Below are 60,948 nucleotides of genomic sequence, written 5' to 3'. Positions count from 1 at the left end.
TGATGTCACTTCAGTGGTCTAGACTCACTTGATCTGCACTGCCTGAAGTGAGTGTGCAAAGAACATTCCTCTGATAACATGCTGGCTAATAATCACTGATCTGTGAAATGAACGGTTTGAGGGACTGTGGAGCCTGCTTGACCTCTCTCTGATGCAAAATCAGCAATGGTGAAGTCCAAACTAGAGTGACCGACTTCATTAGAGACAGCAAAGGCCCTGGAGTGGACCCCAGCCTGCTTACATTAACAGTGCAGATACAGTGTCGGCATGTATACAATGTGCTGCGTCACTCAACTATTTCTATCAGTAACCCTGCACGCTGCCAGCTGTATCTCGCCACTTTAATCTGGCAGTCACGTCTCGTAAAAATAACCCCGGCCCCCTCCGTTTCTCTCCGCATTTTGCTTTCACACAGACAAAGTCCTTGTCTGCACAGATCATGACTGAAAAGGGGTGTTGCTTTTTCAAGAGAGGGTGTAACCCACCAGCATGACTTTAGTTCTTGGACACATTTCTGTCTGTTGCTGCAGCTGTTTGAGTTTATTTGAACATGCTTTTTTTGGAATATTCTTTTAAATTACTTTTTTCTATTGAATATTATTTAAAGAGTCTGTAAGAGGTGAGTAGAATATAGTTTCGTGTGGTTTATGTCTATAGAAGTGAATAATATCATGATTGGTCTGTAAATATTGTCGAAGTCCATCATTGCAAGTCCTCAAATGACAATTACAAGTTTCTAAGTGCAACTAAAGAAAGTGTAGTTTTGGCATTTTCTGCGATGGCTGTGTTGGGTGTACAGATTCCATTACATTTTATCAGATATATTATGAGATGATCCATCATTGGGGCCATTATCTCTGTAAACTTGTTATATTCATCAACAAAATGTTTTCTCAGCTTGTACTTTAACTGCCCAATCATTATCCCCTCTTTCTGGTGACACGCCTCACCCACCCAGACAACAAAGACCAATTAGCACCAGGTGTCCCTCTTTTAAACTGTCCCTTTTTCTTCTGTTGCCAGGGGAGGCGTCACAGGCAAGCTGCAGAGGGACACAGAGGAAGAGGGGTTGAAGTCTGCACAGTAAAAGGTCTGTCACACCTTGGTTGAACATAATTAATTCCAGAGAAAACTTTATAAAAGTCAAGGAACTCTTCTTAAAAACACCAAGTTCGTACAAAAAGTCATTGCAATTTGAATTAAAATACTAGTTTAAGTCAAAGTGAGAAAATACGCTCAACATTTATGCCTTGATAAAGGGGGAACCAAAAAAAATTCACCTGCCAGCACTACAGGTATTTTATAGACATTTACTGTATATGTTATATTTGCATCAATCTATACAAATACAGCTATAGATGGTATTCATTATAGATTGGAAAATTATAAACGTGTTGCTTAACAGGTTGATCGCAAGGCTGTTTCTCTTGTTTCCAGTCTTTAAGCAAAGAGGCCTCCTCGTATGCACTTTAAAGCCATGAGAGTGGTTTCTGTCATTCTTCTAATCTGACATTTTTTTAAAAGGAAGAGAGAGGAAAAATAGTTCAATATAAAATCCCCTGATGATTAGGCCCTGTCAACTGTTTTCTGCAATACCTGGAGAAAACTTTTCTTTGTAAGTGCAATGAACCATAAAAGGTCAGATCTACTTTTTTGTTTTCGCTGTCCTCCTTCCTCCCCAACTGCCTCATGTTAGAAGTCGAGTGTCCCACCCGCATGTCATATTATGTCTTGTGACTGTTGCCAAACATGTGAGCCAACGCCTAGATCAAGTGTTCTGGGTGGGAATACTTGGACTTCATTACCACTCTGATTCATTCTTAGCAACATTTAATTTGTAAATACACTAGCAGAACTGTTCAAGGCTACATCCACACTGATAAGGATTTCTCACCATTCCTCAGGAACAAAAACTTCCTCAAGAAAAGACAACAAGGTTAGCATTGCCTGTAGTTCATTATCCATGCTAAACAGACATCTGGTGGATGCTGCTGATGACCACATTATGAGCCCCCCCCCAACACACACACACACACACACACACACACACACACACACACACACACACACACACACACACACACACACACACACTCAAAACAGTAACAGTTTCCAAACTTACAGTACAAGGGGGGCCAGCAGAGTTTCCAAAGGTTTTGAAAATACCGGAGATTAAATTTGTATGTGTGTGTGTGTGTGTGTGTGTGTGTGTGTGTGTGTGTGTGTGTTTTTGTGTGTGTGTGTGTGTGTGTGTGTGTGTGTGTGTGTGTGTGCGTGTGTGTGCTTGGGGTGGGGGGTGGGTGTTTGGGGTAGGGGGTCATGATTCATTTATTTTCTGTTGTTTTGATTTGATTCTCTTTACTTTTTTTATGTACAGTAACATGGTCCATCATGTCAGGTTAAAGGAGGATGCTGGTGTGATTTTAAAAAGAAGTTGTTGCTTCTCAATGTACCTTATATCAAATAATCGTGGCTCAACTTCCTCATATAAGTGACAATATTAATAAAGAAATGATCACACAAAACAACATTGTGACGTTAAGAGAGAAATATTGCAAGAAGGGAAAAGGTCATGACAGCAGAGGAGAAAAAAATCATTATAGTGATGTTAGTTGGGTTTTTTTCCATTGAGCCGTTATGCATCCCATTAAATACGATTCCCTGCGGGACTTACTCCGTTGACAACAAATAAACAACACATAACAAGCTCTTTGCTGTCAGTAGCCCAGTGGTGCATGATGCACTCTGCAGCGACCTCCCACACAAATAGTATGCAACACATTTCTGCTTTCCAACCACCCGTTGCCTCAGGACATGTGCATTGCCAGCAGCAGGGACAGCCTATCTCCACTTTTGTTGGATGAGTTTGACTTGAAGGTACTATAATTCCTCCTTTATCTTTCTGGCAACAAAATGTTAGGCAGAATTGTCTGTTTCTTCTACTTCATTCCAAAGGAGGATATGGAATTTTCCCTCTGATGCCACACAGTGGAACATGAATGGAGAGCTGGATAAATCATCAAGTCATGTAACATCTTACAGAGCAGACATACAAACATATATATATACTATACAGAAATATTCATGTGTGTTTATTCATGCTTGTCTTTTACTGGCTTCCACTATAGAGGCTTTGAAGTAATTTAACCCTTGGCAGTTAGTGTGAGAGCTCTGTCACAGCATGTGATGCACATGTTTGGAGTTTGAAGCTTTTGAAAAAAGGCATTGTGGGAAGGTGGCTGCCTTGTTGTTCCACTGCCTATAAATATCTACTTCCTATTCCTATGTAGATGCCACATTAGTATGCAACATCAACATGCTGCTGCTGTAAAAAAAATCTAAGTGTAGATTTCAGTCAGACTTTATGCCAAGGTCTTTCATGTAGCCTTTGTCTCATGGCTGAAAACACCAGTCTGCCTGGATACATATTTTTGTTTGAACCGACCTTTACTATATTCAAAGCTCAAATGTTAATTGGAACACCAATTACTACTGCTACTGCACTCATGATACTGTCTGGGTTGCTGGACTCTAACCCAACAAGCATTTCAGTTTTTACGTCAGCCCAGCTCATTGGGTATTCACTCTCTAGCATACTCAGCAGATGTCTGTTATTGGGAGTCCTTATCTTGTAATAACAAAATAACTTGTTATAATGAGGTCATTACCCTGCTATCTTGAGAAAAATACCTTTACCTTGTGATAATGACCTGAAATATTATCTCGTCAAAAGATGAAAAAAATTGTAATCACGATAATATCCCATTAGCATGTGATATAATGGCATTAAAAAAAATTAATGACAAGCATTGCCTCTCTCAACTTCCACACAAACCAATAAAAACTAGCTGAGCTTAATTTGCTAATTTCAGCAGATAAATCTGAGGGGTAGCAACAGCTGTAACTGTAGTTACATTTTTGTTGTAGCAAAACTGACTGGTTGGGTGGAGGTGACGGGCCTGCTTTTTTTCATCAATGTTTAAAATCAACTTCAGTTATGTCTAAAATATGACTATGAACATTGATCATGGCACAGATGGGCCACGTTAAATGAAACAGCTTGACAGTTAGAGCAAGTGAAACTAAATGGAGGAGGGAAATCTTCAGAGTGCACGAAGGGCACTTTACGACCTTTCAGATCAAATCAACAAACATTTTATTCTCTCTCTTTATCTTGCCAGACCTTGTCTTGTTTCCCCGTCTTGTCTGTTCATCTCCATCTTTCTCTCTTTCTTGATCTTTAGTTTGAACTTTTCCCCTGTTATATTCTCATACAGAAGAAGTCCTTAAGGGACAAGTTGCTCAGTGAAACAGCTCTGACCATTCGTCTTTCACTTGTCACCTTCAGGCCCATTCCTCCTCAGCAGGTTTAGAATATAAAATGGTTGATGTCCTGTGGTTTTAAGACTGCTTTGTATATTCTGTTAGCACGCAGATTAGCACACAAAAATTGTGCATGCGTGCATTTCTAAAGATGGACATAGATGCCAATATTGACCAGGACGAGGTCAAGTAGAGAGACAGCCTTGTGCTTGTTCATATAACACGTCCTCGTCAAGGAGGAATACACACACATTTACAAGCCAAAATTGCCCCCCTGAAATCAGCTATTCATTTCCTCCTTTTCCTCTGTTACAGCAGGTGTTGGACAAAGTGAGGAAGGGAAAGGTGCAGGTAACCCTAGTAGCCACATCCTGGCCAAAACAAACATGGTTTGCAGACCTACAGTAAAGTCTCTTTTTTTCTGGGATGTAATGGCCTCTGCAAGAGTGACCCAATTTCCTGACTTAATTGAGGAGAGACATCTTCCATTCGGCTCCTCAGAAGTGAAAGCTAGTTGCTCAGCCCCTGCGCTGGAGCATTTGCTTGGCCACAGCTTACTTCTAGAGCTTGTTGAGGTAATTCAGAATGCCGGAGCTCACTCACTCAGCGCTTTTTATTCATACAAGTGGAAAATATTTAAGTGCTTGTTTGCTGATTGGGGTGATGACCCTGTGGTTTACACTGTGGTATCAGTATTATTCTGTGCTTCCTTTCGCAGCCTGCAACAAAAGGAGTTTTCACACTCTTCACTGAATATTTTATTTGGCTGCCATCTCATTCTGGCATGTGGGGATGAAGGCAAGCCACCATGCAGCCATGTTCTGGCTTCACAATTTTTGCAGGCTGTGCATCGATTGCACTTTCCTGATCTCTCTCTCTCTGTTGGACTTGCAATGACGAGGGCCGTTTGAGCCTCTCAAGATGTGGGACTGAACACTTTATCACTGAAAACAGCCCTGTTACTAGTACTAGGGTCAGCAAAATGGGTAGGAAACATGGCAGCTGTGCATGTGCATCAGTCCTCCTTTGTATTCTCTCATGAAAATAGAAGACTCTGTGCCTTAATCTGAACTTTCAGCCTAAGGCTCTTAAGGCCAGGCTTAAGTCTACTTTCTACTGATCTGTGAGCTCTTTGGCCTCCTTTCTTAAATTTGGAGGAAAAGGAAAGGTTATATTTCTTGTACCTTCACGCCCTCTGTCTCTGTCGTCTTCTATGTGGAGCGCACCAGGATGTTACAAAGCTGTGCTCAACTGTTTGTTTATGATGGATGTCAGACAGCTGGCAAGGTCCTGTCTGAGGAGCATTTGTCAAGCTGGATAGTGGAGGCCATCACTCATACTCAAGTGCCCCCAGGGGCCTGAGAACACACTTTTGGAAGAAGTGTGGCTACTTTCTGGAAATTAATATTAGAAGTCTCAGTGGAGGGTGTGTGTTTGTGTGTGGGTGGGTGGGCGGTAGCATTTTTATTTATTTTTTATTTTTTTGGAAGAGGGAGATTTCACAGTGTTCACTATCCAAGTTTCATGCAAAAAGCAAGTTTGAAATTATTGAAATGAATGTCAATAAATATTTCATGATTTTAGAATCTGTAGGCAGCAATCAGTGCATCCCCTTAAGGTCAACTTCTCCCTTAAGGCTGATATGTTTTTCATTGAACTTCATATGAAATATGGAGCATGGACATCTCTTATTTTACAAGTTGCAACTTGTTTTGGCTTCTTGACACATCCTAGAGCTTTGGCAATTGTTTGGGAAGAAAACAAACATGACAACAATGGTCACATCATCCCTGTGCTAGCATGTACAGTTGAGATGTGAATTGTAGATCATGAATAAAAAAAAAAAAAAGACAATACATGTATTGTATTGCCACATAAAAAAGAACTCTCGAAATGAGGTTTTTAATGAATCAAATATTCTGTTTTAAAGGCTTTCCATTATTGTTTTCAATTTTGAATATATCATTTAGATATACAATTTAATCCATTTAATATGATAATGTCATTTATCTCTATAATTGCTGTAAAGCAAATGTATGAGAGCATGTCCTTTGACCTCCAGCAAACGTTCCACTTCACTGTGCAGGCTGAATGCATCTCATCTCACTCTGGGGTTGTCAGTCTTATAACACTGGGCTGGGGAGCATTGGGCCGGGAGAGTTTGGCAGCATTTTTCTGATTTTAAGAGAGTGCTTCAATTTATCAGTTTTTGGACTCCTAGGCTGACAGTGACGAGGACATAGAAGGTAAAAAGTCCAGATGAGCTGCTGTAATCACCATTAGCTTACCATCAGCTTCTATCTCCTCGTTGTCCCTCTCATGACTATGCCTGCCTTGAATCTATTTTTTCTTGACAGATAATAATTTACCATAACTAAGCCTTTGCATGAAGAATGGTCGTTTAAGTCAGGGTGACAGAATGGAGTCACAGCTGAGAAACAGCAAGACTTTGACTGAAATGACATAACTTTCATTCTGCATTTTGTCACAAGCAGAAAAAGGAAACCAGCAATGCAGAGAGAAGTGCTTCAAATGTAATAGGTGAGAAGGGCGAGAGAGGGTAGCAACCCACCACAAGGCAAGGCAAGGCAATTTTCTTTGTAGAGCCCGTTTTCACCACCAGTTTGTCTCAAAGGGCCGCACATGGCATCATAACAACATCCTCTGCCCTCAGACCCTCACATCGACTGAGGAGAAACTCCATAGAAAACCCTTTTAACAGGGAAAAATCTGAGAAACCTCAGGGTGAGCAACAGAAGAGGATCCCTCACCAGGAGGGACAGACGTGCAGTAGATGTTGTTACAGACAAGAAAACAGTTTACAATGCAAAATGTGGGAAACATGGAAATGTTAATCACAGCTGAAGAAGGAAGCTTCTGGAAGGGGAGGCAGGGAGAGCAAGCCAGCTTGATGGGGGACTGGATGGTAGACTGGTTCATGGAAGGGGAGCGCAGGCCAGTGTAATAGTAGGGAATAAGAGGGGGGTGTGGGGGGGGTGATGCAGGCGGCGGTTGGAGCTCTGGTGGATCTGTGGAAACACAGAGAGACTGCGAGACACCAAGGACAAACTACGAAGTGCAACAAGTAATGGTAATGACAGTTCCAAAAATGTGCGGGGAGGAGAGGAGGAGAGAGGGGGAGAGGAGAGTAGAAGAGAGAAGAGGAGAGAAGAGGAGGGAAGGGCTCCATGTAACCTGATGTGTCCCCCAGCAGTCTCAGCCTATAGCAGCATAGCTATCAATGGTTCAGAGCTACCTGAACCAGTCCTAACTGAAGGCTCTGTCATAGAGGAAAGTCTTAAGCCTGGACTTAAACGTAGTTAAAGTGTCTGCCTCTCTGACCCATGGAGAGATGCTGGTTCCACAGTAGAGGAACCCAGTAACTAAAGGCTCTACCTCCCAGTCTGTTTTTAGAGATACTGGGAGTCACTAAAAGACCTGCATTCTGGGAGTGGAGTGCTCTGGTGGGACAGTAGGGACTAATGAGCTCTTTCAGATAGGATGGAGCTTCATCATTGAGAGCCTTATAAGTCAGCAGAAGGATTTTGAAGTGGATTCTAGATCCTACAGGAAGCCAGTGGAGAGAAGCTAAAGTGGAGAGATGTGCTCTCCCTTCTTAACTCCCGTCAAAACCCTGGCTGCAGCGTTCTGGACCAGCTGGAGACTCTTTAGAGAGAATTTAGGACATCCTGACAGGAGAGAGTTGCAGTGGTCCAGCCTAGAAGTGATAAATGCATGCACCAGTTTGTCAGCATCACTCTGGGAAAGGATATTCCTAATCTTAGTGATACTGCAGGTGGAAGAAGGCGGTCCTAGTCACATGATTTATGTGGGAGCTGAAGGAAAGGTCCTGGTCAAAAATGACTCCAAGGTTCCTTGCAGTTGTACTCAGGGTCAAGGTGATGCCATCTAGAGTAGAGATCCGATTAGAGAGGTGTCCCTGAGGTGTTTAGGTCCAAACACAATGACCTCAGTTTGATCTGAATTTAGCAGTAAGAAGTTAGAAGACATCCAGGATTTAATGTCTTTCAGGCAGTCTTGCAGATTAGTAAACTGGCTTGTGTCGTCTGGCTCCATCGACAAGTAGAGTTGTGTGTCGTCCTCATAACAGTGGAAGTTGATCGAGTGCTTCCGTATTATGTCACCAAATGGGAGCATGTAAAGAGTGAATAGCATCGGTCCTAAAACTGAACCCTGTGGTCCACCATATGTAACTCTGCTGTACTCTGAATAGTCATTATTAACATTAACAAACTGAAACCTGTCAGATAAGTAGGACTTAAACCATTTTAGGGCAGTTCCAAGGTAAGGCAGTAAGCATCAACAAATCAGTAAAATATACAGTTGTAATGATAAGGAGGGTACATGGGGCACGACAGAGAACTGCAGGGGGTATGTGGGAGTTTAAAAAATTTGTGATAATTTTGTGATGAATAATTCATTTTCTAAAACTGAATTCAACCATTCAATTTCTGTAAATCAGAGCTGCTGCCTTAACATCAAGTGGTGCCTGAAATTTTAAGCCAAGCAAAACTGATGTCATTTTTGCTGTGTGAGTATTTCTTCAGGCCATAAAGTAACAATTTTATTACTTTTATGATATAAATTTATACATTGTACTTCAACATTTTCAGGTGTCACATGGCGAATCGGGTCTCTAGACCACATTTGACAAACACTCTATGTTAAGTCAAGTCAAGTCAGTTTTATTTGTATAGCGCCAAATCACAACAAAAGTTCTCTCATGACACTTTCCAAGTAGAGCAGGTCTAGGACCACACTCCTTCAATGAATTTACACCCAACAATTCTCCATCAGCAAGCACATCCTGCAACAGCAGCGACGAAGACCTTCCTTTTAACAGGCAGGAACGTTGAGCAGACCCAGGCTCAATGGGGACGGCCTTCTGCTTTGACCGGTTGGGGGGAAAGAGAGCAGGAGAGCAGGGCAGAGAAAAGACAGATCATGGAGAAAGACAGAGATAGAGAAGGAAAGAGACAGTGGGACAGAAATAAAGAGAGAGAGAGAAGGAAGAGACTGATGGACAGACGGGCACGTGAGCAGGTGGAGCTACGGGTGGCAGCTTGAGCCTCTTCAGGTCTGCAGCCTCCTCCAGCAGCACCCGGGATCTGGGATAAGGGGAGCCCGAAGGCTCAGCAGAAGAAGACGAGTTAGTAACACATATGAGTATGATTTATAAATGTGACACATATAGGAGGACAGAGAGGGAAGAGAGGAGGAGAGAGAAGCCCAGTGCACCATGGGAGATCCCCAGGCAGTCTAAGCCTATAGCAGCATATCTAAGGGCCAGCCTAAGTAGTCCAACTATAAGCCTGATCAAAAAGGAAGGTCTTAAGTCTGCTCTTAAAGGTATAGACGGTGTCTGCATCCCGGACCGAAACTGGGAGACGGTTCCACAGGAGGGGAGCCTGATAGCTGAAGGCTCTGGCTCCCTTTCTACTTCTAGAATCTCTAGGAACCACCAGTAACCCTGCATCCTGGGAGTGAAGGGTTCTAGCTGGATAATAGGGTACTATGAGCTCTGTCAGGTATGAAGCAGCCTGACTGTTGAGGACTTTATATGTTAGAAGGAGAATTTTGAATTCTATTCTAAATTTGATAGGGAGCCAATGCAGAGAGGCCAGTCCAGGAGAGACATGGTCTCTTCTACTAGTTCTCGTCAACACGCAGGCAGCAGCATTCTGGACCAGCTGGAGAGTCTTTAGGGACTTATTGGTGCAGCCTGATAGGAGGAAATTGCTGTAATCCAGCCTGGAAGTGATAAAAGCATGGACTAGTTTTTCTGCATCTTTTTGAGACAGGATGTGTCTGATCTTAGCAATGTTTCATAAATGAAAGAAAGCAGTCCGAGAAATTTACTTAATGTGGGAGTTAAAGGACAGATACTGATCAAAGAGAACTCCCAGGTTCCTTACTGTGGTGCTGGGGGCCAAGGTACCCATCCAGGGTACTGATCTCATTAGATAGGGTGCACCTAATATCACCACGAAATGAATACATCAGTGTATTATAGCACATTTCCTTTATTAAGCTACACTGACAGCTCAGATAATCATCAATAATTTATTGAATCTCTCTGTCTGTGAGTATTCATATTTTTAGTATTTTTTTTGGGACCTCCTTCGAAATGAGATGCTGCATCTCAAGGGGCTATCCTAAATAAATTGAAATTGAAATAGTGTGAGAGGTCAATCACCAAGTATTCAGTGGTTCCCATTGGTTGACTGTTGTTCTGCGTCCTCCCATCTTCAGAATTCAGATCCACCAAAGAGAAAGAGAGAGATGTGTACCTGTTTAGCTTATAAAGGAAGACATGAGATTGCAGGAGAGGCAAAAGAGACCAGGTAGAGGAAGGACAGGCTTAGTGGGCTGTGCTGCTACTCTTATCATATATGTTTTTTAACACGTGCTACATAAATGTGGTTGGTTTTTTTTCAGTGAGGGTCACTTCTCCAAACAGATGGCACAAAGGATGTTTCAAGAAAGTGGGCAAGATGGTCGGTCAGGTGAGTCACAGAAATAGCTTGCAACATTCAGCTGTAAGTTCTACATATATGACTGGCTAACACTGTGGATATCTGATTTTGCTTCAAAGTTTGGTTGAGTCCTCTGAAGTGCAAGTTAGTCCTTTTAATGTAAAGTTGGAACCTTTAATTACTTTTACACATCAAATACAAACTGTCCTAACAGACTGACATGTACGTGGTCTAAATGAAACACAGTTTATTTTAGCCCATTTTATGACACTAGCGCAGGACCCTTTGTCCGAGGGGTCATGGGTTGTGAGACATGAAAAAACCTCCATGATAATCTCTGACTTTGATCTCATTCTATAATGTCAGTCAGTCAATTCCACGGTTCTCTGATCTCTGACTGCTTTGATCAGCACATCAAAGCTGTCTAGAATCATGTATTTGAGCTCTGTATGTCACTTTCAAAGCTCTCTCATGTCAGTCCATCATGTATTGTGATGTTGTTAAATCTGTTTTGTCCGGTGTTCTCAGTCAGTCGCTCAGTCCGCCATCTTTAAAGCTCTCTTATTTCAGTCTTACATCTCAAAAACTGAAATTCCAAACCCCTTTACACTCCATATTTATAACTTAGTGTTGCGCTTCCTTGGGGCACCAGTAGTGCACATGGGAAATTGGACATTGATTGGATAAATGGTAGTTGAGATCATCTAGTCATAGATGTACAGAGATTATTTTCATCCCATCTGTTAATGAAGAGCACAGAATGTGGCTGAGAACTTTGAGAAAGTGAGTGCATTTGATTTCTGACAAAACATAAAACCCAGATTGAGGCACTTTGTAACTATTTGTCTTGGCAGTGCTGGAGTAGGACTATAGTACTAACAATAGTAACAGAGATCCATCCATTTTCCATACTGCTTACCTGTTAAGGGTCACAGGGGGGCTGGAGCCTATCCCAGTTTACATTGGGTGAAAGGCAGGGTTCACCCTGGACGGGTCGCCAGTATGTCGCAGGGCCATCAGGAGCAATTAGGGGGTGAATATCTTGCTCAAGGATACTTCAACATCGTCACTGGGAAAAGTGAGGATCAAACCAGCAACCCTTCAGTTGCTAGACGACCACTTTACCTCTGAGCCATGCCGCCCCTCTTGTACCCCTTTCACACTGAAAAACGCATGTCTATGCGGGTTTTTGGACCCGTGTTTGCTTGGCAATAGGTCGCATTCAAGCTTCCAAAAAACCCGGGTCTGAACTCCCACTGTGAGGGCTGCGTGCTTGTGTTTTTCCTATCTTTTATGTTATCGTGCTGACAACATCATCATTACACATAAACGTGTGCCGGGACACTGAGAGGTAAACAACCGACAGGATAGACGTTGTCAAGTCGAACGTTTGCGTTGTTGTTCGCGGGACATCAACAGGAGGACTGATCTTATGGCAGAGGCCAAAACTTTATTGAGAGATGAGTGGGCAGCGCTCAGCCCAGCTGAAGTTTTTTTCTTTTTTCTTTTTTTTTTCCGGAGCTTCCACGATGACAGCTTGACAGGCGACACAGTGACAAAATCAGGACGCGACAGGAAGGTCATGTGAAACCTGAGACAACGCGGGTTGCCCTTTTCACACTGCAGGCGAGCCGAGCCAAGCCAAGCCGCTAAACTCCCGGGTTGCTTGGCAAGTCGGTTGACGCGGGTCGAAATGCAGAGTCGACCCTTTCAGAGTGCTGAAAAACCCGCGTTGACCCGCGTCTTTGGTGCTGTGTGAAAGGGGCTCTAGAAACAGAGATTTAAGCAAAAAATAAAATCATACTCTCTTTACTCTTCTCTTGTAAATGATGTACTCTTTATTTAATGTTGCAGTGTCCAGCCTTGAGGGTTCAACTTAATGAGACTTAGGTGAATGGCAGGAGGACAATGTTATGTTTGGTTAATGTTTTATGCCTACAAACCATGCTGCTTATTGCTCATTTTGTCTGCCTCTGTTGAATATTTTGTCTGGATACGGTAGTCACATAAAGCTCTAATCTTGACATTTTCCTTTTAATAACACAGGCCGTTGATGCATTCAGTAGCAGTTTCATTAGACATACAGAAAGTAAGCACCTGATGATCACCTAAACTTGAAACTTAAGAGTTTCTCTCACTAAAATCAATTGTTATCCAGTTGTGTTTGAATCATACAGTACCTTCCATGGTTTTTAAATCACATTCTCTTGTACCTTTTATTGCAGTTCTGGGAATGTTATCAGTGCAGGTGGAGAGAGACCCAAAGACGGGCGCCACCATTATCCGGTCAGTAGCCCCTGTGTCCACACCAGCTGATGCTCCAGTCGCTAACACTGTCTTCGATGATGGCAGGAGAAGTATTCATACCGTTGGTGGGTTGGGAGATGAGCCCTCAACTGAAGAGCTCGGGCAGATCTTGAGTGTCATTGATGGGGTTGGGATGAAAGTGTTGTTAGATGAGGTCACGGTCACACCAAACCAAGCAGAGATGGAGAACATAGAAGTTTACAGAGTTCCAGAAGAGAAAGACCAGTCTTTTTCTGCCTGCCATGCTATGTCCAAAGAGAACGCACAGTTACACAGCTCCAGAAACGACGACTTGAAGGCTCAGCTGGAGATAGGAAATGGTGGTGGAAGTGTAGACATCGAGGATGGCAACAACCCAGATGGAAACATGATGATGATGAGAGACACGGCAGGAAAAGAAGTTAACATAGAGAATCATAATTTGGAGGAAGGCCCAGTTACTCTTTTGTTCCTGGGGTACGCCGAGGCTACAACCAGTCCCGGTGGTGAGTGCCAGGAAGATATGATCCCTGTGGAACGAGTGATCATCACTGAGGATGGAGAAGAACATGTCTTGGGACCACAGTCAACAGTGGACAATGTGGCAGATCAGAAGTCCCAACAAGAAGTATTCCAGAATATTCCGCTGGATGGAAATGGTGCTGGAGTTCAAGTCCAGGGAGATCAAGGTGACAAAGAATTACATTCATCTTCAGTCACTACAGAGGAGGCAGCAGGTGCTTCCAAGCGTAAGACCTGTCAGTGTTGCTCTGTCATGTAAGGAATGATTGAAGAAAGACTCCCCTCGTCTTAATCACATCATTGCTTAGATTTTATACTCGTACACTTTCCATTAAACTCTGTATGCTACATTGCCACTGTAATGACTGCTTTGAGAGCCCAACGTTTGGAATGGTTTCGGACACACACCACTTCCTTTGCCAAAGAAAGAGACATTTATGATGGTGAACATCTTTTGCAGCAGCTGTGAACAGTCTATGTTCTAGCTCTGTATCAAAAGCCACTTCTGCCCCCTAGGGGATAAAACTGAGTATTTCCATATGCACTCCTTCTGGCTTGCTTCTCAACAAAAACACCTTCTTTTCTTTTCTTTTCCTTTGGTATTCATTGGGTGCCTTCTCAGCCAAATAAAAGATAAATGTTTAGCAGGTTGAACTGAAAAAAAACAAAGAGCAGATGGGCAGAACTGTTCACTATTTACTTTTTTACAGCTTCAGACAAGGATTTTTCAAACAGTAATCGAGATGTAATTTGTGTTTAAAATTACTGTCAGTTTGCAGATTGTACTCATGTTAAGATTCCTTCAAGAGCCCCTGAGTATTTGGGGTAATTTTTTATGCAGATATTTTTTTTAATCAAAAATCCATCCATCCATCCATCAGTTTTTTTACCGCTTATCCTGTTAAGGGTCGTGGGGGGCTGGAGCCTATCCCAGCAGCCTTCAGGCGAGAGGTGGGGTTCACCCTGGATGGGTCACCAGTCCATCGCAGGGCCAACACATATAGACAGACAACCATTCACTCTCACAGCCACGCCTACGGTCAATTTAGAGTATCAATCAGCCTAGACCCCTCTTGATGTCTTTGGACTGTGGGAGGAAGCCAGAGAACCCGGGGAGAACCCAAGCAGGCACAGGGAGAACATGGACACTCCACACAGAAAGATCCTGTGCTTGAGCCAGGGCTCGAACCCAGTGCTAACCACTGCACCACCATGCATATAAATATATAAATGCTTGATTTTTGGATGGTGAAAACTACATTTTACCATTTATCTCCAGCATACTACTCTACTAATGAACTGTATTTGCACACTTTAAAATGTGTCTGTGCAAAGGGAGACAGGTAGATTACTGTGTATCTAAATGTGCTTTTTTGTAGACTTTTAAATCTGGATTGTGTATTATCTCCCTAATAAAATGAAATAAAAACGAACTTCATATTCCTGAGTCATATGAACTGCACCCTGCCCCTAGAAGAGGATTTGCAACTCTCACATGTCATCAGATGAGTTAAGTCGATCATATGGATCATCATCTGGATCACTTCATTGAGGTTGGTTCTGCTACACACACATAAACACACGATGACCGCTGCGCTACACTCAGGTGGGTCTCTTCCTCCAAAAATATTACATTATCTTCACTAACTTTTTATGGCACTATTTTCTTTGAGTGACAGATATTTAGAGGAGAGCTTTATCTGTTAATTGCCATGAAAACTTTGAATGATATAATATAGTATTCATGTCTACATGTCAGTTTGGATAATAGAGTCATGGCACGGCTGGTTAAGAGCCACTTAACTAAAGTTTTAGAATAAAAATGTAAAAGAACCTTCATCATAATAAGAGAGGAAAGGTGTTCCTTAAAGGAGAATGGAAGAAACAGGTTAAGCTCATTAGCTGGCATTAATATGTCCTGTTGCTGGAGATTTATGTTCTGTGTGGTGGAGCTACTGTGATAATCCTCAACTGCAGTATGGCGGGCATTAAGCCCTTCAATTCAGGTGTAAATATAGACTCAGAGATGTAAACCTGCAGCTCAGGGAACCAGATTATGTCGCAACGCTATTTCTAGACAACATATTTTGAAAAGGTATTTGGTGATAGTGCATTATGTGCTCATGTCTTCTATGATGCACTGTATTACATCATGCACATGAAATTACAGCTGATGCTACAGTGGAAATCACTGTCTTATTGAAGTTGCTGAACAGGTGAAACTGATAGAAAACTGATGAGATGAGTGTGTCGTCTGCAAGCTGGGCAGATCCTGTCAAAACAGACAGAGAAAAAGGAGATCGCCTTTTTTGGTCAGAATTTACAGTGTGAGGTCAGATGAGGGGATCACCAAAACAAGACAATATTTACTCTCTTTATACACTTTTATTCATGCATTTTAGAAGGCATTACAATAGAAGGTGAAAAATCATAGCAAATGTCTGCATACCTACAAATACATAAAACAGACTGCCTGATTTTTGGTGTTGGAATTTGGACCACTGCAGCAGACTGACATAGTGATGGCTTGTAGCTCTTTAAGGCATCCATTGTCACAACATTGCCCGAGATGTTTATTTGTTTATTTATGAAGGACTCTGGATTATCATTGACCGTTCCAGCATTCATTTCTCCCACAGTCCTTGGGCAAGAAAATAGAAATACGAATTATGGCATCAAATGTACAAAAAAATAAATAAATAAATGAAGGTTGCATAGATTAAAAAATGACATCATATTAAACTAAGTTGAATAAACATTGCATCATACAAAAATTCCAAACTTTCCTCCTTTCAAGTTATTTGCTTGTCTCTCAAAAAATTTGTGTTCAATCTACTGAACCTGTTTTAGTGCAATTTTTTGCTCCTGCTTCATTCCTACGAGGTGAGTTAAGTGAAATACAGTTTTTGCAGAACACAAGTAGAATGCCATAAATAGTGGAATAATAATGGTTAGTTCACTTTCTTTATTATTTATTTTACAAAATTAAAGAAAAAAACACATGCATGTACTGAGGTAAAATTTCATGTTTTATTTTTTTCATACAAATTTATGGTTTAATAGAGTAATAATGAGGAACTGCCACAATAATTTATTTGTCTTTTACTGTTTGTGTTATAAATGTAATGTTTAAATTACGTATCTGTGTGGTGGGAGATTTTAGTTTGAAGCTTAATTGCCTAAGATGGTTCGTGCAAATTTTGTATTTTTTAATGAGTTCTTAATGCAAAAGAGTTCTGGGTGATAAACAGAGCAATTTTAAGTTTAGATTTGTTTTTTTTTTTGTCTTTTTGCCTGAAGGAAACACACATGTGACATATGTCACAAATGATTCAAGGAAAGTTGAAAATCCTCCAGGTATGTCAAATGGTATGAGGAATCAGAGGGTTAATCAGCAAATGTGGGGCTAGAGAGTTTTGCATGGACAAACTTGAACACATCATGGGCAGCTGGTAGGATCCATCAGCTCAGCTCTGAAGGTTTATGGCCACAGCTCAAAGTACTCATTCTACCAAATAATGGTTTATAGCAAAGTACAAATCCTAAGTAGATGATCTAAATTATGCCTATTTTGTACCTCAACCCTAAACTTGAAAAACAATTTCTCTTCTGAGCAGTAAATTTTACCATCTGCACTCAGCAGTGTATCACCATAATTAATATTAACAGATAATAAGTCAATAAATTATACTCATAAAAAATGTTATTATCATGTGTCTCATGCAGAGAGCTCTTAAAAGGGAACAGAGAGAATCACCATTGAGTGCTTCAAAGCCGGGTTACCATGGAAACAAGAGCTCCAACAGCAAGCCCTCAGGGTCTGGCCTCCCAGGATGATAATGGTCTGTGGATGAAGATGGACTCTGACCCCATGGCAGACCATTCAGAGATGATGAGACTCATCAGCTCATCAGTAACCTCTGGTGAGGGGACCCAAGATGAAACTGAAATCACCCCCACTGCCCCTGCAGGGATCCGGAGGTACTACAGTGTGATGGATGATGAGGGTGCGGATTATGTCTTCATCCCACCACTACCACCTGGTCTACCTCCAACCCACATGGCTCCTTTGTTGCCAGCAGAGGGTTACCTGGGTGGAACGGGAAGTAATTCCAGTGTGACCCTTATAAATGGGGCAGGTGACGCCACAGAGGCTAAAGCTAATCCCAGAAGCTTACACTGGCATCATGGTGAGAGCTTGATGGCAGCATTGAACGAGGAGGATAAAGTGATAGCAGGTGCAGCTCAGACTCCTCCACCAACACACCAAGAGCAAATATCCAGAGAAGGTGCAGGTAGTCTGATGGATCCATCAGCAGGAATGCTTCAGGATATCGCAACAGGACAGGACCAATCACAACTGGACACTGTGGATTTTGTTATGTTGAGTGAAGGGAAGGAAAACTGGGGGGAACCTGATGTAGACAGAGACAAATATCCAAAACGAAAAGAAATCACAGAAAATTCTTCAAATGAGGCCAATTTTAACACAAGAATGGAGAAGACAGGAGGATTTCACGAAGTGGATTTAGTTGAATCTCATGGACTATTGGAGAACAAAAAAATGACAGAAAATGACACCTATGCTGGTGCGGAGACAAATGCCTCCACACCAGTGACCAAGACTGATGCAGGAGCCAGTCAACTACCAGAAGAGACCAGTGACAATGAGGAACATGTTGACACTCGATCCCTGACATATAAAGTTACAACATCCATGAGGGTGAGGAGAGATAGTGGCTCTAATGAGGTACCCACCGTATCCATGGGTGAAGGCTTGGCTAAAGAAAATTTGACAGAGTCTTCATCTGATGAGCGTCAGGAGATGTTGGGAAGGGAGAAGCAAGGAGATGGAAGTTATATAATAGCGACCGATATCCAACAAGGGGAGGTACTGCTTCAGCGTCTGCAGCTGGTACAGCAAAGACAGGATGTTCATTTGTCCGAGACATCATGTGCCTCCCAGGAAGTTCTCCAAGAGAAGAGAGATGAGGAGAGAGGTTTGGAGTATTTGAGTGCCAGAGGAGGGGATCTAACGAATGAGGATAAGGAGGAAGAGTGGTGTGACACTGTCAAGGATGAGAGAACAAAGACAAATAGGATGGGAAGGGGAGAAAATGATCGGAATGAGATAAATGAAGAAGAAAATAAAGAAAGAAGATCTTCATCCATGATGCCTTCAGAGCCAGAGCCCCACCAGAACACAGAGGCTGATTCCCCTGATGATGATCCAGGTCACAGTTGTGCTGAGTGGCATTCAGTCAACACTCATGAAACATGCACTTTTCAATCAAGCTTCCACCGATTCTCAGCTGCTGAGACCTCTGTAGACAAGCAGATCCACGAGGCAGCTCAGGGAAAACAGAATCTTCAGAGAGCAGGGGGAGTTTTCAATCTTGCAGATCCTCCAGATGTCCTGGAATTCCCCTTTAAGACCAATATCTTGCTTGAGCCACTTCCCATCAAGGTAGGACAGGGCGAGCGTGATGACTGGCAGTTCTCAGAGCAGAAGATGCAGAAGGAGATTAGTCAGGAGATTCAGAGAGAACTGGTTCTGGTCAACCAAGGGAAGATTCCAGGGGGTTACAGCAAAGGTGAGGCCCGCCAATTAAAGCAGACAAAACTGCTGTTTGAGGCTTTCCATCAGGATAATACAGAGGGTCCGACACGGCACAAGAAACCCCCTTCAACCCTGATGAAGGGTCACATTTACCCTTCGGTGCTGGAGCGCACACGTAGCCTGGAGATGTTTTCAGTCAGCAGTTACCCCATCTCCAGAGCTCAATCCCTCAGGCTTTATCAAACTACAACCACTGAGAGGGCAAAAAGTCCTGTAAACCTACGATCGAAAAGCCCAACTGGAGATTCTAAAACACGCTTATCCCCTTACCCAAAATACGATACACATCCACGTATGTACAGAAGTATGGACTCCATAAGCACCGATGCCTCCATGTCAGCTGTGGATATGTGGGGCAAAACAAAGGAGAGAAACAGAAATCAGGAATCTGCCATCCTCAAACAAAATCCTTTCTTCAAATTGCGTCCAGCACTGGCTCTGCAGCCTGAGGTCGAGAGGGACATCCGGGAGGCTAAAGAAAGAGAGGAGGAGCTGCGCAGACAAAGATACACTTTGTATGGAGACAATCACCAGAGTGGAGGCGAGGATGAGAAGTCACCAATCACATCTAGAGCAGGTAAAACTGTGGTGGATCACTTAGTAAAATACTGCAATGAAGTATTATTTTGAGGTGTTTGTACTATATTTCACAATTTTCTCTTTTAATTTGGACTCTATTACGTTTCTTCCAACACCCTGCTAAAATTACCTGCTTGTACTAAATATTAGCATCAAATATATGTAGAGGTATAATACACAGTTTGATGCACTGTTTTGTAGCAGTTAAATTAACTTCCATTAGCTACACTATTTAAATATTCAATCCCTGGCCTTCATTTTATGGACCTGTACACCTGTAATCTAATCCTACAGCTCTGCTATGACTCCTACTTTGTGGTGTAATTATTTCTATGGTCAATATTGCATTCTTGAAACTTCCTAGCACGAAGCTCTATCGTACAGTTTACTACATTAAGTGAATATCTGATTCTTACTTTAGTAGTTTACACTGTTGTATTGCTGCTAAGAAGATGGTACATGTTATCAACACTGATGAGTAGTGCAAGCATTTGTATTTTCTGTGCACATACAGGAAGGAATCTGGGTAATCTAAATTCCATCCATCCGTTCATTTTCTACCACTTATCCTGTTAAGGGTCGCGGGGGGGCTGGAGCCTATCCTAGCAGCCTTCGGGTGACAGGAGGGGTTCACCCTGGACAGGTCACCAGTCCATCGCAGGGCCAACACATAGAGACAGACAACCATTCACACTCACAGCCACACCTACGGTCAATTTAGAGTATCAATCAGCCTCGTCCCCATTTGCATGTCTTTGGACCGTGGGAGGAAGCTGGAGTACCAGAGAGAACCCAGCAGGAACAGGGAGAACATGCAAACTCCACACAGAACGATCCAGCCATGTATCGAACCCAGAACCTTCTTGCTGTTAGGTGCTAACCACTGCATCACTGTGCCACCCTCATAATATCATATCAATTCAACAAATCCAGATTTGGAAGCTAGATTTAATTATTTGGATATACATTAGTCCACTGTTAATTTTAAATCATTTACATTAAGTTACTATAATGCATGATTTATTTCTTTAGGAAACATAACAAAGCCCTTGTTAACTTAAACAGAGGTGTGATAGAAATTGTTGACAATTTGAAATTGGCATGTGATGTGCACTGCTGGGTGGTATCCATTTATCAAGTATCAGGGATATCGGCGAGGTGAGGTGACAATTCAAAGCCAACACAATACTTTAAAAGATCTTGCCAACTTTTGAAAAATGTGCCTATTTGCCCTCTTCCACAAAGGTTAAAACAGTCCTTACCTAATCTATTCATGAATCCTTTAGGATTAAGAATATATTAATAAATAGAGATATGTTTACTTCTCATGAGTCAAATGTATTTATATTGTACCAAATCACAGCGACGGCTCTCTCAAAACACTCCACAAATGGAGTAGGATAGAACCACATCAACTTAGTTCAGAGGGACCCAACATTTCCCATGAGCAAAATACTTCTGCATTCGTGGTGTCGAAATTGCAGAAACACAGAAACAGCAAAACAAAACATTTGTTTTCAACTAGAAGGGTGACTGCTACTACTAATCATACCCAACTTGGTGAGAGAGGATGGGGGTAGTTACTTCTGGATTCTGTTCTCTTGTTATTTGAGGACTTTTGATGAAGGTATGCTAACATTTCTCATCATCTACCATTCATTGCCTTAAGCTAACTAACAGTCAGCCAGTCTCTCTGGGTCTCAGCTTGCTAATGCACACAAAGAGGAGAGAAGGGAATCTATCTTCTAAAGGCCCATTTATGCTCAATGTACATACGAAAATGTATCCATCCATTTCAGACGATGTTACTGTCACTGCTTACATACTTCCATGCATCCTTTACGTTGGCATGGATGTTAACCAATACTTCAACCAGGGGGCAGCCCACAGTCAAAAGTTTATGACAACAAACTCAAAAACAAAAATGCCAAATGTGGAGGAGGTATTGATAATGTATATCCTGCATAAAAGACATAAACAAAAGCAACGTGGTCGGAGGCGGTGGTCAGTGAGGCCGTTAAATACACCACGACTTGAGGACGGAGAATTCTTTTCTTGAGTACTGCGGATGAGAGAAATTGACGATTAGTGTCAGTTCCAATACTTTAGTATGCCCACGAGGCATTCGAGAACTTGCTTTGCCAGATGGCCCCCACATCCACCATAACAAGTCACACAATCTCTCCTCGAAAAATTCTTCCATTGCTATGTCTTCTTTGTGTCTGACTAGAGCTACTAATCGGGTAATGACAGCAACTCTGCCCCCACCCCTGCCATGGGTGAGGGATCCCTCCTCTGTTGCTCACCCTGAGGTTTCTCAGATTTTTCCCTGTTCAAAGGGTTTTCTATGGAGTTTTTCCTCAGTCAATGTGAGGGTCTGAGGGCAGAGGATGTTGTTATGATGCCATGTGAAGCCCTTTGAGACAAACTGGTGGTGAAAACGGGCTATACAAATAAAATTGCCTTGCCTTGCCTTGCCCACGATCTCTGGTGGTACTGCTCTGTTTGGTCCGTATCTGTACGTAAGTTTCATGGAAACGTACAGAAATATGGACAAAATGAAGACAGAGTATGGACAAAAGGCTCCGTCCATATCAGTATGCATGTTTTAACATTGAGCATCAATGGGCCTTTTTCCGTCTTTAAGTTAGATGGCAAATAAGCGCATTTTCCAAAAAGTCAGTATGTTCCTTTAAAGGCGACACCCCGCCCAGCTGCAGCAGCTTTTTCCTCAGGCTGTGACACTCCTCTACACTCTTATACAGAAAATAATTGACTCAAGTTTTTATTGGTCCATCTTAATGAATCCCTTTGTAAAATTAAAAAATATATATATATTGGGAATCTTGAACTTAAATACGAGTATGTCTACAAGTCTTTGAGTCAATTAGATCATTATTCCTTGCACATCTCTGCTTCTGACACTCTGGCACTTAAATGGATGCCTGTCTATATTAGCATCACACAGTTATCCTTGGAGTCTTATCGACATCCAGCGTTAACCCTGTCACAAGCTGTTAAGGGTACATCACTCTAGCACGGGCCTGATCTGAGTCAAAAGATGCCGGCAAAAGGTGGAGTGTTGTGTACAAATGACTAAAGACAGTTGATATGTCTGGTTTAAAGGAAAGTCCATATGCACAGCTCATGTTTATGACCTCAGTGTGTGGATGCTGCCTATATGGCCAGCAAGAGACCTTGTCGGCAGTGCATGCAGTTAGGGACTGTCTCACAATGTTGTACTATGTGAGTAGCTTTTTTCAGCCACTCTGGTTTGATAATGACGTGTGACTCAAGATGAAATGACAAAGCTATGGCAGAGGTGCCTGGGGCTGGGCTAAACACAATTGTCCAACAAGTTCATTGGCTGAACCAGTAATGATACAAAAGTGTATGAAAATGGATAATCCAGGCACACCACAGCAGCATAAATTGACAAGGCAGCATTTTTGAGAAAAATGCATTTTTCCATCCTCCTCAACCGGCCACCTGATAGTTTGCTTCGCGCAATGAATGTTAGTGAATGGGTAGTTAGCATGCCTTCACCTTGCAAAACCTGTAGTTCAGATTATTGTTCAGCCAATGCATCCGGTTCTACAATTAAAATAATTTGTCATTTTTAGTTGTTATTTCATAGCGGATGATATACATAACCCTGGTTTTGAGGGCAAGATTTGGGAGAAAAGTGTATTTGGTGGCTTGACAGAAATATGCTAATAGTTCCCACCCACCAACTAACTGAACCGTTCTCTGTGGGTCTGGGACAAAGAGGACAGCAAATAAACAAATTTCCCCAAATTTTTGGATGTTAATTTGACAAGAGTCTGAGTGAAATAAACTCCACTTTATGTAATTTCATTTAATTTGTCTATACATTAAGTAATCAGGAATCAAATGTCCAGAGCAGATTTGAGGAAACTGCATATACTGAATGTGCATCTAAAGGGGGTGTGTATTACATTCCATTCTCTTCCTCTTTCAGAGTCACTAAAACTGGGAAAAAATAAACTTAAACATACTATCTTTTTTTTCTTCCTCTCCTTCAGGAGCAAAGCAACAGTCCAGAGGGAAACTGGAACGGGTTTGGCCTCCTCCATCCAAGAAAGAGCAGATTAAATCAGAGCAGACGCAGGTGATGCGACAGCTTAAATAGCTTCTTGTCTCCGTCTGTCTGTGAGATCTGTGTTTATTTTGTTTACAACACTGGTAAGAACACAAAGTCTCTTCATGCCAGTGAAGGATTACAGAATCATGAAACAGTTTTTGTCATCGCCATCTTTTCAGCATAACCTCGGTAATCTGAATTACTATCGCTTTAGACAAGATCGATGATTAGGCCAACAAAAGTTGCCATTCATCATGTCAGTCATGGAACGAGTAGAATTGAGTTTCAAATATGTTCCTGTGTCTCTGGTTTTCTGGAGCTCATGTTTTCCTATAAGCCAAGCGACGACAACAGTTGTAAGAAAACAAGACATTTGGCTTTCAGGATTCTCACATACTATGTGTTCAACAAATTTTTTTTTCATGTTCCAACAGTTTATTGATCCTAAACTCAGCAGATGAAGAGGAGGGAGCTAATCTCCCACTCAAAATCTTCTTTCTCTCTCGTCTTATCTCACAGCAGGAGGCAAAAGTTCACAGAGCAGTGGGTCACAAGGCTCCTCTCTGGCAGCGCTGGGAGTCCGGCCAGATCAACGGACAGCCGTCGAAGGAGAAGAACTGATTGTGCCGATCTTGATGTCTACAACATTACAAACCACACTGACGATATTAGAATTGCATAAGTATAAACTAATCTGCTGAAACGGGTTCTGGCTCTTCTAATTCCGCTTAATATCATCAGATATGCTTTTTTTAATATTTTTAAATTCTAATTTTGTGTAGAGGATAAATAAAGTATCTATTCAGTCATTCTCTCTTCTGGTTTTCCAATCTCAATCAATTATCCGTGCAGTAGTGGCGATCGAATGCGAGTCAGTTATTTGGCATCTTGTCCAAACTGAGTTGTAAATTCTTGATTTCCTCAGAACCAGAGGGCTTTATGTGACGTTCTAACTCTTTACAGAAGCCCCAAAAATAAACTACAGTTTAATCTGAGGTGTACTGATGTCACTTTAGTCATAGCAACATATCCGTGAGAGTACACTTAATAAACTGAGTTTGATAATCTCCTTAAAGATTGTTTTTACATTTTCAAACTTAATAAATAGATGATATTGATGTCTATTTTTGGCACTGCATTTTCATTCCATTTTGAACAAAGACACAGATTTACTATGAGTTCAAAAGAAACAATTCCACTGTACGTTGCAGTAAAATAAATGAGCTCACTAAAAAGTCCTTTTCTATTCCTTGTGTGTATGTTAGTGAATGTCATCTATCACTGATGGTGAACTGAAGATGCTTTCATGGGTCCCCTCATGTACCAGTTCATCATTTTTGAAAATATGCTTAACGTGATACCCAAAAGTTTACTTTCAAGTACTTGCAAGTCTTGTGTTCCCCTCCTTCTTTGTGATGCAGTAAGTCCAGCGTATTTAGCTACAAACTAATAGCAAATGGCAGCTAACAACAGCAAAGTTGTTCAAAAATGTCTGCTTACAAATACTGAACCACGTCATCAGGGATCATCCATGTTTTCTTTATCTGGCAATGTGTTTAGCAATCCAACACTTTGAGAAACATCTTTTGAGCTCAAGACATCTATGTTTGAGTACTCTAAAGGCAAAATACTCTTTTTGGGTGAAGTGTAACTTTAAAAACATTTCTTCAACAGTGCAAAAAAATGGCTATTTTGTCCTACCTGTCCTAACAACTGTCTCAGTGGATTGAACTCGAGTTTCCTGCTGGTGATCAGTTTGTTAATCAGCAGTTTAATGTATGTATTATGATAATTTTTTACAAAGATGATTGGATTAGAAATTTAATAAGGTTCGCTTATTCTCTATACTTTGTAAAATGGAACCGACTCCTTTGTTAAATATCTTGTAACAGCTGGGTGCACTCAACACATCTGTGCTGCCACGCTTGTATTTACTACCCTTTGCAAAGGCTGCCACTAACAAGGACTGGCAAGGTGCATTATCTGTGCTAGCTTGACGATGTTTTGCAACCCCAGAGGGATGATGAGACTGCAGCATAATGCAGTTGCTATGTGACTAGAAGAGATATTGACAACAGTTTTATAAATGCAGCATTTCATCTGCTTGTCCTTCAGTCGTAATGGCGCCCGGTAACCCGGACCAATTACAGACATTGGCCGCATATTTTGTGTTTTATTGACACGGTGTCTTGTTTTTTATTTGCATCATTACTTTTTTGAATTTGCATCGCTGAATTTTTCTGCATGCTTGCTGCCCATCAGTGAAGTAACTCCCCCCAAACACTGTGCACAGCGTTCTCCATTAAACAGGATTGGACTAGAGAATACAACGAATTGCCCAACCCTCAACTGACCAATCAGACATGTTTTTTCATTCATCAGTATATGTAATTTTTGTGTGTATACAGCACATAGAATGAATCAACAGTTTGCAGCTGTCAAATCAATATATACACTATATATACTGTATATACAGTATATATAGTGTATATATACTGTATATACAGTATATATAGTGTATATATACTGTATATATACTGAATATATAGTGTATATACAGTATATATAGTGTATATATACAGTATATATACACTATATATACAGTATATAGTGTATATATAGTGTATATATACAGTATATATACTGTATATACAGTATATATACTGTATATACAGTATATATACTGTATATACAGTATATATAGTGTATATATACTGTATATATACTGAATATATAGTGTATATACAGTATATATAGTGTATATATAGTGTATATATACAGTATATATACACTATATATACAGTATATATAGTGTATATATAGTGTGTATATAGTGTATATTTACAGTATATATACTGTATATATACACTATATATACACTATATACTGTATATATATACTGTATATACACTATATATACACTATATATACGGTATATATAGTGTGTATATAGTGTATATTTACAGTATATATACTGTATATATACACTATATATACACTATATATACTGTATATATACTGTATATACAGTATATATACAGTATATATACAGTATATATACTGTGTATATACAGTATATATACAGTATATATACTGTATATATCCATTCACTCCTCAGCCTGATAGAATGGTTTAAATTGTTCTGTTCCATGATAACGATGATGTTACTCAACCAAGATGTTTTGTTTATCCCATTTTTGCTTGAATGAATGCTAAAATAGGAAGTCTATTATCCCTCTCTATATATGCCCTCAGCAGTGTAAGACATTAAAACAGTATTTGACTGATTTCACACATTAAGGTCAGCTTAGATAAGAGAGAATGACTCAGCCAGTTGTGCAATGCCTTCTGTGGGTCTCATAAATGAACTTCTTTTAGGGTTGTTGGGTTTTTTGTTTTTTGTTGTTTATTTTTTTTTTTGGGGGGGGGGGTGTCTATCGAGACAGAATATTGACAACAGAAATCCTGAATAGCAAATGGGAGTATTAAGGTTTTAGAAATGATGCATTTGCATTATTGACATTCAGTCTAGTGGGGGAGGGGGGGTCCACTTGATCACTCTTGAACCATCTAAAGCACTTCTCTCTTATCCTCTAGATCTGAACCGGCCACAAATCAAACCTAGGCTTACATTTTTTGATCCCCAATCTAAAATGACTGATTTAGTTAGTGATTGCTGTGAGTTTCTCGATATTTTTGTTGAAATTACATAATTTCATCCAGTACAAGTGTACATCTTTCTTAAAATCACCATCCTGAAATTGATTCTGTCCGATCTCTACACAACATGATGGACGGATTCCAATGCTACCGACTTTAGAATAGAATAGAAGCTTTATTTGTCAATGCAGAGAATATCAACTCAACGAAATTCAAGTTGCCAGTCCTGATCAGTGCTTTTAAAATAATAAATCATTTATAAATATCTAAACGGGCAGAAGAATCCCCCCATCCTCATCTCTCTCTCTCTCTCTCTCTCTCTCTCTCTCTCTCTCTCTCTCTCTCTCTCTCTCTCTGACGCACTCTCGCCCAGCCCCATACGCAATACAACATTTCGGGGTTACAGACACAGAATTGAGCAACACCCTTTAATCAGGTTTGTACGACCTTGCGCACGCTGTGCTTGGACACATTTGCCACGACATTCTTGCGAAACATCAGAAAGCACCGAACGAGGGATCTGAAAGCCGCTGAGACCATTTACCATCTATACTGCAAAGTAGAGTTGTGTATCACATATATAGTTAGGTATATGAATTATACATCATAGTGATTTATATTAAATAGAACAAGTTACATAAATGTAAATATAATATGTTGTGCCTCAAATTATTAATAACAGATAGCTGCATGTTACTATATCATAATGGTTGTATATTAAAATCAGCCAGTTGATGCTAATATGATGTATTGCATGTTTAATAGATATAGTTGCATATATTCTGATTTGATTGAAAACACATATATTAGACGGAGTTAATTCAGTATAAATTTAGGAAAGGTAACCCGCTGCATAAAAAATAGGTGTAGTACAATGGTATAGTTAATTATGGTGAGTTGAACAAATCATAGGAATAATTAAGCATGACTTCCGCCTGCTAATTTTCAAACTGGTAGTATTTGTTTGTCCGCTTGAAATTTTCTGTATGTTTTCATATAAATGGGTTGTGGTTTACCGTGCAGCATGGATGGCAGGATGTTACATCTTTTACCACAAGAGGGCAGCATGGTCTTAACTACCAACAGAGAGGCTTCAACGTCCACATGATTGTAGGGATTGCTTTGTTTAGAAGTTGAAGTAATCCAGTATTACGCACAACAAACAGTAAGATTTCTTTGTAAGATGTACAAAAAAAGACTGGACAGTCTGTTCTTTGACTCTTTAACTCAACATCCTGTTATCAAGACATTAAGATTTGTTCACATTCTTGATGAATTAATAGTTTTCAGTAAAACTATGATGGGGAAGTACAGTTGTTATGTAACCTCCATAATTTATCCAATGATGAGTCACTTTCTTCACCGAGGTAGAGCCACCAGCTTCGTGCCTTATCATTCCATCGACGCTAACCATTGCACAAAGTTGCTTAAGAGCACATCTGCAACACTTTGTGCAATGGTATGTGGGTGGTAATTTCCTCAGATGTTTTGAACACTGAGTCACTGGTGGAGTTAGGCTGAGTGCACACTATGGCTGTGTAGTTGAAAGAAATGTTTCACTGATGTTATCTTTGCCAAACGGATGTTGAGGGAGAGGAAAATCAACTGAAGTAAAAAAATGTGAAAAGCTTCAAATGACTACGCAGCACTGACAATGCAAAGACTAAATGTTAAATGCAGAACCATCTCAGTGCTATTATTGTATTCCACCATGCCCCCGAGAGGTTTGTGTTTGGGTGAGTGAGTAGAACAGCGACAGCTCTGACATCACCACTCCGTCAGCGCCGTGAACAGGGGCTCGACTCGGCTCTGCACCAGCAGCAACTTATGGATAGATGATGTATGACTCATCCTTTCCACCCACATTACTTCCAATCGTTGGAATGCATCATCAAGGAAATTTGGCTCAAATGAAACAATTCCGCATGTATCACTTCAGTAAGTTTGAATATACAATTCGGAAGGAAAGAAGGAGTATCGTGGAGTCACAAAAACCTCTGCAGGGGGGCCTGTACATATCTTCTCCTTGAATTACTGAATTGAAATGAATAATAAACATTGGGTAAAGGGAGCCTGAGGTAAGGACAGAATAAACAGACCTCAGACGGCCACGCTGACTTGAGCCATTGTCCTCAACAAACTATTCTGCAATTTCTCCCCTCCTCCTCTCCCCTCACACTATCTCTTTTTGCACAATGAAAGCTGTCTATAACTCAATGAGCTCATGAACAGTCAAAAACAACAGATGCATTAAATGCCTCAATAAGCTTTTTTTCTCCTTGACCTGGATTTCCTGCTTTTTAAGGTTCAAACTGATGTCATGTTTTTACTCCCTGGAAGGCAATATTGTTATTCACATACATTTATGCAGATCTGAAACCATTTAGTCTCTTCCTGTTGCATCTGAACTGTATTATGGCATGGTGAGAAAAGGCATTATGGTTCTGTCACTGACACAATGCAGTATAGGGGTTAAAAGAGTCTGATAAAAAAAAGAAGAATATTTTAACTGGATCTGCCTCCCAGAGACTTCTTTAGCAATAAATGTGACGAGACGCAGTTCAATTTATGGCAGACAATTTACAGAAAATGTGACTTTTAATAGGGGTTAGAGCAAAAATCCAGGGGTCTTGCAGCTGGGAAGTCAAATCAGACAATTTGCTGGGGGCCCTGAGCTGGACAGGGGCCTCCAAAGATAGTTGTTGATACTTGTTGTTGATTACCAAACTTTTCTACTTCCTGTGCCCCTTGAAACATACAACATCCTGCTATGTCCTTGTTCCACCTCCACTAGCACCTGCAGTGGCTTGGCTACTCACACTAACATGAATGCTACTGTGGGTCGTCAGACACATTGTTCACAGAATGTGGGTGGGAAAAACTTAAAATACTGGTTTTCCTCTGGTGGATGATTTTGACAGAATACTACCATTTATTGTGACATACCCCCTGACATAACTGCATGCAGCAGATTGTGATTCATGGGTCTACAGCAATAACAGGGAATCCACTGTAATTTGGTTCTGGAGACTCAACAACACTTTGCGGGTCACAATGCCACAAGAGTATTTTTTTAGAAGTGCCCTTTGAACAGAGCAGTATTAAATTATATACATGTTCGCATCCTGCACACCAGTCACTCTCCAATTCCCTTTAAAGAAAGAGAAAGATTTTTGAAAACAAGGTTTTATTAATGGGAATAATTAAACACTAATTTACAAGAACAATCATTTGTAGATGGAATACTTGTTTCTGGAACCTGGAAAGATACCATTTCCAAGAAGTTGATGAAACACAAAGTAGTGATCATCTATCAGGGTGAATGGTTAGGACAGTCAACGTATGAGTTTGAGGAGACCCCAGCGATCACTCGGGGACAACCCTAACCAAACCCTTGAGCAAGATTCTGATCTGATTCTGATATTCACTTCATTGGCCACGGGCCTCAGTTTTTGGCTCTAAGCTCGAGGGGAGCAGTTCACTTTAGGTTAAGCTCTTCAGCCAAATGTTCAAAGCACTTTTTGCATGGTTTGGTCTTTAGTGGCGGCTGTTGAACTGCCTCCCTTCTATTTTAGGATTTAAGGGAAGGACAGCAGTCTTACTTGACTCGCAAGGAAATTATTTCAATCCACTGTATGCACTGCTGGGATTAAGATGCGGTCTGTGTTACATAAAAGTGAAGATCCTCTGTGAACGTTAAACCCAATAAAGGAAGCCTCCCTTGAGAACAAGCTTTCAGAGTAGTGGGATTTAGAGAACATGCTTAAAAAGTTTTGTCAACAAAATGATAGATACATGTAAATTGCCTCGTATTTATCTGTATGTAAGAGAATTAAAAAAAAAAAAGCCACTAATGTTTTTCCCGTGGAATTCTAAAATAAATGACTCATTTCTTGTCAAATGAAGTTTTTTTTGCATCAGTGCATATGAGCTGTTACATAAATATTAAAACGTCCTGCATCAGGATTAAGTTAAGCCTTAATAAAAGGTCAGGAGAAGCATCCACCGCAAGAACACTGCGTTCCTTATTGTGAAAATTTTAACCTTGGTTTCCTGTTTGTTTACAATTTGAAAAACCTGCGTCAGGGAAAGTTATGCTGCTTTTGGTTTCATGCACCTGGAATATTTTGATACTGAAGTGAAAGAATGACGACTACAAGCCAAAGTTACAAAAGCCTTTTGAATATGCGGCTCTGGTAAGAGAACTCAATCTGTATGTAAGTGCATCTCTATTCTAAAACTCTAGGTGCAGGTTGCAAAATACTTGCTTATAAAAAGAGTGAGACTGGCGACCTGTCCAGGGTGAACCCCGCCTCTCGCCCGTTGACGCTGGGATAGGCCCCAGCCCCCCCGCGACCCTTAATGTGTAGGAATAAGCGGAAGATGACGATGGATGGATAAAAAGAGTGAAACAAGTACAGTTTGTAGGCGGGAACTATCAGGCAATATGACAACATTTCTAATTTTGCGTGTCTACTTTGATCGTAATCTGTTGTCTGAAGGAGTGGTATGCTGTTCGGGGCCATGATAAAAGCAAGTGTTGAGATTATCAAACAAATTACCGGTATGCATCACGCCATACGCAACATCTGGCTATTTCAGAGTGGTTAAAAAAACCACCAGAACACACAGTATTCTTGTTCTCTTGAAGGGGATGACCATGGAGCATTGTAGTGATCACAGAAGCACAACAGTGTCTGCCAAAGCTGCCTCAAGTGAACCTGAGTGCTCAGGACAGTGGGCCACTGTCACGCTGGAATGAAGGAGGTGGAAACTGGGCCATCTATATCTGCACTGCCACTCCGATTATGAAAAGATTATGCAACTGCACAGCATGCTTTACATAACCAGCTATGGGTATGTACTTTCGCTCAATAAACCCTTTGTGTTCCCAAATTAAAGAATGTAACAGCCCCAGTGTTTTATAATCCCAACTGACATAATGAAATATGTTATGTATTGCTGCAGTTTCTCTCTGCTTTCTGTTGCCAGTGATATAAATCACTGCCACAATGACACATGATGTTTTTTACACATACAAAGCAGCTGTTTCTGGTAAGAATGGGGTTGGTTTTTTTGGATGTTATCTTATATGACTGGTAGTGCTGATAACATTGTGTGGTTACAAGAATGTTTCTCTTATGTAGACGTAAGGTAGCGGCACAAGAACCCACAAGTATCTTTCAAATGATGGGAAATACAGTTAAAGAAACAGGCTTAAATTTTAAACTGTGCAGTTTAGCACCTTATTTTCAAATAAATAATTCTTGCAGTTTGTTGTTTTTGCTTCTTGTTGCTGTTCCATGATTGTTTTTTTGTTTTTTTAAAACAATGATTTGCTAAATAAATTCTGTATAATAATACCATGAAGTGCAGAGTGATGCAACAGGGAGAGCACAAGTTTGAGCTGTGCTGTCGCTTTTTTGGAATTCTGAGTCAATAGAAGGAACACAACAAATCATTATGGCACATGGAGTCTGGTTCCTTCCTTGTTGAGCTCTCTAAAGCTTTATATTTTCTTTGCGTCAGCTCCTAAGTTTATCCTTTCTTATGAACACTTTTAAATTAATCCATTCATAGATATTTCAGATTGACATTGTTTTTGTTGAATGGCCTACGCGAACGCGTCAGAGAAAGATGCCATCTAGTGGCAACAGCAACTATGATCGCCTGAAATTAGGAGGTGACATGGTAATAAAAAGGTGAGAAAAGTCCATATAATGAGGTGGAGAGAGTGATCGATGGATGTAAACACAAGACAACAGATAGGTGACTACACTAGTCGAGAGTGATGCTCAGTTTCCCAGGTAGTGGTGTTCGCTTTGCCTATGAACACAGATGCCACTTAATCTATTTCCCATGATGCCTCCAGTTTGGTCGGGTGTCCATGCAGACAAAATTGGCCGCGTCTGGTTGTGGTTGGTGCACTAACACCTCCCGTAGTCTGGATGCTTTTTGCAAGGGCACTGTCCTGATGGTCACTGCAGTTTCTGAGCTGTTTGATGCGATATTTGGATACCATATTGTCGCTGGTGGGATGGATGCAGCACATCAAAACAGTGCTCATTTCAACTCAATCCATAATCCTTTCCTAGTGCCTAAGTAAAAACAAACATTCATTGGAGGATTTTTTTGCCTTCCACAATCACCCTGTCATACATAAACATTTTAGATTTGCGCATTTTCAGATTTGTGTTGATGAACATTCATCTATCAGGGATGTAACATACAGCTAGAACAGTACAGTACATTAACAAAACATTTAGGAGCGTAATGCAAATCAAAGCATGACTACAACTATGCTCCAATGCATACAGTATACAAGCAGTGAATATACACATATAAATACTCGGGATATGGATAGTTACAAATTCTAAACTATCTATGCTGTCAATATCATGCAGGTGTATGATTCTTGCATTAAACTTTTTATATTTTATCAGAGTACATTCCGTTTCCAAATGCGGGACTGAACTTCATGGATGCCCAAGTTGTGAGGGGTGTATGGGGATACTCTAAAGTAACAGACTGAGTGCCTGTATGTTGGATTCCATCAAGTGAACAAGAGGGGTCACCTCCAAAAGCCCTAGGCCCTAGGGAACAGAAACCCCACCTCTGTTCTGATAACACACTAGACAACAGCAGAGTATCTGGCCTTCAAGGGGACCCTGAACAGACTCTCGTTGGGGATTTCATAGTCTAGCTGGGGGCCTTCAACATGCACATAGGCAATGATGGAGGTTTTCCAAGTTTTTGTGTCGGTTTTATTTGTGTATTTCAAAATCAATAAGCCTGTCCTTCTGCATGTTTCCTTTTTCTTGAGTAAACAGGTTGAATCGGTACTTCTACTTTTACCAGAACATGTGTACTTTTACTTCCTCTGCACAGCTTGATTATGTCAGATCACACCCAGCATTAGGATGCATCTCCACATGCATCCCAATTGCTCGTGATAAAATCAGCTTTTAACATTCATTCAAAAAAATTATAGCTGAATTTAATTAAAAAGTTAAGACAAGCAGTTCCACGAAACTGTATTAACTCCCAAGACACTACATTCTATAAAATTGACTTAATGAAATAACATTAACTGGTCAAGAGTGCATGGAGTACATGCCAACTTACTGAATTTCCGCTGAGTTTATTCTTATTTAGTATTCTTTCAGTACACCAACTTATTATAGTTGCGTTCAACTAACTTCATGCTATGTTCTATTAATTCAGCATTTTCACATTCAATCATCTTAACAATATTACTTTGACTGAACATAGATGTGTTATATTCAGTTCATGTAAGATAAAAAAATATAAAAGTAACTTATGGTGGATGTGTGCTACTTAAGTGATTTAGTTGCATGGAACCACTTGTCTTAACTTTTTTAATTAAATCCTGCAAGAATAAGTTAAATCGAACTATTACGTGAAGCAAATACACATTTCCTTTAAACATAGCTGCATTTATTTTGCAGCAACCGTTGACTATTCATCAAGGACATAGTCCCAGGTCAATCCAATCACATCATTATCAATGTAACAAAACAGAAATGGGCTGTGCTTAGCAGAGAAAATGGTGTGTATTTCAATAACTTTAGACGCAACACCACATGCAACCCATAGCCCTGTTGTTCAAGGTGACTGTGGCTATTTGTTGGAAAAACAATAAAATTTGGTACAACATCTAGCAAGAAGTGGCCCCGCAGCTGTAACCTCATTGGGCACTATTGAAACTGAAACTTCAAGCAAGGGCCACAGTAGGTTTGCTTTGGATGCTGGGATTCCATTTGTTGTTCCAAAGTTCCTTGTTGTTTTTCCTAGCAAAGGCAGGCAGTAACAATGACCAACAGAGCTATGGGTCGTCAAACACTGTAGTTATGTTTGAAGTAGTGTTGTCACGATACTGGATTTCACACTTCGATACGATATTGTGAAAAATATTGAGATTCGATTTTCGATACTACACAACCACTCAGAATTGAGTGCAAAAATGTTTTTTATTTAAAGGAAAATAAAGAACTTTATTCTTGAGGTAGAGAACTTTTGCAAGTTATTCTTTACACATTAACAGTATGCAAATAAGTTTTAATATAAGTAACCTAGTTTTAGCTACCGCTCGCTAACAAGACAACACGTCAAAGTCAAGCCCGATAGATGTGGTAACTCCAGGCAACACGTACTTCAAGTTCTACTGTTAGCAGCCTCTGGACCTCTAAATCTACTCAGGTCCGGTGTCTGTCATGGAGGAGCTTTGCTACCTTCGTCGTGTTCCCTCCTTTTGTCGGCTCAGTTCTGTTGCATCTCTTGCATATTGGCTTGCTGCTGTCCTTTGGCTTTCCTTTTTTATCCGACTCAAATCCAAAGAACCAACAGCACTTCTGCTTTTTTTAAATTTATTAAAACTGGTTGCGAAGGTCCTGCAGATGTCTTCTCATGGCAGCTTCCACAGTAGAGCAGCACTACAAATATGATTTGTGTGAATTTGTGTGAGCAAGTGTCTCCGTCTCTACGAGGCAGGAGGGGAGGGGCTGCTGCACGATGGCTCACTCCCCAGGGCAGTGCTCTGTCTGTTTGTGTGTGTGTTGGCAGCGGCAGCGCATGTGTAAAGGGGGCAGGTAGAGTATCAATACATCGACACTATGGAAAAGTCATTTCGTACCGTTTTTATTTTTCAAAATCAATATTTAATCCATAAGTCGATATTTTTGACAACCCTAGTTTGAAGAGCAGGTAAGTACTTCCAGGAGTTATAAGAAATCTGTACACCACATTCATAATTTACAAACAATGTACTTGACACAGAACTTTGAAATGCGTAAGATGACAACCGAAACAACAGAGCAGTGGCACTGGCAACATCTTCACGGTCCTTGAGTACAATGACACCCTCAACTATGATCCCTACATCTTCAGGTAGATCAGCAGCATCGGTCCCCTTGTGTTTGATAACATAGATCCCAATGCTGGTCTTTTCCATCTGGCTCTGGGCATCTTGAAAGTCCAGGTCCTTTACTACAGACCAAAAATAGAAATTGATTGAGTTGATGCCTTGTCAAACAAAGGAAAATGAAAATGGCTGCTTGCAATCATTTCTGTTTTTAGATAATATGTTTGAAATCAGTGAATTAACCTCACTAACCTCACATCCCCTGTCTTCTTGGGCTTTGACTCTCCGCTCTACAACATCCCATAAAACTTATTTTATTCTTTTTAACTTAAAAGGTCCTGGTTAACCAAAGATTAAAACTCATCAACTTCCCTTAACCTCATTTCTATACAGGTTAAGATCGCTTGGTAACATGCAGACACATGACCAACACAGATCTGGAATCCCTGTCTGTAAAGGGTTTATGACAGTGACACTCAGTGGTCAGTGACAGTGTTCAGCTGTAACCTTACCTGCGTATGACAGGACTGAGAAAAACATGACAAGCACAATAGCATTAACAAGGAAATTCCCATTGGTACCAAATAATACAAGTAGCCACACTTTCTAATGACCATATCTATCTTGCCACAAGACAAACCACTGCTACTTTCACTAGTAATGCAATAATGATTTTAAATATTCTCTTAAACTTACCAAGTATTCCTTTACAAGTTTCTCAGGGTCTTCATTTAAGAACACAATCAGTGTTATCAGGTTGCAGGCCCTCGCAAAGCCAATGGTACTCTCATCAAGGCATATAAAGCCCAAAACAAAGATGGCACGACAGCCTTAGAGGACACTCAGGATAGCTTCCACCAGCAGCAGCTATATTTTCAGCTGCTCCATTTAACAACTTTACACCAGTACATAAAATCTGCTGCAATTATTATGTAAGGTGTTATTACTCTAAGAAAGGTTTCATTAAGATCAATAATGGTGATTTCTTTTTTTCTTTTTCTTTTTTTAGTGTTCTAGCACTCTCAATTTAGTTATCATAGATGTTAGCTCCAGCAAACTGGGGCGGCTTAGATAAACAATCGCTATTTAACTTATTTCAAAGCCAACTTTAACCAGTCGTTTAAGTTGCATCTAAGACAAAACATGCAATGTTGACCTTTAACAGTTTGGGCCAAGCATACAGCCAATATTATCTATGTTTTTTGATTTTCATAAACTTAAAAGTGGCAGGTAAGATTTTTTTCATGATTGTTTTTTTCTATGGCCCTTTTTAGATACAGAATGCGACAAATTTGCCGCAAGGTAGAGGCGGCCGTCTTGTCTGTGTTAAGTGGAGGTGTAATATTCCTCTTTCCAAAAAAATGCCTCTTGTGTGGGCGTAAACGTGTGTCTTGATGTGCAGTACGAAGTTGCGCGTGAAGAACAGTGACGTACCACATGTACGTCAGAAGAATATTCAGCCCCGTGACAGTCTGGCAAACCTTGTAGTGTCCCAGTCCAACCTCCCTCTGCTGCTGCTGCTGTTGTGGTCATAGACCTGGTGGTACTTTTCTTAAAGTTTTTTCAAGTTGCTGGTGACCTGTTTCCTCTTCCGGTGGTAGCCACATCAACCAAGTTCCTCCGCGACCTTTTCATAACAAGCCATCCTTCACAATCCCGTGAGGTGGTTATCCACGGTCCTCCCGGCAGTGCTAGTTTGCAGCTCCCTGAACTCAGGGCTCCCCAGTTGCTCATCTTGCTGAAGTGACGATGCGTTGGAAGAATATTTAGCTCCATGACAGTCTGTATGTTTCAAAACAACAATTCGCCGCTCTGGCTGCCAGTAGCATCGGTGTTGACATTCTCTGAGGTGTTTGGTGCAAGAGAACCAGTGAGCTTTATGTTTACGAGTTTGCGTCATCATGGACACCCCCGCCCACCTCACATCGTACCGGCACGTTGACGGTTTTCATTTACATAGTAATGCAGGCGGCAATAAGTGTACCCTCTGAGGAGGAATATTGCCAGGCAAAAACTGACCCCCAATTTGCTGCACTCTGTCTGAAATCTTGGACCGAGCTGCAAAAAAGATGGGCGAATTAGCAGCTCAATGGCCAGAGTGAAAGCATGTTCTGTTAGATATGCATCAACATAACTACAGCTAGTTTGCTCGCTAGCTTACCCCGGTAACTACTCTTAGATTGTGTGGTAGCACTGCTTACTAAATGCCAATATTTTCCCTGCTTTAAAAGAGAATTTTAATGTTATCGTTTCAGAGTGGATTTTAAGAATGTGGTTGTAACGTGGTACATATACATATATATATACACAACAGCAAATGGTAAATCAAATTTGCAAAATAGAAAGCAACAAAAGTCGGATATCTACAGAACCTGTCTGGTCTCAAAAAGTACAAAACTAATGGAAAAGAAAAATGTAATAAATCTATTTTTTGAAGCATCTCTGTGCTTCAAGATGACAAAAGGTAATAAAAAACAATTATGGCATCTAATTAAGCTTCTCCACAGGGCCCTATGACGAGTTAGGACACTTGACACACCAATGGCCACACACACTCAGTTTGTAACAATGCATATGCATTATGCATATGCATAAAGTTATTAATGCTAAGTTATCAATAAAACATGACATTCACTGACCTTCCCTCATGTATGGCTCCCCAGCCTGTCAGAAAGGCATCTATCATATCAGTTGTCCTAGTCAGAGACATTAGACCCTCCTGTTAGATGGCCTGTCTTCTTTGAAACTGGTAAGTACCCAAACAGACACCACTTGACTATCTTCTGACATTACAATTGGAAAAGATTCCTTAATTTGCAAATAAGTGCTTTGCCTGAGGCTGTCCCCTGCTGTTGAAACAGCGTGTGGTGGATGCAAACTGGAGCCTAAAGGCCTTGATTGTTATTACCCAATCTGAAGCAACACATGCCCACAGCTTTTGGACTTGATTCACCAGCCAGTGCATGGAAAGTTTCTGCACAGAGCTTGGCTGGCAAACGGAATGCACTACTGTGGCACTCAGTCTCCTCTTGACTATAGACCAACTAGCTCGCTGGGCCACCAGTGGAGTCATGGCAAACCCTTGGACTTGTGTGGCAGCATAGCTGTATTCTGTTCCCGTTTTAATTCTAGAGCTATCTCTTTCTTTGTGTCTTTGTCTCTGGCATGTGCTTGTGCACTGGAGAAATTTGTGGCTCTCTGCATTTCCAGACATCCTCCTTTTCAGGCTGGCCATTAACTGTGACTGCCAACATGGTCCCTGCAACCTGCTTGTATGACTTTAAATAAAACCCTTTGAAATTGGTCAGGGACAGAACATCTTACAAGGAGAACAAACAAGCAGAACAAACATCTGGCTGGGCAAATCCAGTCCCCCTGGTGACAGTCCTTTAGGTCACATCTCTTCTTCTTGGCCTAGGGTGGACAGGTCCACTGTCACACCAGGAGCAAATGGCTTCCTGGCCCATGGGCCCTTCATTTAAGATACAGACCCAGGGAGGGTCAAGGAGCTTGGTCATATCACTCTGAGAAAGACTGTGCAAGTTTAGCCTCTTGGCTCTCTCCCAAGCAACCATCAGGGCCATAGCTCTTTCAGATTCTTGGACAGTGCATCTCACAATCTCACAGACAAAACACTCTGCTTTGGAAGGTGGGGCAGGACAACGTTATCGTGCCTTACCAACAGGCTGTCTTCATGCGTGCCAGGGTCTAGTCGTAGGACTGTAGCATCTAGCTGGTCACCTGAGCTGCACTAGTGGCAATGCTGTGTCCATGGCTGTCTACAAACTCCTGTGGTACCAGGATTGCTGCCCTGATCAAAGGATCTACAGATGATGGGCAAGCTTGTCTGATGGGCAGCTAACTGGGGATGCTAGTGCATTTCATGCATGTCGCAGCCCCAGGTATGTAGCACATACAGATTGGATGCCTTTCCTGGCTTTGTTTTTACTGCGTATGTACACCTTAACTGGTAACTTATCCTTATCCACGGTGAGGGAAGTTTCAGGCTCTGTCTTCAAACCTGCTCAGGTAGGATGAAGCAAATGGCAGCTAGTATGGTGACAAGCATCAGTGGCTACTGTTGGGAAACAGCTAAAGTCAGCCTCCTTTTGGAGACAGCTAGCACTCATCTCAGAAAAAAAATAGTCGCACAAGGAAGTATTTAGCCTCTGAGTTGTTAACTTGTTGCGAGAGCAGTATACCAGCCCTTGCAGTCTGAGAGGTTGCTTATAGGAGTGAAAAGAGGTTTACAACTGAGGAGATGAGGCTGCACCAGGGTTTTATACTCAGAGGAATTCCCAAACCCCAAGGGAGCCAATGTCATGTCTGTCTGCTAGGTAGGACTGGTGTAGTATTAAGGAGCTTCTGTAGGACAGTGCAAAGAGTGTGTTCCATGGTGAGATAGAGAAAAAATGTTGAAAAAGAACTTCCCATTAGCTGTGTAAAGAACCCTTCTCATGAATCACCTTTGTTATTTGTTGCTGGATGAGTCAGGTGAGACTGAACAGGCAGGGACTATAAAACCCAGTCAGTACATAAAGTGGGTCAGCTGAACTGCTCTATCTGGTATATTTTGTTGCCCTTACAGCTCAATTAGCATGACTAGAGAGCGAAATAAAGACCTTGAACCAAAGAAATAAGATTTGAAGCTGTATAATAAAAAGCTAGTAACACCTCAAATGTCAAAGTTTGTATGAAAGGGAAAAATGAAAATAAGCTATTCAAAAGAATTTCTGAGCTGAACCTAAGTTGTATTTTGACCTGACATAAGAAGGAAGTAAATGTATAATTATCTTGAATTCATAGTTGTATTTTTCATAATTCAGGATCCAAATTGGAATTTTCAGTTTAAAATTTTAGTTTTTCGATATAGTTTTTTTTTCAAACTATCAACAGAATTGGCCTGATTGCAGCTCTATATGCATGTAAACAGGCAGTCCAAAAAAAAAAAGATATGGACAGAAAATCAGATCTAGGTATTTGGACCAGCAGAGTAAATGCAGCCTCTTACAGTTCACATTCTCACATTCAGATACACATGACGTACTCATTCATACATTTTTGTCAGAGGGGGCTGTACAAAGTGCCTATTAGCTAACACATTCCCACTCAGGCATCGGTATTAGCTAAGTGTTCAGTATCTTGCCATATCTCATGTTGGTGTATGAGGGAGTGAGTACCAGTAAACCTTCTATTACTAGATGGCCAGTTTACTGAACATACAAAATAGTATGATATACTTGTTACTCTGGTCCTAAGAGAACATCCATCCATCCATTTTCTTCCACTTAGTCTGTTGAGGGGGGGGGGGCTGGAGCCTATCTCCTCAGCCTATGGGTGAGAGGCAGGGTTCACCCTGTATGGGTCACCAGTTCATCACAGGGCCAACACATACAGACAATCATTCACACTCACAGCTACAGTGAGTATCCAATTAACCTCGTCCCCATTTGCATATCTTTGGACTGTTGGAGGAAGCCGGAGTACCAGAGAGAACCCCCACAGAAAGAACCCATGCCCGTGCTGGGGTTTGAACCCGGAACCTTTTTGCTGTGAGGCAACAGTGCTAACCACTGCACCACCATGCCGCCCGGAAGAGAAAATGTGATTACATAAGATAAAAACTATAAGAAACTCTCAAGTGAGTTTAAAGTCCTTGATTATGATGGGGGAAAAAAAACAACAGCCTTATGCATCCTTGTAAATGTTATCCGTTTTCCAACTCCCCTCCCTGAACGATCAACTGTGGTTGCTTTGGAAACAGCATGACGTATTTCAAAGTCCAAGAATAGAAACATGAGGAGGAAAGCAGGTCTGAGGCTCTTGGCATTGGCTTCACAATTAGTCAGAGTACCTTTCCAAATGTTTTTCTCTAATATGGGTCAGGGGGCAGGTGTAAAATGATGCTGAAGTTTGCAGGCTGTGTTGATGCTACCTGCTGGTGCTTTCCCACATAAACACCATCACCTGGCTGTCGCAGAATGAGGTTACGTGATGCAGGAAGTGCAAGAAATATTTAGTAGGGTAGAATAGAAATGACTGCAGTGACAACAATTTATCAGTAAACCTATACTGGCATACGCATCGTCTCTGCTTGTTATGAAACAGACCCCCAAGTCAAACAATGTGAGTCATAGCCTATTTTTAGTTCCCGCATACATCTCTGGTGTGTACAAGCTTTGGATTGGGGCTCAACTGTGTGTCTGTGGTATAGACAAGCTGTTATATAAATGTGTTCCTGTCTCGGGGGAGCAGTGGTTCATAGCATAATCTCCTTTTTTTAACAGCATTTTTCTTACTCATCAGCTGAACAAAAATAATCATCAAGAGAGTTAAATTTGGTTGTGTGAGGATTGTTTTTAAGTATCTGTTAGAGTTTTAAGAAATCATGCATAGCAGGGATAATTTGGGACCAAAAAGGGGAAAGAAAAAGAGTGAAGAGTGGTACTTATCCTCATTTTAAGAGGTTAATTGATTAAATCAAGAAAAAATTAATCCAATTTAGCCTCAAAATAACTAAATTGAACATACAAGTTATAGCTTGTGGCCTCTAATTTTTATTAAGGAGAAAGTTACATATTTTATCTTCAAAATTACTAGATTGAGGAGGAACGTTATGTCTTAATTACAATGAAGGAACAAGGTATATCACGTGGCCTAAAAATAACAACATATTGAAGTAATATTGTAGAAAGTATTGAGCCAAGATAAAAGACAACAAGAGGAGACAGCTAAGCAGAACTTGACTTAATATGTGATGTATGAATTACTGTATCTTACAATATTGAACACTACTGACATTGAAGGTGGCGCTCTTCTTATCTTTCATAATGTTATCACATTTGATAAGGTTATGTAGCAGGTGACATTCGGCCAAGCTGGCATGTAGTTGATGCTTTGTTGCTGCAGCAGCTTTTATTTACTTAGCCGTTACAACAGGAGCATGAACAATGGTTTGAAAAAAAACAAACAAACATCAGAGTGAAACTAAAAAAAACAGAAAGACGGGATGAAAATAGAAGCAAAATAGAGTTGGGAGGTTGATATAGAAAGTTGGAACTGGTGTGAGCAGTGACGCGGAGCTGAAGTTGATTGATGACTGTCCAGATGACCTTCTTCCTGCTAACTGAGTCAACCAAGCCTCCTTCGTCCTCTTCTCTGGACGTCCCTTGCGGTCGAGTTCAACAGGACACTTTACGTAACATGCCTTCGCCCAACAGCCTCCCAGCTCATCTGTCTGACTCCCCGTGGCTGTTTTTGTGAAGCTGGTCAGCTGGTGAAAACACTCTTGTCTGTACCACTCACTTGGCAAGAACAGGGCAGAGATATTTTTGCATCAACCCAGGCGCCCACCGCTGCTGCAGCTAGAATCCTCCCAAGAGAAAAGCCAGCATGCAAAAAGAAGTCTGGGCTGTGGAATACATTCCACTCCACTGTAGCCTGGAAATGCTAATGTCATAAATAATCAGAAATCCTGTTTATTGCCACGCTGGTTGAGACTTGCTATGTAACAAGTATTAGTTTTATAGTTTTCCTGACTCAGCTTCATGTAATTCAGTAAATGAAAAATAAAGAAAATTCACTGAATTTTATTACATGAAAATAATAAATACAAATAGATTAATAAATACAAGTCGCGAATGTTTTTAAGATGAAGGTCATTGTTTTCTCAATAAATTCAAATACTGCTACTAGCCTGTTATTCTCCAAATCAATGTATTTAATCGATTACAATTAAATGATAACCTATCGACAGAATTTTTAATGAGTTTTAATTGTTTTAATGCTCAAGTTCCTTTTATTTAAAACACATTTTGAATTTAGATTAAAGGGTAAGATAAAAGGGTTCGGCCAGGGGTTAAGGTTAGGGCAATAGATTATCCAGGACAGGGGGTAAGTCTGCACAAGAGGTTAGTCTAATGGGAACATTTTAATAAAAAAAAGTCTGAGGCTGCTGGTCCCCGGCAGCCAGTCAGCACCCTCGTCAGTGCACAAGCAGTGACATGGAAACAATTGGGAAGCACTGTTCTTGTGTTCGGGCCTCTACAGTATCAGTATACAGTATTTTGTCACAGAATGATTATAACATGTAAGTTCGGATGGTTATTTTTTTTCTTACTGCATTTGGCTGCTTACTCTTCTTATGTTTATAATTCTATGTAAAACCTTGTTTCCATTTTAATGATCTAAAAAAAAGTCTCTCAGGTTATGATTTAACTTGTGCATATGAAAAACATTACAGACACAAACAAATTTCATTTTAGGTTTTGTTGTTTTTAATGACAACCAGGCCCCAAACAAGTCTGATAATGACGCTGTCCTTTGCCTTGGTTAAAGCCCCTTTCCCACAAATCAAAAACCTCCCAACTTCTGGCTTTTGTCTGCAATAGGCACAGGTTTCATAAACACAAAACCCAGGTGATAGAGTAATTTGCAGCTTTAATCTCCTCAAATCTCAGACTCACATACCACAGCCTGGTGAGGCTCCGTTATCAACAATATGGGTGGACTAATGAAAGCTTGTCACCTCCACTGGTGACTTCCATGACTTTTTGTCATCTTGGCAATAGAGTCAGCCTGTCCGCAGTTAAGCGACACACTAACAATGGCATTGAACGCAGGCTGGAGCTAACCCTCACAGAAATGCCATTGTGCTCTGTGTTGCTTTTACTAGCGCTATCCAGGTTAGTAAACACACTCAAGATGCCACACACCGTTCACTTCTGTCAGATGCGGTGACTGCATTTATGATGTCAAACATAAAGACAACTCCTTATCTGTTTACAATGAGAGCAGGATCAATTAGCATTTTGAGGCCGGTTTATCTGGGTTTGAAAAACCTTGATGTGTGTAGAAAGGGGTTTAATCATGAACAGTTGGACAGTTGGTTAAGATGCTAATGATTAGAGCTGAAATTGCTACACTGCTGATAGCATTGCTTATATATATTTTTGATGCAAGAGATGTGCAGACAAAAAAACAACCTGTGACTGAGCTCCTTCACCAAGATTCGCCATAACGTCACCATTGAAATTCTCCATAGACACCACTGTGACATGCTTAATGAAGGCATGGAACATTTGTTGCTTGTTTTGATGATTGAAAAAGAGTAAAAGATAAATATGAGAACTCCAGTTTGCTTCTTTTGACAGCTGTGCTTCATGTAAGCTACATGCATTAGCCCAACACAAAGAAAACACAGGAACCAGCCTCACTTTTCTCTTCTTTCTGTTTCCATTCTCCAACATTTAATAAGTGAGTTCTGATATAAATCAGGTTGGAAGAAGGTTTAAATGTTCCTCAATCATTCTTTTTTTTTAAAGCTTCCTTTTAAATCACGTGTTGAGTTTACGACTTTAAGCTGTGAATGTTTGCGTGACATGTTTTTCCGTTGAGACAACACTGGTGTGTTTACAGAGTTATCATCCTCGTCTTTCCCACAGGTCAAACTACAAGGTTAGCCGTTCCATAAGAGGCTCTGATAGAATGTCAAGAATTCAGCTTGAACTGGTTGAACTCCTGTTATTCCTGCTCACTTTATGTTGCTTTCCTGACAAGTTAACTGACTTCAGAACAGCTCTGACCAACTTGTTGCTGCTTGAACCAGGTGACAAGGGAAAAAAAAACTTTGCAGTGCTGTTTTATATAATGGGATACCAAAAACAAAATAGTCCTTTTTTTATTCTGTTTTCCATTGAAACAATAAGTTACGCAAAGTTACCGCTTCCGGAGTCATGATCTTCATGTTGCCTCTATAAGTTACCTCTTTTAAAATTTTACTCGACAAATCTTATGAAACACATTCTCACACATGAGGTGAATTTATGACCCTTTTCAGCTCCATTGTGGACTGAGGGAGTAACGCTTGAAAGACACAGTTTTCTTTTCAAATGTGGCAGATGCAGAGCTGCTTTCACAAGATGTGTCACACATATTTCAAACATTAAGCAGATGCATGATGTAACTCACTTCCTGTTGGGTTACACACGATGATGTCCACATAATTGTTCCTGGTATTAAATGATGTTACAGTTTTTTCTTCAATAACAAAACCATCTCATTAACTATTCATTTCCCTTTTATATTCTTTCCCAAGATTTAAGTGTACGTTGAGGAATGGGTTTAAATGTTAAAAAATAAGAAAGAAATGTATAATTTAGAGAGATTCCTCCTCTTTGATGATTGTCTTTTTATACAATTGGAACTCTTGGCATTTAGGATTATGAGGCCTACTGGTGGCTTACAAAGCCAGCTCACGAATAGTGTGACTTCCAAATGAATCACTTCTTCCCTGCATGCAACTGTGGGCAGTAGTGCTGCTGCTGGCCCTCCACTGAATATTAGTTGATTTGCAGTTTGTGTCAACGATCCTTTATTGGGCTGAAAGGGTCCGAAAGAGTAGCATAGCTTGTAAGCAGCTTGTGAGCATAGAGTGATATTTTGGGTTCAGCAGATATATAGAGCATAGGGAACATGGAGACCCTGATACAGCACAATATTAATCCCTGCCCTCAGTTGTACTGCAGTGACGTTGCTAAACGGCTATTGTTTATGCACTCAAAAAAAAAAAACACTTAAAACTTGTGGCTTCTCAGACTGGACCTTTGTAAAATCCTCTTCCAGGTCCAGAAAGGAGGAGAGCTCCAGGAGGAGGGAAGATGAAGAAGGCAGGAGAAAAAACATAGTGATCCCCTATGTGGCAGGGGTTTCTGAGAAATTAAGGAGAATCTATAACAAGCACCGCATCCCTGTGTCTTTTAAACCAGACAACACTCTGAGACAAAGACTGGTTCACCCCAAAGATCCCACCCCTCACAGCCAGAAAAGCAATCTGGTATACGCTGTCAGATGCAGTGAGGCCTGCACGGATCTCTACATAGGGGAAACCAAACAGCCCCTCAACAAGCGCATGGCCCAACATAGAAGAGCCAACTCTGGAGGACAGGACTCAGCGGTTTTCCTCCACCTCAAGGAAGAAAGCCACTCCTTCCAGGACGACCATGTCCAAATCCTGGACAGAGAGGACAGATGGTTTGAAAGAGGAGTTAAAGAAGCCATCCACGTCAGGATAGAGAAACCATCTTTGAACAGAGGAGGTGGACTGCGACATTTCCTTTCACCTATTTACAACCAAGTCCTTTCAAAGCTTCCCCAAAGAGTTCAGCTGAAAGACCCATGTGGAACGGCTGATGCCAGCACAGCCCATTAGCATCTGAGTGGTCGGTGAAACTCCCTAACGACCACCCCTGAAACTCCCTGACACCGCACAATGACTGTCGTTTGGAGAGGCCAGGTGAGTCTCGGGAGGGTCGTTTCCACCACAATAGCACTGACCACTCCCACATAGGTTTATAAGCTGGAGTTTCCACACTCTTCACTAGAACTGAAGAAGCCTCTCGGATGAGAGGTGAAACGTCTTCAAGATAAACTTACGTCCAGTTGACCAGATTTTACTTCGCTTCGATCTACGATGACCTGGATGAATGAGAACCTACACAGACTTTATGCACTCCAATCTTCAACCTGGAGGACTTGTTGGGATTAGAAGTACAGAGTCCAGTAAATGATGCAGGACGAGCACAGGATTCTGGTCAGTCTTAGAACATCATGGAGAAGTAGAATTACTTTTAGGTGCAGTAAATATTCTTGCAACACTTTTAAATTCATTTTCAACCAACTGAAGTCTACTTCAGCTGTCATTGGGCAAGAGGTGGGGTAAACCCTGAACACATTGCCAGTCCAACATAGGACCAACACATAGAGACAGCCAACCATTCACACTCACATTAACGCCGATGGAGAAGTTAGAGTTCCCTACTCACCTAACTCGCATGATTTTGCAATTTAAAAATAAATTCCAATGGATGAAGTTGATTGACAGTTAATGCTTATAAATACAAGTGTACCACCAGCAGCAGAGTTAACATGACTTTAACTTTCTTCAGATTAAACAAATAAGAATTAATGAGCTTTAACGTTGTTGATGAGTGGATTTTCCAGCATTATTAATGCTTTTGACACAGTATATCTCACAGTTCCCAGTCTTTGTGCTCAGATAAGCTAAGACATTTCCATCTTGTTAAAGACGCAAATAAATATCAAAATGAAAATTCTTCAATTATCCACTAAACATTCATCCTGTTTTAATTTATCGCCGCAAGACAAAGTCCAGAAAACTTGTATGGTTGTTTACAAATAATATAATGCAATTTTAGATAGAGAGCAGGATTCAGGATGAAGCTTTTGGATGGAAAATTCCACCCTACTGACCTTGTTTGGAGCAGTTACTGTACAGCCACTGGCCTCATGTCACTATCAGAAACCAAAGGTGACCAAAGAGTAAGGACCAAGGGGCTCAGAGTGTATCTCAATGTAAACCTGAACATGTTTGCTCCAGGGGCTCTGCATAGTAGTAGTTCACCGTCTCCTGTGAGCGTTCACATGTTGACTGGACAGCAGAAGTTAGCTGGGGCTTTGGACTGAAGTCCTCTTGCTACACTGATTCTAGGGACACAAACCCAAGTGAAGGCCACTGCCAAACTTACAGGTGTCAGTACCTTCAGGCTATCAACAATCATGTAACTTCTATCTGTAACTATGCTGTCAAAAAAAAAAAATCAAAAGACGTCGAACTACCGTAACTGTATAGCTGTGCTGCAAATGATCACATATGTAATATTTTGCACTGCAGCACTTCTAAGTCCGTATGGATTTATATTGAGGCTACGACACATTGGTTAATTATTGCACTTCTGGCAATGACTGTCTCGCAGATGGATGGATGGACAACCAGAAAACCTCGTGGCCATCCGGCCCACAGCTGTTGCCAGCACAAAAGAATGAGCATAAAATTAGAAAATCAAGATGTTATTATGTATTGAATTACATGAATATCAGTCAGTGGTGATATTACCAAGAATAAATAAATGTGGGCATCATACTCCGTGTGGGACCCATCCATATCCTCAATGGATACTCACTGGTAGAGACGAATGGAAATCCATCATAGGCAGATATACTGTATTGTAATTAGGTGTACTTATGAAACATAGCAGTTTCACATGATCTTGAAACATTTCTCATGGAGCAACGTTTACACAAATAAAAGTTTGTAACAATATTTTTAGACAAGCAGAAACAGAAACAGAACATGAATAATGCCAGCATCTGTGTGTGAGAGCTCTGCCACTGCCTGTTTTGCAGCATAACATTGCCTAATAACTATTATGGCAGTCAGCGGAGGAGGTGCGAACGGGGTCAGATGATGATGGCGATCATGATGATGGTGATGAGCTGTTAATTTGTGAAAGCAGATAAGAGCTTTCCTTAACATGGTGGTGGTGGAGGAGGGAGGGACGGTGGGTGGGGTGCAGTGACAGAGGGAGGCGGTCCCAGAAACACACACAAACAGAGTCCTGTTGGTTCAAGTGAGGATAGGGACCGTCCTGGGCTGAACTCGACGTTACAAATAGGAGCTGCGGTTTTCCAAGTGGAGCAGAGTGGAGGTGCGAGCACAAGCGGTAATATTGAGTAACAGCGCAGCTGAGTGGATCTGCAGTCGATCAGAGAGAACCGGACAGGACTTGAGGGAGGCGGACTAGTGATGCGCACCGGCAGAGCACAGGCTACTGATCATACACAGGTAAATCATACTCTTCTATTGAGTTTCATTTATATTCCTTCTCTCTTTGTTTGTCTTTTTGTTTGTTGTCATTATGATCCCAGTTTTGTTTTGCTAAAACATAAACAAGGTTATTAGAACATAAGTGAAAATACGTTTCGATTCCAATAAGAGACTTTTAATGCTCGACTATATCGTAAATTCATTAAATGTTAAGCTATTTGTGAGGTTTGGGCATCAGAATTACTCGTGTCTTCTTTAAGTGTAACAATAGAGGAAGTTGTTAACTGAGCTTAATAACAGCCAGAAAGTGCAAAAGTCTCAGTGATGCTGATGAATGTGGGGTAAAAGCGTCAACTCCACTCAGCCGCGGTTAATGGGAGCAACACAATGTTCCGGTCACACATGTAGGTCAGCGCTTATGACGCGGGGAGAGCAGCCGCACCGGAATGTGGACTTCATAACCATAACAGATAATGCGGATTTTTTTTAATGCCCTACATTTAGGTTAAATGAAGTTAAAGCCGCCAATGTCACAATTGAATAAAGAAGTGTGGCTCATCTTTGTGGTGACTGCACGCATTGCCCAACACTGGAAATGTAACAGAGCTTGTAAGGGTACTGGAACAAGGCGCTCCAGTTTTATTGAGAGATGTAATGGGGTTACGTAATATTGTGTTGTAATGGCTCTTGCATAACCATTAAATCTCGCTCCTTCTTTATCCCCACTTTGATCGCTAGGTGGTACTGTTTCTGCATCCTTGCCTCATTCAGCGGGCATCCAGCTCCAAACAGCGGTGTTCTGCACTCAGTTACAAGTAGAAAACTTGTTGACTTTGTGTACCTTGATGTTTGAGGAGAACTCCCAGCAGATGGGGGGGCAGCAAGACGTAGCTGTGCTCCAGACCCTAGACTCACCCGCAGAAGTCACTCCAAGTGGCAGAGGAGGAGGAGAGGTACCGCTGTCCTTCACAGATGAAGCTGTGTCTATCCTGACTTCCAGCAGCATGTTGGCCCGCTCCCTGCTGGGTCGCACCTCTGCCATCAAACGCAAAGAAAGTCCTACTTCAAGCATCAGGCGGAAGCGTGAGTTCATTCCCGTGGACAAAAAGGATGAAGGCTACTGGGATAAGAGGAGGAAGAACAATGAAGCAGCTAAGCGCTCACGAGAAAAGAGGCGCGTAAATGACATGGTCCTGGAGAGTCGTGTCCTGGCTCTCCTGGAGGAGAACGCTCGTCTCAGGGCCGAGCTTTTGGCTTTGAAGTTCCGCTTCGGCCTTGTCAAAGATCCATCCAATGCCCCCATCCTGCCCCTCACCACACCCCCTCACCCCACCACTCAAAGCATGACTCCTCCTCACTATTACCTCCTCAACTCCTCTTCCTCACATCCCAGCAATCAGACAGGCCAAATGAATGTGCGGGGCTCTAGGGAGGCTGGCAACCTGTCAGAGGACTCTGGGTTTTCCACACCAGGTGGCTCCACTGTGGGCAGCCCGATCTTTTTTGAAGACCGACTAAGTGACCATGGGAAATTGTCACCACACAGGGCAGAGGAGCTGGGCTATGACCTCTTCCACTCCCCTGCAGACACCCACCACACCACATCTCTGACTGGGGGCAAGATTGATCAAGCAGAGGCAATGAAAAACCTTCCTCACAAGCTACGGTTCAAGACGCCCAGTAATGGGGATGGGGGCGATCCTGATAACAGCAGCACCAGACGCAGCCCCACGCTGTCCACAGCAGGGCGGGAGGGTCAGAGGGAGGCCCTAAAAGGGCAAGGACTCAGTGGAGGTGAGACAACTGAGGGGCACACTGGCCCCTGGCTCCAGCAGCTGGAAGGGGATGAGAGCAGGAGGGAGAGACAGTCCCCTCAATACACCTCAGCGACCAGCAGCAACCTCCAGTCTTCCACACCGGGACAACCCGAAGTCCAGTATCAGCACGAGAACAGTTACCTGAAGTCTCAGCTTCACTCTCTGAGTAAAGAGGTGGCTCAGCTGAAGAAGCTTTTCACAGAACAACTCATGGCCAACACCAATTAAGGACTGAGTCTTTAAAGAACAGAGTTTTACTGTAAGTTGACAAGGACTGATAATACTCAACTTCTAACAATGATGTTTTTAGTTTAAATACTGTACTATATTGTAATAAATGTCTATGCACACTCATGTCCTAATCTGCTGTCCAGGTTCCTCCTAATGTCCTCAGACAGGGGCGCTTCTCGGTTTAATGTTTAATGTTTGATCATTGCTCTATTCAATACACTGGGACAACTAAAAACATACAACACAAGTGTAGCTTAATAGCGTCACACCATTTAAAGGCAACAGGTTTGGACAGTTCTGGAGCTGCATTTATTTCATTGGGACACCTACCAGCCACCATGTTTGTTACGCTGTAAGTCGATGTGTCCCGCTGTTGTCAGGACATGGCTCATACTTGTGAACACACACAGACAGATGGTAAATACACATTAAACTGTCAAAGCTAAATAAAGCAATTAGCCTCCAAATCACAGTCTCAAAGACTAACAGATAAGAATATTCTGACTTGGTTTTCTTTGGTCAGACTTGATTATTGTTTTCAGGTGAGGGGCTTATTTTAGGAAAAACACTGTTACTGTTTTGGTGTCTCGTATCCCACTCCTCTGTTCAGTCTGTACACGGTTTGAACTTGTTTTCTGAAGAACTCACGTGTGTGTTATCTCAGTGCATTTTTATTTGAAAATAAACATTTGACAGAATCAACATCACGGTGAGCTAATTTTTATTCTGGGAATCTGTAAAAGAACAGTTTTAGAAGTTCTTGTTGAGAGGATATGATGTAATCAGTTACTCAAGCCTGGGCGTTTTTTTTACCCTGAGTTTGGAGATGTGAAAGAGGCGCCTCTTGAATGTTTTCAGTTGCATTATGGGAACTATGGGAGTAAATATTTTTCACTACTAACTTAGCCTGACATCTTTTTTAAATATTTTGCTTCGCTCGTTTTTCCTTCAAATCCGTCAATTTTTCAGGAGGTTTAGTGAATCAGTTAAATACCTCTTTAAACACCCCTGAGACATAAAAGCTCACAAGTTATTGTTGTGAAGAAAAAATAGCCACCAAATGATTGACATAATTTCTACACCCAGACAACAACAAGAGGTTTGAATCACAAGCACTGAAACACTCCAGCAGCGAGAAGTGGGTTCGTAGACTTCTCTCTGAAAGTCTTAGCCATTAGACTGGCTGATTTTGGGTGTGCCTGCCATTACTCACAAGTTTGACATTTATTAGAACACCCCCCCCCTCCCCCCCCCTCCCAAAAAAAAGGAGCTTTGAATTTGTTTTAACAACTGGAGAGGAGTTTTTGTAAATCAAGAAACAAAAACTATAAATCTGTGCTGTCAGATTCAGCTCAGTAATGATGATGTGATTCTTTGAAAAACAGAATTTCAGCCATAATCTATTTCCATGTTTTTTGTTTTTTGGTTGTTTTTTTTAAGTCATGCATCTTTAAAGTCAGCAGGGGGCAGCAAAGACAATGTCTTTGGCATAACTGGGAATGAATATAATGGATCTCTAAAAATGTTATTGTTCTTGATTGTTAGTAGTTTTTTGGTACAGTGATGAGTTAAATTAAGTAACCTTGGGAGTGTGAGATTAGAGAGAAACAAATCAGATGCTGATGCCCAGGTATACAAATGTAAAATTAATAATGGAATTATTGTTATAGACGACAATTTAATCCAAGTGGGACTTGAATATATATATGTTAATAAATGATTAGATTTTATATGTGTGTGTGTGTATATATATATATATATATATATATATATATATATATATATATATACACATATGTGTGTGTGTGTGTGTGTGTGTGTGTGTGTGTGAGTGTGTATAAGGTAGAGATGCGGCAGATGCTCCAGGTGTGCCACTGAGAGAGTAGGGAATTCAATGAAGCTACCGCAACATGCTGCTGATACTCTACTGTCCTCACCCAGGAAAAAAAACCACACAACCCCCTCTTCTCCCCCTGTCTGCTTGTTACCCCTATTTTTCCTGTGAAAGGATAAAGCCTGTTGCTAGGCAGGCAGTGCGACAGTTGCCATGGCAACGCTTGCAGACATAGCTGGAAGGGGGGGCAGAAACGTTAGGGTGGGGATAAGGATGGGGTGCAAAGAAAAGAGGGAATGATGTGGAGACAGAGAGAGTGTGCTTTTATGGGGGAGGGGATTCAAGTTCACGGCCAGTGCTTCTCCTCCTTCAGTGCTGTATGTCTCCTCTGTCCATGGAAGGGAAACAAAGAAGTGTCCACATTTACGTTCCATTTAAATGTAGCCATTTAAGTTTAGCCTAAACATTTAGGTTTAGCATCTCATAATGTAATCTCTGTGAGGTGGATCCTGATGGAGGCATAAAAGACCCCAAAAAAAGGTACATTAAAACCATCTTAACTCATCTCCACTACTTTGGAGGTTGGAAAACCTTCAGAACAACAAAACTAGAACAAACACATTAGTGGCCTCTTAGCAAAATTGAGGCCAACAGTTACTTTGGACAAACACCGAGAAATAATTACTGTCATATCAGAGGTGAAAGGTCCTTAACTCACTTTTAGAACATAAAACAATCCAATTATGCAGAATAATTGCTGCAATTATTGCACCAAAACCAAGTTATTAGAGCAGTAGTGTGAGACGTGCACACGTCTTTGTGCAAAAGCCCGACTTAAGAAGGAAAAAAAGGTCGCTGACCAAATACATACCGCTTTTCTCCGTAAATGAGAAGATGATACAACCATGAGGGTAACAGAAGATAATGAACGCATCTGCAGCAGAAGTCAGCCTTCAAGGCATCCATTCTACTGGTCGCAGTTTTAAATCACTGTGTGGTTAATGCGGTTCACATTCACCAAGACACTGAGCAGATCCTTTACTGTCACTGTGTGTGTGGGGCAGGATGTGGGGAGATAGGCATCACACACACACACACACACACACACACACACACACACACACACACACACACACGTAAAAACACACATCTCAAATTAAAAAAGTGCACATTTACGATAGGGCTAGGTACAGACCGCAAAATATGTATCATGATACAATTTTATCAAGTTATATTGCAATATGGTATGACAAGATACATATTGAGGTGCTCAATATAATATTGTACCACCTGAGAAGTCCAATTATTTGTATTATTGTTTTGATATCATTCAAAATTTCTATTTCAATTCATTTGAATGATATTAACAAAGTGGGCAGCACGGTGGCGACTCACAGCAAGAAGCATTCTGTGTGGAGTCTGCATGTTCTCCCTGTGTCTGCATGGGTTCTCTTCGGGTTCTCCGGGTTCTCCGGCTTCCTCCCACAGTCCAAAGACATCAATTGGGGACTAGGCTAATTGGATACTCTAAACTCACCGTAGGTGTGGCTGTGAGTGTGAATGGTTGTCTGTCTCTATGTGTTGGCCCTGCAATGGACTGGCGACCCATCCAGAGTGAACCCCGCCTCTCACCCGAGGGCAGCTGGGATAGGCTCCACCTCCCCACCCCCCCAAACCCTTAACAGGGTAAGTGGTAGACAATGGATGGATGGATGGATAGTTACAAAGTTGCTGATATTTACACTGTTACAAACACACTGAAATATAGTCCAGTCAAATCAAGTCAGTTTTATTTGTATAGCGCCAAATCACAACAAAAGTTCTCTCATGACACTTTCCCAGTACAGCAGGTCTAGGACCACACTCCTTCAATGAATTAACAAGCACATCCTGCAACAGTGGCAACGAAAACCTTCCTTTTAACAGGCAGGAACATCGAGCAGACCCAGGCTCAGTGGGGACGGCCTTCTGCTTTGACCAGTTGGGGGTAAAGAGAGCAGGAGAGCAGAGCAGAGACAAGGACAAATAATGGAGGAAGAGAGATATACAAAAGGAAAAAGAGAGACAGAGATAAAGAGAGAGAGAAAAGGGAACAGGTGATGCTAAGGGTGGCAGCTTGAGCCTCTTCAGGCCTGTATCTTCCTCTAGCTGCAGCAGGGATCTGGGAAGTGGAGAAGCACAAAGGCTGCAGAGAAGAAGATGGGTTCGTAAAACATATGAGTATAGAAGGACAGAGAGGAGGAGAGAGAAGCCCAGTGCACCATGGGAGATCCCCTGGCAGTCTAAGCCTATAGCAGCATATCTAAGGGCCAGCCTAAGCTACCCTAACTATAAGCTTTATTAAAAAAGGAAGATCTTAATTCTGCTCTTAAACTTAGAGAGGGGGTCTGCATCCCTGACTGAAACTGGGAGACGGTTCCACAGGAGGGGAGCCTGATAACTGAAGGCTCTGGTTCCCATTCTACTTTTGAAAACTCTAGGGACCACCAGTAAACCTACATCCTGGGAGTGAAGGGTTCTAGCTGGGTAATAAGGGACTATGAGCTCTGTCAGGTATGAAGCAGCCTGACTGTTGAGGACTTTATATGTTAGAAGGAGAATTTTGAATTCTATTCTAAATTTGACAGGGAGCCAATGCAGAGAGGCCAGTACAGGAGAGACATGGTCTCTTCTACTAGTTCTAGTCAACACGCAGGCAGCAGTGTTTTGGACCAGCTATATCGGTGCCATTACATGCATAACTCACAATATGATTATATCAATTTATATTACAATATTGTCAAAAGAAAAGCCTGGAATAGTGATACAGTATGATGGAAAAATATTGCAGTACACTACATTGTTGTATCTATTTCATTGCACATCCCTAATTCATCATTGTCCACATAATAAATAGAGCCAAAAATGGACATGACAACATTTGGATGACTAGAAAGTACTATAATTGGGATCATAAGGACCTCACAGAAGACACAGTTTGGCTTAAAAACTGCTTTAAAACTGCATCGCTAGAATGACACAGGCTTTGTGTTTGGGCATCAATCAGTTTGGTCTCGTCCAAGTACATTTTGTCACTCCCTCCTGGTGTGAGTCTCTCTCTCTAATCGTCTTTTGAATGCCAGCGTGATAGATAGTCATTCAACTGTGTGAGATTCTTCAAAGGCCTAATTTTCAATTACCCAAAAGCAAAGAGTTTAAACCAAAGATGGGAGGTGTACAAAATAGCTTAGCAGCCTAGCTCTTTGTGAGTCTCCTCCAGCCTGCCAGCATGACACAATTTGCGGCTTTTGAACGAGCTGAATCAGAATATGCATTTCAGTTGCACAGTGAAGTGCATTTTAGCCCAAGGAGCTGGGTTAACAACTTAATGTAACACTGATTCTGCCTATTGCAGCAGCAAAGTGGGAGGCAGTGCCAGTGCCAAGAGAACATTTATTACCACTGTCAAATTTTCATGTATTAAGAGGTTTTAACACACAAATGACAACAATGTCTGTTAACCTCAGTGGTTTCATCCACAATGCTAGTACCACAATGTTTAGTCGTTTAGTCTAAGGTTGAGACACTGCGAGTCTTTTCTGGCGAGGTAAGGCAGACACATAGGTACAGGCAATAGATAGACATATCTATTTACATATGTATACAGTATATATATATATATGTATATGTATATATATATATAGATATATATAGATATATATAGATATATATAGATATATATATGCACTCAACTTCATCATGAAGAGTAGCCAACAGTTTGAGCTAATAAATGGTGAACAACATTTTTACCACTGCATTGATGTCACATAGATACATTACTAGGGTTACACAGAGCAGGCCATACGCTGTACACTAAGGCATATAGCAAATAAAGTACAAATCGAACATGATTTTGGAAAAGTCAGGTGTTGTGAGCAACATGGTGTGCTCTGCATGAGATAATTTGGGTATAATGTAGATGTAATGACAAATTTATAATTATTCTTCTCAATTTCTGCCAACACTCAATCCTAAATTCTACACACAGGACCTGTAACCTGTTGTTGGGCTCATTCAGGGAACCTGACTTTGACATTTGGAAACCAAAGTCATTTGCTGTCTTGATAACTGTTGAATTAGACAATTAACACCACTAATGTTTGTATGGTGAATGTGGAAGAGCCGCCAGCAGGCAATTGTTCTCTCAATCTATTAACAGTCTTACAGTCATTCATAGAAGTTTTACAAGGTGTAGTGTGTGGCACTGTAGCTTGACCAGATTGGCTGCTAACCTAATAGTGACAAAGACCTCTGAACCAAATAGGAAGTGCTCATCCATCCATCCATCAATCCATCCATCCATTTTCTATTGCTTATCCATTAAGGATGGGGGGGCAGGCTTGAGTCTTTCTTAGCTGACCCTAAATGGGTCACCAGTCCATCGCAGGGCCATCAGGAGCAACTAGGGGCTCAATATCTCAAGGATTTTTTGACATGGTCACCGGGGGAAGTGAGGATCAAACCAGTGACCCTTCCATTGCTAGACGGCCGCTCTACCTATGCCGTAAATAGAAAATGTCCAGCACTAAACCTGTGACCAACCACAAGGTTTCACATCGTTACTGCAGATAAGAAATTGAGCATGATAATCATTGTGCCTGCAGGCAGATTTTTGCCACCTTTGGACCAGGGAGAACTATCAATGCCAATTAGACAAGTGGTTTCATGCCGAAGCATTTATTGTACAGACATGAGTATGTCACGTCCCCCCCCCCATCCACACACACACAAACAAACACACACACACACACACTCGTTGTACATTGGTGGAGTTCTACAAAGTTGGTCAAGCAAGATATAACAAATGATGACAGAACATGCTAGCGTGTTGGAACCCAATGGCGTAATACAGACACTGGTATCAATGTTACTAAGACTACCACAACGCTGCATTTAAACCAACATGGAAGTGAATCTTCTCAAAAGCCATCGTTCAGACACAAACACACAATCTGAAGCCTGAGAAGATGGTTTCTTGAATAATCTCGTGATGCACAAGGAAATACTGACTGAGACTGAGAGGACTGACAGATTAATACTGAAATGTTGCTAAAATGCTTGAACAGATCATTTTCTTACTCTACAATGGAAATGTATTTGTGGGGTTGTAGTCTTAGTCTTGGAGTTCCCGGCTGTGCACCAACAGTCAATGGGGCTGCTGTCACTTGAGGCCAAGTGTAAATGACAGTCCTGGAGCCACATGGTGCTTAATGTGAATGGTTGCATCTCCTGGAGAGGGACAAATGAGCAGCATTGTTGATGGTGGCATAGACCTCCTTTGTTAACGGTGAGTTTCTTTTCTCTTTCAAATTGTCTGCCTCACCATCCTATTTTTTACGCCTTGTTTCTATGTGCATCTGTGTTTGTGTTTTATTTCAAGTAACCTGATTATGTGTATCATAGGCCTTCATCTGACAGCCTGGCTTTGGGCCCGATGGCCCCTCCCACCTCAGGCCTGTCTCCTCCCCTTCAGCCCCCCTCTGCATCTCCTCTCCTGCAACAGGATTTGAAGGCGCAGAGAGAGGGAGGGGGCAAAGCCAGAGAGAGAGAAACAAAAAACGTGACTAGGCACCCAAAGCGTCCTGTTATGCAACAACTGACCTACTAACATACATTTAGAGACTTTAGCGAGAGGAGGAGAGAAAGACAGCGAGAGAGAGAGAGAGAGAGAGAGGAATTGGAGCAAACATGATCTGAGGAGGGCACTAAAAACAAGCAGTACTGCGTTAGCACTCTTTGCATATACCTGCACTAATCGGAGAGCAGTGTGTTTTGAAAGTGACATGTGCGTGTGTGTGTCAGGGCACCATACGGATTGTTGAACAGGACCGAGGCTGCCTTTTCCCTCTGTGGATTTTCTCATTTAAAGGGTAAGTTTATCGTCATCGTAATTGTTTTTTGATGTTTTTTATAAAATTGCCATAATTACAGTAGAATGCGATTTGGGATGCAGCACGATAAATCTACTTCAGTGTCACGAGTTCGCCGCGGCTGTAAAGAGTGTTTGTTTTGGTGCATTTTGTCAATGTCAAGGCGAGGCTGCCCCCATCATACGTTCGGATCTGTGAGGAAGCAGAGGGAGGAGGGAGCCAGCGGTTATGGGATTCTTTAAAATGAAAAAAAGTGCGGCAGATATGGTGGATAGAGGCGAATACCCATATTTTGGAGCGATGTTGCAGTTTGGAGTGTTATGCAAATCAGTTCACAGTTGGATGTTGATTGGAATATTTGTGTTAGAAATTACCTGCATTTGTAACGCACACTATTACTCCACATTAAATCCGGCAAAGTGCAGGTCTATATTATTATTATTATTATTATTATGTAAATGTGTCATTAATATCATTACATTGTAGTTGCGCTGCCTCCTCTTTTGCGCTCGGTTTCTTGTGGGTTAGTAGGCTAGTCCATACAGACAACAGGGGGAAAAAAATCCTGTGCAGGCTCCGAGGACACACTTCTCCGTGTCACGTGTAGCAGCTCTTTTGTAAAGGTTAACGCGGCTGTGCGGTCCTTCGGGTTAACCCTTCCGTCGCAGACTGACGAGCCAACACAAATGTAGAGCGAACCGAGAAGCATGATCACACCACTCATCCGTCCTGCTTGGTTGGAGGGGTTTTTTTGGGCAGCCTTTTGTTTACAACCGACATGGAAGGAAAATAGAGAAGATGAAGAATGGTGAAGTTTACGGGCTCTGGTGACCGCAGCTGTTGCAAGGTGAGGTGTGGATCGGAACATCTGGATCGGGTCAGTTGTGGGTCAGGTAGAGATATTTCAGTGATCGTTTGTTAATGAGAGGCGGCTGTTTTTGAGGCAGCGGGTGGATTTCATGGCACAGTTGGATTCATGCAGTTTCCTTGGATGACTGGGGATCCGATTAACTATGCATGAATGCGATTTGTCAGACAGCGCAACAAAGGAGGCATGCGG

At 41.4% G+C, this 60,948-nt stretch overlaps 4 protein-coding genes across 9 annotated transcripts in view; all 4 read left to right on the top strand.

The window, feature by feature from the left end:
* The first annotated feature begins 491 nt into the window (after positions 1-491).
* On the top strand, positions 492-15,032 carry LOC147245860 (uncharacterized). Of its 2 annotated transcripts, XM_086184774.1 has the most exons (5): positions 492-619; positions 1,024-1,090; positions 10,783-10,850; positions 12,867-12,909; positions 13,046-15,032. In XM_086184774.1, exons 3-5 carry the CDS (start codon positions 10,839-10,841, stop codon positions 13,885-13,887), a joined length of 897 nt encoding a protein of 298 aa, XP_086040900.1. In that variant the 5' UTR covers positions 492-619; positions 1,024-1,090; positions 10,783-10,838; the 3' UTR covers positions 13,888-15,032. The 2 variants fall into 2 exon arrangements, with proteins under 2 accessions (XP_086040900.1, XP_086040901.1); XM_086184775.1 differs by lacking the exon at positions 12,867-12,909.
* A 99-nt stretch (positions 15,033-15,131) lies between these two features.
* Positions 15,132-26,353, top strand: LOC147245859 (uncharacterized). 4 transcript variants are annotated; one of them, XM_086185628.1, is made up of 4 exons: positions 15,132-15,234; positions 17,355-19,825; positions 23,874-23,959; positions 24,455-26,353. In XM_086185628.1, exons 2-4 carry the CDS (start codon positions 17,413-17,415, stop codon positions 24,551-24,553), a joined length of 2,598 nt encoding a protein of 865 aa, XP_086041754.1. In that variant the 5' UTR covers positions 15,132-15,234; positions 17,355-17,412; the 3' UTR covers positions 24,554-26,353. The 4 variants fall into 4 exon arrangements, with proteins under 4 accessions (XP_086041754.1, XP_086041750.1, XP_086041752.1 ...); XM_086185624.1 differs by having other exon boundaries at positions 24,452-26,349; XM_086185626.1 differs by having other exon boundaries at positions 15,145-15,181; positions 24,452-26,350.
* Positions 26,354-49,887: 23,534 nt separating this feature from the next.
* Positions 49,888-52,843, top strand: nfil3-6 (nuclear factor, interleukin 3 regulated, member 6). The gene is made up of 2 exons (XM_086185799.1): positions 49,888-50,115; positions 50,836-52,843. The coding sequence occupies exon 2, from the start codon at positions 50,943-50,945 to the stop codon at positions 52,140-52,142; it is 1,200 nt and encodes a 399-aa protein (XP_086041925.1). The 5' UTR covers positions 49,888-50,115; positions 50,836-50,942; the 3' UTR covers positions 52,143-52,843.
* A 6,709-nt stretch (positions 52,844-59,552) lies between these two features.
* Positions 59,553-60,948, top strand: part of nfil3-2 (nuclear factor, interleukin 3 regulated, member 2) — a 9,657-nt gene continuing 8,261 nt past the window's right edge. Inside the window, exon 1 of one of the 2 annotated variants that reach the window (XM_086185806.1) lies at positions 59,553-59,888. The gene's annotated coding sequence lies outside the window, so the exon portion shown is untranslated. Of the gene's footprint in view, positions 59,889-60,506; positions 60,736-60,948 lie in introns of those variants that run through there. The other variant, XM_086185807.1, reaches the window with a different exon arrangement.

The sequence above is a fragment of the Aulostomus chinensis genome, chromosome 18 (genome assembly GCF_037954235.1).
Source record: "Aulostomus chinensis isolate RoL2024-O1b breed Wild chromosome 18, RoL_Achi_v1.0, whole genome shotgun sequence".
Taxonomy (NCBI): Eukaryota; Metazoa; Chordata; class Actinopteri; order Syngnathiformes; family Aulostomidae; genus Aulostomus; species Aulostomus chinensis.
This window is presented reverse-complemented; position numbering and strand designations above follow the sequence as displayed.

Excerpts from the sequence above, each read along its gene's own strand:
- LOC147245860 (XM_086184774.1), top strand. Across the intron at positions 12,910-13,045 it reads TTTCATTAGACATACAGAAA|TTCTGGGAATGTTATCAGTG; the intron begins GTAAGCACCTGA and ends CTTTTATTGCAG.
- LOC147245859 (XM_086185626.1), top strand. The coding sequence starts at position 17,413 with ATGGAAACAAGAGCTCCAACAGCAAGCCCTCAGGGTCTGGCCTCCCAG. Across the intron at positions 19,826-23,873 it reads ACCAATCACATCTAGAGCAG|GAGCAAAGCAACAGTCCAGA; the intron begins GTAAAACTGTGG and ends CCTCTCCTTCAG. Across the intron at positions 23,960-24,451 it reads TTAAATCAGAGCAGACGCAG|CAGGAGGCAAAAGTTCACAG; the intron begins GTGATGCGACAG and ends CTTATCTCACAG.
- nfil3-6 (XM_086185799.1), top strand. The coding sequence starts at position 50,943 with ATGTTTGAGGAGAACTCCCAGCAGATGGGGGGGCAGCAAGACGTAGCT.